Source organism: Primulina eburnea, chromosome 8 (assembly GCF_022965805.1).
Source record: "Primulina eburnea isolate SZY01 chromosome 8, ASM2296580v1, whole genome shotgun sequence".
Taxonomy (NCBI): domain Eukaryota; kingdom Viridiplantae; phylum Streptophyta; class Magnoliopsida; order Lamiales; family Gesneriaceae; genus Primulina; species Primulina eburnea.
The window spans coordinates 37,173,332-37,234,279 of record NC_133108.1 but is presented as its reverse complement, the minus strand read 5'-3'; the positions used below and the strand labels follow the sequence as shown (position 1 = coordinate 37,234,279).

The following is a 60,948-nucleotide window of genomic DNA, read 5'->3' as shown; positions in this document are numbered from 1 at the left end:
TGATGTTGGTCCTGATGTTGAGAACGATGTTGACGACACCGTGGACAACATCAATATTGCAGACTATGACTTGAGTAACTTATTTTCCACAAAGTTTTATTCTAAAGTTACTCTTGTTCGGGGCCCGTTTATATCAATGTAGGAGGTTTAATTAAAAAATTTCAGACCATCCTAAGCGACTATCTGCTACAAATCTAACTTCATTATACTTCTTTCTACACAAGACTTCGAATTGAAACTAGACTCGCTCCACAAATGCTACAATGGTTACCAGACCACATGCAATTGTCCTTTTCTCAATTGGTATTGGGAGTACTACTTTTAATTTTGATGATGATCTTCTGATGTTGGTGAAAAGTTGAAGATTGCCCCAAATTAGTTTAAGGGGAATAGAAAGTAGGACCTTCCCTAGTCTGCTACTGGTGTTGCCTTGATGTCGGCAACACGACCTCTTCTTCTACCGTTAACACTGATGGTTTTATTATTCTATCTCCTTCTTCTACAGACTCAAATTGAGTTTGGCTTGAAGCAATTCTACAATGCGAAAGAGCTCATAACTCATTCTGAAGCTCAAATATCTGAGTACCGATGACTTCTAGAGGTGGCGGTGCATTCTGGCCAAAAAGGAGAAGTAGGAGAAGGTTCAGCAAGTGCAAGTGTTGAAGCAACAACAAAAATTGAAGAATAAGTGGGCGGCGAAGAATAAGGAGATACAGATGAGCTCATCGATGGAGTTGGAGATGAGGCTACTAAAATGATGTTTAGCTATTGGGGAGACGACTCTAACTTAGTGGGAGTTGCGTGCTAACTCAATGGAGTTCTGCTGATGAATATTTGTGTATGTTTTGCCAGAAAGAAAAAAAGAGGGAGATCGAAAGGAATATAATTTATTTCTTAATTATATTTATTTTTAATAATATTGTTCATAATAAATATAGAGTTTTGTCTTTCTAGATTATTGAGATCTTTGATAAATTTTAGATATGATAGATTTATTTAAAAGATTTTATTTCCTAATGAAACTCTTGTTTCTATATTTTGTAGGATTCTATTCAAGGAATAAACTCTAGGGCAAAAGAAACTTATAAATAATCAAATATAGTTGTTGAGATCGATTTGATGAAGCAGAGATATTAGGATGCCTTTAAGATCAAACAAGTACATCGATAATTTAATAAAGAGCTCAGAGCCAAAGTATATTGAATTGTTGTCATAGAGTGTTGAAGACATTCATGCACAACATCTAATCACTGTATTGATTAGAGTGATATTTATCAAAGATGAGTTTGACTTCACAAACATTGTACCCGTAGTTTTGGTTATTCATTTGATAAGTGTTTTGGATGCACTTCACTTTATTAAAGGATTTAACTTGTTTTTATTTAATAGTATTGATTTTGTAAACTGACAAGTTTTACTGGTGAATCTTTTGTCGTAATGTAACACACAATTCTTTTTAGTACTTTTATCTCACACAACTCTTTCACTACCAATATGGCAGCCTAACACGAACCTATCAATCGGAAGTTTATTATCAAGACAAGCTGACCACAGTACAAGTTTGAGAAGGCAGTTACCCAATCGGCCAAGCCAATCCACCAGTTACACATATATAGGTTGTTTCTCAATATTAAAGTATTGAGTCTGGGTTTGTATGTAACCTTAAAACATGGAGTATGCAAAAAATCGTCCCTACAAAAAAAAAAAATTTCTAAAAACTGTCGCTAAAATCGTCGCCAATCATTTTAACGACGGAATTTAAAATCGTCGCTATCATATTGCGACGGTGTTTCAAAACTCGTCGCTAATTAGCGACGGTTTTGAGTAGATAAACTGTCGCTAATTAACGACGGTTTTTGATATAAACTGGCGCCAATACAGTCGATTGCAAGTGTGTGATCTATTATGTTGATGCTATCTTCGTAACAGATCCAATGATAGGCTAAAAAATTCGTCTAGGAGATCAAATATGAATCCCATATGTTTAGTTTAACGATAATCGCGGGTTGTAGTGAGACCACATTATACATGATCGATAATGTGTTTGACAAGAACATGTGCAAAGTATCTAACATTGGATCAATGTATGATGTGCAGTGAGAAAATGGCTTTAATTAGGTATCGCTTGATTGAAATATGAGTTTCACGTGATTTTTTTTTCCCTTTCTTTTTGTTATTTTCCTCAAGTTCCTCTGTTCCCTCGCACGTCTGTCTCAAGTTTTAGTGGCTCTTGCAACATATCTATATATTAAATGTTAAATAAGCGTACCCCAGCGATCCATTTGGTGTGTAGTCTATTCTATGGTACTATATATATTATACATACCATAATATATATATATATATATATATATATATATATATATCGAAATATTGAAAATACACGCTTTACTACTATGAAAAATTAATAAGCATTCTAGAATAATTAGTTTGGATCATGGTGAAACAAAAATACACATGATATTACGAAAATATTCAATCTACTTTTAATAATAAAAAATATCATAAAAACATATTTAAGTAAATTTGTAGCTCATGTAAATCATATATAGATAAAATATATATTTTAAATTTTTTATCTATTGAATTTTTAAATTATCATATCACCAATAAAAAACATTATAAAAAAAATTATTTTTAAACTTTTAATTTTAATATAATCTCTAAAAATTTTACACAAATATTATTTAACACGAAAAAATTAATATGTACACCAAGGGACACTTTTGTGTGTGTATATACATAACAAATTGTATTTTTACCATGCAGTTTTAATACTATCAAATCATTTTCTTTATATATTTTTAAAAACCGCGATATTTTTAAAGACTGTACATTTATTCGATGCTACGTTATTCAATTTACTACGTCACATGAAAAAAATGATGCAACTTCTCTTATACGATCTACCCTTACCCTTGGGGTACGTAATCAAAAATTGATATTGTTCTTCTAAAGTAGTACCCAAAGATAGCATCGAACTAACCGTACCAAATTGTGTCTGTAATGACTGTCTTGGTTAGCCTCGTTGTGTTACTCTTTAATATTTCATAAAAGAGTGGTCTCATGTGAGACCGTCTCACGGATCTTAATATGTGAAACGGGTCAATCCTACCGTTATTCACAATAAAAAGTAATATTTTTTCATGGATGACTCAAATAAGATATTCGTCTCACAAATACGACCAATAAGACCGTCTCACACAAGTTTTTACCATCATAAAATTACCATTTTGGGCACATGTTACTATATTTTTTTCTTTCTTTCTTAATGTTTCGAACTTCCTAATTTAATTAGAAGTAATTGATGTATTAAAATCTTTAAAATAAAAAAATATATGAGAGTCGGTGCTGAAGGGTCACTTTCTCGCCACTCGGCTGCATTTTATCTATATCTATCTACTTTTTTATCCAAAAGAATTCTTCTCCATTAGTGTCGCTTCATCTTTTCTTGACCACAAAAGCTTTCGAGTGGAGAACATGAAAGGACTCTAAAAGTACAACAGACCACTCCATTTTGAGGGTCTAAAGAATATTACAACGGCATTAACTATCTCTATCTTGTAACAGTTGTGTATCCCAGGTAATTTCTCTCATTCTCTGACAGCACAAACCCGAAATCTTTACCTCCAAAGAATAAGATTATATGAATCCATCAAATTTTAATACCATCGTCGAGTAAATTTAAAGTCGGCATAAACTCAAGAACTCGTCCGTTATTAGCTATCCATGAACGATACATTTAGAATAAGTACTCATACGCAAATAATGAATTACATTAACAAATTCAGATGAAGACAGGAATGTTTCACACTAGATATGGGGAAAAAAACAAAAGAAACGACTTCCTTGTTTTAAAGAAATTAGCACTGGGAAGAGTTTTTTTATTTGAATTCTGAGCTCGTCATCAGAACTGGAATCCACGCAGGTTTGAAATGGAATCCACGCAGGTTTGATGGGGTCATGGAAAGAAACAAACATGAAGGACATGAAAAGATGGATTAAAGTCTGGTAGAGATTACTGGTTATCGTATTGACTTATTTGCAACCACTACAGCCTACAGGAGTCGAGCACTTGATACACAAGCCCAAAGTTTCTCCTACTGTGACGCCATTTGGAAGAACGACACCAAAGTTATTAAAACCTCGGGACTCATAATTATCTTCTACAACAAGATGGAAAGCTCAAACCCAATGAATTATTTTGCCATCAGTCTTGTCTTCTTTTGAATAATAGGATAATTCCATATATAGGACGATTTCTATTTATGTCATGATTTGAGTTTATCTTGGAAATTTATCTTGATCTTTAGTAGTAACAGGAAGAAGGATTCTATGTATTTATAAGTGATTATGGAAATAAATGGTTAAACATAAATTTTCTTAAAAGCCTAGTGCTAAAAGCCTAAAGGATAGTGAGATTCTCTTTAACGAGTCTCAAACCATCTGAGAGATCATGAGGTTCTCTCCCAAAACGAGCCTCAATCAATTTTTACAATAATTCCATCATAACAAATTAGTACCAGAGCAATCATCATGGGGGAATTCCAGGCACTACAATATCAATTCGAAGCTTTCATGAAGCTGTATCGGGAGGACATGACAACTACTGAAAAGACAGCAAACTCTCATTAATCATCTGGAGGATATGCTCAATTATCTATCAAACATGTACACTAATATTGGTGAGGACATTAGTAACCACCAGCGTGATGAGGAAGCATGTTTCGTGCACAAAATCCCCATGCCACCATGCCACAATTGGGTTTCTCAGAAGCAGTAAAATCTCAGATTTCCACCTCCAAAGGATTGCAACAATTAATAAATAATGTGCAGGAAGGTGAATTGGTCATTGAATGGGAGGGTCATATTGCAGTCAAGCTCCAACTACCGGAAAATTCAAAAATTCACGCCACGATTCATTCTCTTGGTTAAAAAAGGTCAGAGGAAATATCAATTGCAGTCTACACTCCCACCTCTACCACCTGAAGATTTTCAACCACTGCCCCAAGCTTTTTGGGATAAGCGAATACATAAGAGCAGAACAAATTTTCAGTACCCTTCCCTCATGGTCGAGGACAACCATGATCTCCAAGGGGCAGTAATATCAGGGCCCTACAACAAGATGGAAAGTTCAAAACCAATAAATTATTCTGCTATAATCTTTTATTTAGAAATATGATTTATTTTTATCTTATCTTCTTTTGAATAATCAGATCATTCCATAGATAGAGTGATCTTCTATTTATGTAAAGATTTGAGTTTATCTTTAGTAGTTAATAGGAAAATTTATCTTGATCTATTAGTAGATGATACAGAGAAGGATTCTATGTATTTATAAGTGACTGCGTGAAAATAAATGGTTAAACATAAATTTTCTTAAAAGTCTGGTATTAAAAGATCGTGAGATTCTTTTTAACGAGCCTCGTACCATCTACGAGATAGCGAGGTTCTCTTCCAAAACAATCCTCGATTTTCATCATAATTCCGTCAACCTCCTAACACGATCCACAACTTGGGATCATAACAGTATCACAGAGACCAATCATACAGCCTAAACACAAGATGATACACACTTTATTGAAGTGAAATGAAGAGCTCTAAAGGATAACAAATGAGAATCTAAAGATCCAAAATAAAGTCATCACATATCCACTAGACTTTGCATACTATTAAATGACAACATTTTAAAAGACTAACATATGCGAAAATAAATCATGAATGTTATCTTGGATTTACCATCCCTACGTTTAAGATGTGCTTAAAAGATGCTTTCAGCTTCTAAAAATGCACCAAGGTTGGGGCTTTGTTGATAAGGCACGTTCGTCGGAGACTCCAGCTTAAATTGTTTGTAGATGCAATGCAAAGCTTCCCTGAATCTTGTGTCTAGACGCCTTTCTTGTGTGCTTTTAATATGTATGACACTGATAAGGATGTGTCACACCCGAATGTGTAAAATTCTATGTGAACCTTGATTACATTTGCATCATGTGACATGGCACAACAGTTACTAAATTCTCACGTATACAATCCAAAACTCAAGTTAATAAATTAGTTTATACAAGAACACACAGCATTGAATGTCAAAGTTCAGTTGCTTGTACATGTAATTCAGTTGAAATTCAAACAACAAAAAATTTTAGAAATAACAAATATCGATTTTATTCAGGCATTAATAGAAAATTTTCCGAGTAAACCAGAGTCATGGCACACCTTCTGAAGGTTTATGATGATTCAACAGCAGTCAAAGATTCGAGCTTCTTTGGTGGAGGATTACCTCCAGATATCACCACATACAAATAGAAGCACAGTAGTGCAAGTTAAAGAAACAAAATAGTTTATTATTATTACATAAAAAGTGGAAAAAGATCAATCATAAGACCATTTTGTACCTGATGACAGTATTCAAGCCCGTTGGAAATCAACATTTATAAGATAATTGTGGAATATAATAGAAATCATAGTACAAATGATAATGTAAAGTCTGATGAATTACCAATGCATATGTCTGAAAATTCTCCCAAAAAAGAGCCATAAAGAGTACTGCAGAATGATAAAGAGGGAAGATAAATTAATACATAAGAATACCCAAAAAAAACTTATTAACTTTTTGTGACACATTCCATCTCAAATGTGCATTCCCAAACCGAAAAACATTCCAAACACAATATTAGTGTTGCATGTTGATTCAAGCTGGATTAACACGAAGTCAATCAAGATTGAGTTTTTTTAAAGCTCAAGCTAGAGCTTGAGAGATTGAGGTTTTTGTTGAGCGTCGGCTCAACTTTAGTAACTGAAAAGCTTGTGAGTTAGTCATAACTTATAAGTCCTAAAACTAATATTTAAGTGTTTCTAATATTTTTATAGTATAAAAATCAATGTTACTATTAACATATACTTAATCATATCATAATATAAAAATAGTATTAATCATTTTACATATAAAGCTCATAAATACATTTATGAGACCAAAGCCATGAGTCAAATTTGTGATATGAGCTCGTGAACATATTTATGAAACAAGAGTACAAACTGGAAAATCCACGAAAAAGAGCTTGACTCCTTTATTTTAGGTTTGATGAGCTTGAACTCAAACCAATTGTTTGCACACCCTAGTTCACATCCATCCCACATTAGATTGTGGAAAATGCTTTAGATGCCGGTCACATTGTACTAGTAACCAGATGGATCGTAATCAACGAAAAATTAATAAGAAGACATATAATACAATTGCATCGAACATGGAAAATCATGATAATAATTCCTTACAAAGGAAAATGGTGATCACCTGATTGTCCGAGTATAAATGGCAAGCTTGATTTTCCTTGTCTCCAAACCTTCAAACCATAAACGCTGAGGGCCAGTAAAGCACCTCCAAAGAGCACTCCAGTGCTTAAATTAACAGAGTTTCTTGTGAAAATAAAGTCTATAAGTCCCCCGCTTAGAACAACCCGCCTGAGGTTAAGAGATTCTAATTACCAAACTGAAACAAATTTTCACGACTCCAATATCAACTGCAATGTTTGGTTTTAATTTTCATGTTTTGGGTTAATGTCATGGGAAACTTTTTTTGATAACAAGTTTTAGGAGATAAATAAATAGGTACGTTTAGTATCCTTTTCTGTGGACCACAAGCAGTTTTTATTGTGCATATCAATTTACGCAGATTTTGTTGGGCACATATTATAATTATGTATCAATTGCTGATTATGGGATGATATTCAGAATGATATGAAAATATAATATATTTTCTTAAAATACTGTATAATAACAGAGTATCTGAGAATTGGTGAAAAGTTGAATCAAATTTAAGGATTATATTGGAAAGGGTTGAATTAATAGAAATGTGTTTTGGGAAAAGGATTGAAAATGAGGGGATGATACTTGATTTTATTTTGGGGAATTAAAATTGTTTTGGGAAATTACAAGCAACAATTTTTAATGATTTTTATATTATAGAAATGTGCATAGTAATTTTTTTCAAAGAAGAAGAAATTTGACTGCTAGAAACAAAACCTTAAATTGAAAAAAATACTTACCGAAGGGAATTCCAAGACAAAAGTCATGAATCTTGGCTGCCCTCTTTGGTTTGCTGGCGTCTTGATTTTGTATGTGCCCATTTGTCACTTCTTCAGCCATAAAACCTTTTTTAACAGCATATAAATCTAAAGAGTTTCTTTCATGTGATGTTGATGTGTCTTCTATGTAACTTGGTGTAGTTTCATTCCCCAAGTAGGATATTTTTGTGCCATGTATCTCACTGATTGTTGGAATCTGAAAATAAAGACATCCGGAATCAACATGAAATTCAAGCAATAAGCAGACACCTCATCAATTTTATAGCTGCCTGCATATTTAGGCATCACATATACATCACATATTTTATGATCGAATAAAGAAAGAAACATGTCTAATGCTTTGTTCTCAAACAGAGAAACATCTTGTTCGTTGAAGAGTATAATCAATTTAGCTATCATTAACATGAGATCTTAAATAGAACGACAAAAATTACAAAAACAATCTACAATCCCGGAAAATCTTAAGCAGGTATTCAGTGGATTTTCAACAAATTTAAGTTTCTCGATACATTTTTCTTTCGAACGAAAATTAAGTGCGGATCAACATGAACAGGCTTTACAGATGTAATTAACATGTCATTATTCCCATGTCAAATAACTCATTTCTTTATAAAAATGTACTATGATTATAATGCATCACCAGACGTGTCCTGAAGAACCTCCATTTTACCTTCCAGGAAATTAATTGAAAAAAAATCTTGAACCATGTTTCAAACATCAAGGTTATGAAAAAACACTTGGATTGTAATTACCCGAATCCTAATTTGAATAAAGTACTAATTAAGACATGATTAATGAGTTGTTAATTAAAAAATTAATTGAGAATCAACATATTGAGATCCACCAAATTTAAAATGGAGCACTCAATCTATTTCAGATTACATTACTTCGAGAAATCCAACTAGACGAATGAGATTATGACACGTGGCAGATAAGATTGTGTTCAAATATTCTGAACTAGTTCGGATACAACCTATAAATAGAAGCTGATTTCATTTGTTCCTCGGCTTCTCTCTCGAGTTCTAGCCATATACCTTAGGTTTTAACCAGTTTCTAAGGCAGTTTAGAGTTGGGAAGCTTCGGAACTAGTGTCGAATCAAAGAGGGGTTGGTGACAGGGACACGCAGATCAAGACGTCATTAGAGGGTTGACGACGAATACATGTATAATCCTAAAGCTTTAAATAATGATTTAATGATCATTAGGAATAACTTTGAAGCATTTTTAATAATTCTGGATATGGCATTATAGTGATTTCAATATGTTGGTATTGTCTAGTTTCAGACGAGTAGATTTTCTATCATATTGTTTTAGTGAGATACGTGATGTAATGACCGAAATATCCAAGCGTAGTATGCATACTTAAATGATGCATATTTATCTGTTGAATAATACATGTTTTACTGCTTTGACATATTATGCATGACACATCACGTTGGGTTTAATATTTTTTGAGATATACCTCATTTGTTTGGACTGCTCAGCCATATTCTGTATTGTGGATGGTTGAGTATCAAGAGCTACAGTGTTTGACGGGACATGCGGGCTCTGATGACCCTGGACATAGTAGGTTCACGTCTTAATGATGAGTGTGAGAGCCAAAACATGCGGGTTTTCAAAATAAGGAAGATGATGGGGTTTTGCAAAATTAAAGCAAAACGACACAATCAATGGTAGACGTTGCAATATATTTGCATCGTCTGCGACTAATAGCAAGCGTCCAAGTTGCCATGTGTAGGGACACGGCTATTATTTTATGTTAATTATTTTTTTTAATTGTATTTGGACACATATTTTATGAGTAAAATAGGAAGACTACATACAAAAAATGAGAGTTGAAACTCCAGTTAAATAATTTTAAAAATATATCACTTTGGTGAGTCAGTCAACCAATTTTTTTTAAATGTATATGCGTGTCCATTCACTTATTTTTTATTTTATTATTACTAGTAATATGATTAATAAAAATAATAACAATAGTTGGAATATGAAAATTCTCGAAAATTTTTACGCAAAATTTTGAATTTGTGCTCTTTTTATTTTTTTTAAAAAATATTTTATTTATTTAAATATATGTTGATTTAGTTTTCAAAAAATAATAAGATAAGTTGTGTACGTATGTCGATACAATTATTTTTTACTTTTAAAATTAATGAATTTGAGCCGATCAATGATTTAGAAAAATATTTATTTTAAAAATATTAAGAAATTTATCTTCCGAAAATTTTGCACAGATTCAAAAAAAAAAAATTCTTACGAAAAAAAAATGATTTATCTTTCAAATTAGTCCACATACAAAAAAAGAAAGTTGGAGCTTGTCAAATTCATTAATTTCAAAAACTAAAAATAAGTGGACCGACATACATACACAATTTATTTAATATTTTTAAAAACTAAGTCAATATATATATTTAAATAAATAAAAGATTTTGTTAAAAAAAATAAAAAAAAAGTAAAAATTCAAAAATTTTGCGTATTTTCATATTCCATCTATTATTATTTTTTTATTAATCATGTTACTAGTAATAATAAAATAAAAAATAAGTCGACGAATACGCATATATATATTTTTTCGAAACTAAACCAACAAATATTTAAATAAATAATTTATTTAAAATAAAAAAAGGTTCAATTTTTTTTGAAGATAAATTAATTAATATTTTACTAATAATTTTTTTAAAAAAAATTGGTTGACTAACTTACTCATTTAAAGTTATCTATTTTTCAAATTATTGAACTTTGGTTTTCAAATTATTGAACTAGAGTCTCTCATTTTTTGCATGTAGTCTTCCTATTTTACTAATAAAAAATGTGTCCAAATTCAATAAAATAATAATAATAATAATGAAAAAAAAACAGTGTCTGGTGCCTTTGGTAGCTTGGACACTGCAATTTTTCGCAGGTCCGTTGCTACTAGTGGCGGACGCTACAATCATTGATTGTGGCGTTTTGCTTTAATTTTGCAAAACTCCATCATCTACCTTATTTTTGAAATTAATTTTTTTAAAAATTAATTTTAAAAAACCCAAAAAACATGCCTATGGCATATCAATGACTATACAATCAGGCGTCTTCTTGACTTGATCTTTGATATTCGAGCATTATTGCATTCACATACATCATATCAAGTTGTATACTTGTACATTCTCGTAATTGACGATTGTCGCTCACGTCCTTATTTTCATCTTGAATACCTCATTCGATGGGACAGGTCTTAGGTTGGACGGTTCGGACGGCCAGGACAATGCCTAGAGCAGTTGGGTTTTCGGTGTTGATCTAGTGGATGTTTTTATTTGGTTTCTCGTATTCTCGTTCATGATTATGAATTCGATATGGTTGTATTAATATTAAGACTAAGATATTTGTTCTTTTTTCATTTTATAAGATGATTAAGTTATTTGGTTTTCGCTGTTTAATTGTTATTATGAAGTTTAATTATGCATTCTTATTAATATGTTTAGTAATGACTTGGGTAAGAGCGCTACATAGATGGTTACTCTTTTTGCCAAAAGAAATCATAATAATATTTCCCAAGTGTGATTATATCATAATCAGAAATTCCAAATGCTCAACCCAACAGTGGGGTATATTGAATAATCCAATGGAAAAAGAAATATCCCACAATTAACAAACTTGAAGTGGTATGGCATTCCTATTCAAAGCTCATTCCTTTCCATATACATTCAACAAATGGACTATCTATCAAAAAATGAAACAATTTATTCCTTTTCCATTCCCCAAAGAGAAAAACTACTATCATTGCCAGATAATGTAAATTCAATGTGAAGACACACAGCTATACATGTCAAATGCATTTTATCTTGACCTAAATTATCTTCAGCAGAATTTGAACAAAAACAATTCGTGTTAAGAGGAAAACCACCAAGTTGACAGACACTTTACAGGAAAATATAACCAACTCATATGAATGAACCTTATTTATGGAGGAATACAAGATGCATCAGTTCATAACGTGTAAGACATTGAAAGTGAAAGAATGTTGTTGGGCTTTAAATTGCTACCAATGGTGAGAACAAATCAAGGGGGATCAAGGAAAATTTCAACAGGATCAAGAAGAATTTCCTTGAAACAAGTATGCTCGAATCCCCCAGACTCTATAACACCTGTAAGTAAAACCAAAAGACACCACCATGCATCCTCCTGACTAACTTCGGCAGATATTCGCAAACACAGTCATCATCACAGTTCTATGCCTAATATACCAAACCAGCAAAAAACAGAGCGCAATCGGAACTTCTCCCTTCAATTCCTACATTTTCTCGAACCCCGAATTCCCGTAGATTAAAAAAATGAAATCTTGAATTCGAAATGACATTTAGTGCAGCTAAAGAGAAAACATTTACTGAATACCCCAAAATTCTCGACAGAGCAACAGAATCAACATCACAGTAGCCGAAACCTTAAAAATTTCGCACTAATATCATAGTCATAAAAACACCGAATCTAAGGAAATGCAGGGTGGAAAATAACACATACTGTACCTTTGCGGCGCCGAAATTGGCGGGGCTATGGAAAGGTCCGTTGTGGAGTTTCCACCGGCGATTGCCAATAATAGATGATAAACATGAAATCTGAGAAATCGAAGACGATATAGTTCTATTCTGAGAATTGAGATGAATGAATCTGTGTGTAGAATAGAACCGTAGAAGAACGAGGAAGCTGGTCAGCAGAAGACCTTGTAAATCACTTTAAGCCCTCTGACGTTTTATTATTTTTGTTTCGCCCCTCTAATTATTTGCCTTTCGCCCCTCTAATTATTTGCCTTGTCATATAAATCTTTGCCCATTTTACCAATTCGACACCATCCCCGTTCACACGTAAAGTTTGTTAAAAGTTGCTTTGGATTTATTGATTTCAAATATTTCAAATATATTTAAATGTATTTATATAATTTTAAAAAAAGAAGACGATAAACTTCAAATCCATCATTTTAATATGTAGTTTCTCAAATTGATTAAGATATATTTAAAGTGAACCAAGTAATAAAGTTATTTGAAATGTACTTTGTTTTGTGTAATTAATGTGTAAACAAATCATATATGAATTTAAGATATCATCTATTATTTCATCGTGATCTATAAAACTATAATCGAATTTTTTGGATTTCAAATTTATTTTGCCAAATGGAACCTAAAACAATTTTATATTTAAATATTTTTTTATGAACTTATTTATATTTAATCTTAACATCGGTATATGGGGTTTTTATTAAAATTAATCTAATTTTAAAAAAAAATTTCAAAAATAATTTAAAAAAAAAAACCATTTCAAAACTACCCCAATTCGCGCTTACGGAGCGCGGACGCTGCACACGTGGATCAGCATCCGCGCTCCGTAAGCACGGACGCTGGTCTATGTCAGAATCAGATAATTTTAGCGACGGAAAATATAATAAAATCGTAGCTAATTTGCGACGGTTTACGTCTAAACCGTCGCTAATAATAGCGACGGTTTATAATCCGTCGCTGTAATGGAATCTGCCACGGTTTCAAAAACCGTCGCTCATTTAGCAAAGGTTTTAACCGTCGCTAAATGCCTAAAACCGTCGCTAAATGCGCATAATTTAATCAGACGAAAAAAAAGACAAGAAATAGGGGTGTTCATCGGTCGATTTTTTTCTCTATCTGCACTATGCACTAGGCGTGTTCATCGGTCGGTTCGGTTTTAAAAATATATGATCCGATACCCGAATCATTTTTCTTCATATTGGTTCGGTTTTCTACCAAAACGGTTCGGTCGGTTAATTCGATTTTGATATAATTATTTAAATTAATAATATAAATATATTGTAAAATATAATATGTTAACTTTCTACATGTTTTCTTAGTAAAATCTTTAAATATAAGGTCTAAATTAATTAAGAAAACAACAATCAACTAAAAATTGCTCAAAATAGTTCTTCATTCACTAAATATCATATCAAAATATATAAAATAAATAAAAATATAAAAGAATTATTAATTTAATGAAATTTCGATTTTTTCGGTTTTGACATTTATAATCCGAAATCGATCAAATAAACTTTGGTTTAATATTTAGATCTGAATTTCAAAATTCGATTTTCGGTTCGGTTCGGTGTTCGGTTTCTTCGGTTTGGATTTTCGTTTTTATCCGAAGTTTGAATACCCATAATCTTCACTACAAAAAAATGGCTTTTCGCAGCGCACAAATTCTCTTCCCGCAGCGTATATTGCACGCTACAAAGTTGCAGGCCGTTGAAAGTTCAAGATTATCCGCAGCGTATATGTGAACGCTGTTGATACAATTATGTGTAGAGTGCGTAGAGGTAGGTATCTCGAAATTAACGTGTGCGTCATAACAACAAACAAGTTGAAATTGTCACATCGATAATATTGGATCGTCGATCGGGATTATAATGAGATTAATATAATGAGGACATGGATCGTGGGCTTGCAAGAGTATAAGCCCATCATGCAAATTTATTAAAGTTGAAATTTATTAAAATTCTAATTTATTAAAGTTTTCATTTAGCGACGGTTATGGCGACGGATTATAAACTGTCGCGTGTATTAGCGACGGTTTAGCGACGGTTTTTGAAACCGTCGCAAATTAGCGACGGTTTTGTTATATTTTCCGTCGCTAATATTATCTGATGCTGACATAGACCAGCGTCCGTGCTTACGGAGCGCGGACGCTGATCCACGTGTGCAGCGTCCGCGCTCCGTAAGCGCGGATTGGGGTAGTTTTGAAATGGTTTTTTTTTTTAATTATTTTTGAAAAAATTTTTAAAATTAGATTAATTTTAATAAAAACCCCGGTATATGCTTTAGATTGAATAATGTGTTGTCTCTACAATTATTTTCATTGTTATGAGCCTAATATTAATTGTTTTATTATTCTCCTTCTTTAACATTTGGGAAGGACGACGTCGTGGCACGTTTTCAATATTGCGTGACGATAACGCGATTTTGACTCATCCTCCCTCTCTTCCCTAATTGTAGAGTGGAAATGGCGCCACCAAGGAATTTGTAATATGCAATACGTCCAAGAAAAACCCTAATTTTCAGCATTTTCTGCGGTTTATCCGCGAAGCAGAAAGGATCCATGGTCTCTTTTGCTCCTAAATTCGTTAAATCTCTTCTACGGCGTTCCTTTTTGACCTGTCGCACCTCCACGCCGCTTTTCTCCGAATCCCAGGTATTTTGTGCTTGCAAGGGTGCTGTAAAAAGTTATTTATGGTTAGAAATGCTTTAGTTTTGGAATTGCTTTCAATTTTAATGGAGTTTGGTTGGCTACATGGTTGAAAATGACAGCCTTTCTTTTAATTGTCTGTTTTCTACTTGTAGTAGTAACTTTTCAATATTTTTCAGAATGAATTTCCCTGGAGAAGAATGTACTGCACTTATGCATTGCCATCCGGTAAAGATTATATTTTTTTTTCTATCTTATTTTCCGTTGTTGCTTGTAACCTGTTTTCCTTTTTACATAGTTGTGTGAGATAAGATTACTGCGTGTGATTCATCTAATCTGCTCTACGTTTTGAACTTTTCCTCGTTGTTTGTTGGGGATTTCGTTTCCTATTCATCACAGTGCCTTATTTGGTTCATTTGTCTTATATTATTATTATTTTTTATAACCTCAGCTGAAGTTTCAGAGTGTGAATATGATGATCATATTCTTAGTGATGACAAAGCGATGGAGAAAGATACAGCATTGCGTGTGGCTCTAACAAAACTTGCAGGGGATTTTGGTAAAGAGTCAATGCTCTCATTGCAACGGTTTTTTCGCTCCAGGCGTGCCCCTGTGATATCCACGGGTTCATTAAGGCTGGATCAGGCACTTGGCACTGGTGGATTGCCTAAGGTTTGCATCTAGATAGATGTTCTGCATGAATGGTATCTGGTATTGTCCATTTTCTTTGTACATGAATTTATTGGTGTCAATTAGGGATTACTTTCACTGACGCTTGAGCACTCATTTAGTTATGTCTGCCCCATAAGCATTTATGCATGTTCAGGCCTGTGCCAAGCCTAGCCATATATGTTAATTTATTTTTTGCATGAGGATTGTCTTCATTTTAATTAGCAAAGGTTTTTTTTCCAAGTGAATGTTTTGAATAGGCTATTTTTCTGTATATCGGCAACCTATGTAGCACGGATACCTCAAATTTTTTTTTTTGAAGTATCGGATACGGATACGGATACGACACGGATACGGATACGACACGCGGATACGCGTGTCGGATACCTCAAAATCCGTATCGTTGACTTTGTTTAGGGTTGACCAGCCGGATACGTTTTGGACACGGCGAGGACACGCCATGGATACGGCGTGGATATGTTTTTCGGATACGTTTGGGCAAAATTGCAAATATTTAAAAGTTTTAGGGGTTAATTAAAAAAATTAAAATTTCTAGGGACTAAAAGGAAAATAATTTAAAATAAATTGGGTTGGGCTTTTAAATCACCTAAATACATTTGTTTATCTCGTTCATTCCATTTAAGTTCAAGCGGCTCTCAATTCAACCGATATGGATTTTTGATTTCTTTTTACTTGCTTAAGATGGATTTTATATTTAATATTTTGTACTTAAGATATTATGGTTAATGAAATATTACAACTATCTCTATAATTTTTACTTTTCAATACTAAATTTATATAATATAAATATATATAATATTAATATATAATATTTATATGTATTTTAATGATTGTCATATCCTAGGCGTATCGTGTCTTATATTTTCAAAATTTGACGTGTCGCCGTATCCGTAACATATTCGATACGATACTCATACCGGTATCCATGCAACATAGTCGGCAACACCTTCTTGTCCTGATATAGTTATGAAAGCACTTTTTTTTTACAATGTTTCGCTTCAAATTGGAATCTGGAAGTTGATAGCTGATCCTGATTGCTTTAATCAGGGAAGAATGGTTGAAATTTACGGGCAAGAAGCTTCGGGAAAGACAACGCTAGCACTACATGTTATCAAGGAGGCTCAAAAGCTTGGAGGTTTGTTTTGATCTATGTTTTTTGGCAATGAGACGCATGAAATTTTAAATGCCAAGAAAAAAAATATCCATGAAGGGTACCCTTGTTAAAAGTGAACTGATTGTCAAGCTTGTAGAATATTTTATAGGTTCTTCAGTATGTCAGCAGGACATGTTTTCCATTTCTTTGAGCTCTCATGCCAATTTGATCTGTAAGGCTATGTTTGGTATCCATGATAACGGAATAATTATTAAATAGTCATCCCTTATCTCGCATTTGGTTCATTTTTTATTTAGTCTGCAGGCCCTTGATTATGATTGAAAGCCCGTACTATTCATGTTATTCGTGTGATTAAATATCCCTCCTCAAAAGGTGTGATAATGTATAATTTTTGAATAGTGATCATGATAAGATTGTATATGGACCATAATACCCTTGAATTGTCTTCTTCAATATAATATAAAAATTAAAAATAGTGAAAATTTAATTAATATAATATTTAAATTTTTATTATATTTTTTATAAATTAATTTCATATATTTTTATTATTTTCAGTCATTTTAAAAAAAATAAATTGTAATGCAAATCTATCTTAAATTAAATTTTTATAAATTTTTAATCTTTTTAATTAATTCTTTTATGAAAATAATATTTATTAAATTCTAATTTATTTTGTTTATTGATCTAAATTAATTTTAATAATTTAAATTATAATTATAATATTTAATTATCTATCAAATTATTTTAGGAATATTTATAATTATTTTAAAAATACAATAATATTGTAATTATTACTATATTTTATTTAACATTAACATTCAAAATATTATTGCTATTTTAATTATTAAAGTAAAAGCATATTTACAAATTTATTTCTAATAAATATATTTAAATTTATTTTAATAAATGTAAATTATAATTATAAATATTTAATTATCTATCCAATTATTTTAAGAATATATATTTAATTAGCACTTGGGGCATTTTGATTATTACAATAAAATTTACAAAATTAATCCATCATTTTAAAATCATACAAAAATCATATTACTTATCCCACTATACTGTTAATCAATATCTCTCATTTTTTAATCACTCTAATTATTAATCATTTACTTATCTCATCAGACATACCAAACGAAGCCTAATTGTGTAGTTATTTGGATTATAGTAATGGGTAAGTTGGTAAACTTGAACACATGTACACGTGTGAGAGATTTTCCAACAAAGAAATTATGACAGGTCATAGGAAAGTCTAAGGGTATGTGCAATGGCCTCTAAAATGGTCAATGTTCCTGCTATAATAGGAAGTTAAAACCACCAGATCAAATTTTATATCGCTGTTCAATCTTGGTCTTAGAAGATGTAACTGCCAACAGGGTAGAGAAGGGAAAGAAAGAGAAATAAATTAGTAGTCTCACCGTTTCTTTCTTTCAAGGTTGTAATGGCTGGAGGCGGTCACCGCCTCGGCCGCCTAGACGGTGCCTAAGCGGTTGAATTTGTTTAAGTAATTTTTATAGATAATCATGCAATATAATCACAAATAGTCAACATATTTTTATGTAAAATGTGCAATTAAATAATGTTTAAGTACAAAGAAGCTTCATACGATATAATATCATCTAAATAATATGCAATTAATAAAGATTCATCATATAGCTTCAGATCGATATTCATCTTATACTTGATTCATTCTTCTGTTCCGACAGGTTACTGTGCATATCTGGATGTGGAGAACGCATTGAACCCTTTGCTTGCAGAATCAATTGGTGTAAATACAGACAAGCTTCTCATTTCACAGCCAGATTCAGCTGAAAATTTGCTAAGTGTAGTCGATACATTGACAAAGAGCGGATCGGTTGATGTAATTGTGGTTGATAGTGTATGCGCCTATCTTTCTTTTTTTATTTTATCTGCACGCAGGTTTAACCCTTTGATTCTTATTAGCTCAACGAAACGATGCCCACTCATGTTCATCACAGGTTTCATTGAATTGTTGATGTTATTGCAGGTAATTTGTTATGTATTGGTGTTTTGGCCCTTTATCTATAAAAAGAGTAAGCCGTTTCATTGAAAAGCTAAATAAACACAAGTTAATAAGAATGTTTGTCCCAAGGCGACTGATTCTACTTTAATTTTTTTTAGTTATTATTTCTATTTTTCGCGTTTCTTGTTTGGCATCTGTTCTGTCATTAGGCTAGCAGATTGATGGATTCCCTGTGCTTCACAAGCCGATGTATGGAAATTTTTGTCAAAACTTTTGTGTAAACGTCCTTGTTAGGCTGATTCTTATATTACCCTTCTGGCGAGTTTCGCAAGTGATTACTGTTTTTTCCATGATAAAAATATCTTCTCTTGAATTATCTCTTCATATTAATCCAACTTCTTTTGTCCTTTACTTTGTATTTATCTGCACAACTTCCGCAGGTAGCTGCTCTTGTTCCTCAATGCGAAATCGATGCTCTCTCATTGGGTTCCTCCAGAGACCTACAATCAAAAATCATGACCCAAGCACTACGTAAAATACATTATTCTCTATGCAATTCAAGCACTCTCATTATTTTTATAAATCAGGTAATTGCTTGTTCCTAAAAACACACTAACTGATTCTTTTATTTCTATACCGAACAGGTGGCATTAGTAATTAGTGTTCTTTTGTCCTTGTAGATTAGAAACAATTTGAAATTTGGCGCAGGCTCAGTTCTTGCAGATGAAGTTACCTCCGGTGGAAATGCCTTGAAATTTTATGCTGCTGTACGGATGCGAATTAGCAGAAAAAGATTACTCAAGATCGAGGATAAGGTAAGTCTCGTGAGTAGCGAACTCACGAATTATGAAGATGCCTTGAGTCCCCCCCCCCACCAACCCGAACACACACACACAACCAGTCAGTTTTGTGCTATGCCTTGCCATATGTGGTTACTACATTTTTGCAGATCATCTGTTTTTTCTATCATTCTTATACTTCTACTTTTCCAGGCTGCTGGTCTTGGGATATGTGTGCAAGTGGTTAAAAATAAGCTAGCACCTTCAAACGCAAAAGCTGAATTAACCTTACAGTTTGGGAAAGGCATCTGCTGCAAATCGGAGGTCTTGGACTTGGCCTGTGAACATGGTGTAATTGTTAAAGAAGGAAGCAACTACTTCATGAAAGGCAAAATTTTTCATAGTAAAGAGGAAGCTTTAAGATTTCTAAATGTCAATGCTGGTGCCTTGGATGACATCATTACAACCTTAAGATGCCATTTGTTTGAGACACGCACTATTTGAGGATATATTTTATGAATAATCTCAACTTGAAGGCTCGAAACGATGGGGACATTGTTCTTGAGCAGTTCTTGAAGCGGCATCCTTATAATATCTTGGCGAAATATGCTTTGATTTGGAATTCTGAGAGGGTGGATGTTACACCATTGCAACTGATCATGTTGAGGCTTGAGTCAACTATTTGGCGGTTTAGTTGACTAGAAAGCATCATGTACATCTATGCTAGAGAATCTGTTTAGTGGTCATCAGGTTAATTTTGAGATTGATCTGTTATGAAGAAGGTGGTGGATTTAATTTGTTTGTAGACCTTTCATTTCGTACGTTGTAAGTTGTAACATAATTGTAACAGGAATTTCTTTATTTTTAGGCCAAAACTTGGTTTATCAGTAGATGTTTACCAGCAATCTATTTGTCCAGGGAAGGGGCTATCTAGCAATTTCTTATGGTCGCTTAGGGGATTGACAAACTTATAATACGACACAACGGGTGCATGTAAAACAGTAAAAGCATACGTCATGGGTTAATTTGTAATTTTAAGAAAACATTATAGACTAATTTGTAATTTTAAAGTATTACTAATGACTTTTTTTTTATATAAATAATTAAATATAAAAAGAAAATGAGAAATTGTAATTTAGGTCGTGGAGAAAGACAAATTTTGCTTTTCCTAATATATTTTATGCTATTGTCTTGTATATTTTACTTATTTATTTATTATACACACGCTCAAACTTTAAGGTAATCATACAAAATTTTTGCTTTATTTTAGTTATTGATGTTTATGATTTTATTTTTATTGGTATATTATATCTCATGGATGAGTCCACTAGAGTTAGGCCAAACAAGATTGGGGACCCCTGGCCTATCCCCAGCCAAGGTGGAAGGCTCATCACGGGTCAGGTATTCTTCTATAAATATCAAGTTTAAGCGTTCAATTCATCCATTCATTTTATTGTTTTTCACCAGCATCCTTATTTTCCCTACTCTTATATTCTCAGTCTTTGACTTTAGCGCCGGAGGGGCTACACCGGGGCACCCTCCCCGTCTTCTTCCAATGGTCTTCTTCATGATTTCAGGCTTAGAGCTCATTCGAAGCCAGCGTTGGGACTAGCATCATCTGCAGGAAGCAGACCCTAAATTTTCAGTGAGTGCCATTTGGCGCCGTATGTGGGAAAACTTGAGTTGAGACGTAGAGATGGTAGGCCGGAGAGGAAACAAAAGAACTAATTCAGTGTTGTCACGTCCTCCGATGAGAGCCGAGCAGCCTCTTCTTGAGGAGACAAGACGTGAACAACCTCGTCCCGAGACAATAGCCGAACAACCTCGTCTTGAAACGAGGGCCGAACAGCTTCGTCCCGATGAAAATGTGGGGACCTTTACCCTGAAACAATTGGGCCAGTTCATCACCAGGACAGTTGACAAAGCCATGAAGAGGAACCAAGAATCTATGTCTGTTGAAGGACAAGCCATTCACCAGGAGTGAGAGGAGAATGTTGAGGGCCATCAGAGCAGGGTTGAAGAGACGCGACCCCTCCCAAGTGTGGAATACGGAGATGGGATAAATGTGGAGGGAGATACGGATGTTGAGGCAACAATTGGGGAACAGATCTGCAGCGCCAAAAAAAGAAAGTCATTTTTCCCTCGCCATTTTGGAAGAAAGGCTTCCTCCAAGTTTCCAACAATCAAATGTGGGAGAATACGATGGACATACCAATCCAGAAGAACATTTGGGAAGGTTTGAGAACGCAGCTCTATTGCACCAGTATTCCGATGGAGTCAAGTGTAGAGTGTTTCTGGGCATGTTGGTGAGGTCAGCCCAGCAATGGTTTGATACCTGGCGGTCCAACTCCATACGATCTTTCGATGAATTTTCCGCTGCTTTCTTGCACATATTCGCTAATAGCAAAAGACACCAAAAAATTATTTAAGCTTGTTTGTGATGAAGCAACAAGAAACTGAAACTCTACGAGAATTTGTTCAGTGCTTCAACAATGCGGCGCTAGAAATACCAGCGGCTACCCCTGACACCATGATAAGTGATGTTACCCAAGTTCTAAGAGGAGAGAAAATTTTCAAATAGCTGGTCAAGAAACCTCCATCGAACTATGATGACCTGTTAGCTCGGGTGGAGAAATATGTAAATATGAAAAATGCCCAATGGTACAAAAAGATGGAGCAGCGACCTGGGGGAAGTAGGGTGGAGGGAGCGAAGAGAGGTGTGGGTTAGAGAGAGGAGGATAAAGTTAGAAGTAGAGGACAATTATCTTCCCATGTTCTTCTGAATGGAAGTCGTGACAAGGTGATGGAGGTGAGAGAATCAGAAGGAAGGTGGGAGAAATCGCAGAGAACTAAGAGCGGTGTTAGGATTCCTCCAGTAGACAGACAAGAAGGGTCCTCATCCGGGAGTCGACCGAGATCTCACCCATCTCCTAGGCAAGGTCGAGGCCCTCCTTGGATCAATCCGAGGGTCGGAGAGCAGATAAAGAGAAGAGCGGGGTCAAGATGTTCCTCGAGAGCCTGCGATCCAAGGAGGAGAATGGATGAAGATAACCACTCTACGAGAGGAATTATTCATATAATCTCGGGGGGTGCTACTGATGGAAAATCCGAGCGAGCTCGGAAGGCACACGGGAGAAGGTTGGAGAGTTTTGAGATATTTAAGGATGCAAACTTACCCCAAGATCTCGTCATCAGCTTTGAGCCGAAAGACCTTTGAAGCATCATGGCTCTACATAACGATATCTTGGTGGTGACGGCCACCATTGCCAATTACGATGTGGCAAGAATCTTTATTGATAAGGGGAGCTCTGTAAATATCTTGTTCAAGAGCACGTTGGATCAGATAAAGGTGGAAGGATTTGAGTTTGATATGGTCTCCACCCCGATGTATGGGTTCGCAGGACATGCTATTTCACCGCTGGGTCAAATTGTTCTTCCCATATCCTTGGGGACTGACCCTCGACGGGTAACAAATATGATAACCTTTACCATGGTGAACATCCCATCGGCATATAATGGGATTTTGGGACGGCTAGCCCTAAAAGATTTTAGAACGGTAGCTTCTACATATCATCAGAAGTTGAAGTTTCTTGTAGGAAAAGGGGTTGGAGTCTTGTGCGAGGACCAGAAAGTCGCACGTCGGTGTTATGAAGGAATAGTGAAGGAAGAGGGAAAAAGAGCACGTGTGGAGGTCAATATGATTAGAAGGGAAGAAACGGGTGCCCTTGGTGAGGAAGGAGTTTCAGAAGGTGATGGACGAAGAGCCGGAGATCATAGCGTTGCGGTCCAAAAAAAGACGCTCAGAATAGCTCCCAACATTGACCCAAGGGTTAGGGAAGAATTCATTACTTGTTTATAGGCTAATATCAGCGTGTTCGCTTGGTCAGCACAATAGCTCACATGAACGACCTCGGATGTGGCAGAGCATTGGTTGAACATCTTGCCAAATGCTCGCCCAATAAAATAGAAGAAAAGACATTTTGGGCCTGAGAAAGATAAAGTCATAAGAAAAGAAGTGGGAGAGTTGCTCGAGACGGGGCACATTCGAGAAGTGAAATTTCCTACTTGGCTATCGAATGTCGTCCTAGTTCCAAAGAGTTCAGGGAAGTAGAGTATGTGTGTGGCCTTCAGAGATCTCAATATAGTGTGCCCTAAAAATTGTTACCCTCTGCACCGAATAGATCAGTTGGTGGACTCCACAGCTGAACATCAATATATGTGCATGTTACATGCTTATCAGGGGTACCATCAAATCCCTTTAGCCGTGGAGGATCAAGATAAAAAAAAAGCTTTATTACCTCTGAAGGAACTTTCTGTTACGTGGTCATTCCTTTCAGACTCAAAAATGTCGGAGCCACGTATCAACGATTAATGAATAAAGTGTTTTCTGAGCAGGTGGGAAGGAATTTCGAGTGAGAAGTGAGAAGTTTCTGGGTTGCATGGTGACGGAGAGGGGGATTGAGGCTAATCCCGAGAAGGTTCGAGCTATCCAAGACATGGATTCTCCCAGAGGACCCAAGGATGTGCAACAGTTGAAAGGGATGATTGCAGCGCTGGAGCAGTTTATCTCAAGGTCCCCTCACAAAAGCCTACCCTTCTTTCGAGTTTTGCATAAGGCAAATAAATTTGAGTGGGGTCCGGATTGCGAGAAGGCTATTGAGGAGTTGAAAAAGTACCTTGCTGAGCTCCATGTCCTGGACAAACCGGTAGCGGGTGAACTTTTGTGGGTATATTTATCTACCACCGAAGGAGCTGTAATTTCTTTTCAAACAAGAGGGATCAACTCAACAGCTGGTCTATTATGTTTAACATGCGCTCAAAGGGGTAGAGATAAGATACTCGGAATTGGAGAAGTTGGCTTTGGCTTTGGTAATGACGGTGAGGCGCTTGAGACCATACTTCATATCTCATCCAATTGTGTTACTTACCAACAGTCTGTTGAGCATGATCTTGACTCATTCAGACATGTCTGGCCGCTTGACTAAATGGACCACTGAGTTTGGAGAGTGCGATATCCATTATGAACCAAGAATAGCTATCAAGGCGCAAGCCTCAGCAGATTTTCTGGCTGAGACCGTGCATCAAGAAAGTGCGTATCCCTGGAAGGTGTATGTAGATGGTTCTTCTTCGAAGGATGGAAGTGGGGTAGGGGTAGTATTGATGCCAGCTGGAGATAAAGCAAAGTTAGCTATAAGGTTGGACTTTCGAGCGTCCAACAAGGAGGCAGAGTATGAGGCGGTATTGGCCGGATTACGGGCAGTTGTGAATGTGGGAGATACCCAAATTCTTGTTTTTTCTGACTCACAGTTAGTAGCACAGCAGATGAAGGGGTATATGATGTGAAAGAAGAAAAACTTATCGAATATGCCCAAGAGGTGAACAGGGTTAGAAAGAAGTTCACAGAGGTTGGGTTCGAGCAGATCCCCAGGAAAGAGAATGAAAAGACAGACACTCTAGCCAAAATGGATGGAACAATGGAGAGTTGGAAGACTAGAGATGTGGTATTTCAAGTCGAACTCGCCCCTCACACGAGTTCGCCTGCAGTCGAAAAGGAAGAAGAGGATTGGAGGAATGTGATGGAAAGCTTCCTAATGAACTGAACCAGCTGAAACTGAACCAGACCAGCTGAAGACAAGTTGAACTGAACCAGCTGAAACTGAACCGAACCAGCTGCTGATCAACTGAACCAGTTGAATTGAACTAGACCAACTGAACCAGCTGAACTGAACCAAACCAAACCAGCAGCTGACCAACTGAACTGAACCGGCTACTGACAAGTTGAACTGAACAACCAGTTGAGTTGACCAAAGTTGACCAGTCGGGAAAATGTCCAGCAAGGCGAATTTGACCGTTGCAATCTCAGAAACGGTACATAAACTTTCCAAACGGTCATATTCTTGTGTCTAACGTATATATCATTGTTGGGGCCTATAAATACAACATCTAGAAGATCAAACAAGAGCTTTTGAAGATGATTCAAAGCATGGACAGTTAGCATGAAGAAATCAGCTAGTTGAGAACACAAGCCCTTGTGCGAGGATACATTTGAAATGTACACTGTAAAGGATAAATTATTCACACACAATCACTCAAACATATACAAGAGAGTTGAACTTCAAAGATTAGTTGAGTGAGTTTTGCACAAAGACAATAAACTTGTGTATAGAGTCTTTGCATATGAGACATTAAACAATATGCTGATTGTGAGGTGCTGCCTACAATCTTGTGTGGTAGGAATTCTAGTTGGGTGCTGCCCTTCCAGAGTGGGTTTGTACAAAGAGTTGTATAAATCAAAGTCTTTTACCGAATCCTTTCCAAGGAGAAGAAGGGGTGACGTATGAGCATTTGAAGTCTCCGAACATCCATATAAAAATCCGTGTCTATTTGTTTATTGCATTTACTTATCATTTCCATTGTTTTAAGGATGCATTGTTGAAGCATTTCATGTGCTCTTCAAATACAAAATTATTGCATACAAAATGTTTGATAAAATGACTCAACTAAAATATTTTTACTCATTCAACTTACATATATTTTAAATGCTTTACAAAAATACTTAATTAGTTTCTACGAAAGATTATTTCGAGTGTCTTCCGCTTGTTTGACCAAATTCGATTTAATTCATCGGTGTTCATATTTCAAGAACCGAGCTATTGTAGCTCAACAATGATCCCTCCCAATCAATTGGTATCAGAGCGAGTTGTTTTTGAAAGAACATTGAAACTGATTTTGATGTTTAAAATTTGAAATTTTCAGATTTTTTAAACAACACAATTTGTCAAAATTAACATTTTTTTCTTACCAAAAGGCCTAATAAATCATTGGATTAATAAATAATTAATATATTTGATGAATCATTGAATGATAGATAATTCACTTCATTTTGTAAGGAAGACAAGTGTTTGGTTAAGCCTAATTGGATGAGAGTTGTACAATTAACAAGTAAAACCAACCATTAAATGAATTTTTTTGGATCGGGATGATATTAATTAATAATTTTAGTGATTTATGGAGGCTTCTGATGGAGTTGGAAAACTGAATAAAGAAAACAATAGATGTAATCAGATTTATCGAAATTGGACTTCTAGCTCTTCTTCAAAATTTGAGTCTCAACAATAAAAAAATCTCCACGACTAAAACTTCGGAATATTTCGAGTCTTCCATGTTGAATAATTAATTATTAATTTTTTTTTTTACATTTCAATAAAGGTCTATTGATTCTACGGTATCCTTTTTCCTTGGCTTTTTCCCAAATGTAATATTAAATATATTGACAAAAACTTGTGTGAGACGGTCTCACGGGTCGTATTTGTGAGACGGATCTCTTATTTGGGTTATTCATGAAAAAGTATTATTTTTTATGCTAAGAGTATTACTTTTTATTGTGAATATGGTTAGGGTTGACTCGTCTCACAGATTAAGATCCGTGAGATGGTCTCACATGAGACCCACTCAAATATATTTGTGTATGGTGAACCCCGATCGAGGAGCTAGGTCTGAAAGAAATATTTAAATTTATATATTTGATCTTATTGGTGAAGATTAAAAATTTCCAAAATATAAAAAATATCGGAGCGTCTAAATCCCACGAAACCAAAAACAGGGATGAAGATCCCTGATTTTTTCGAGTTCGGAGATTTTTTAAAATCTCTGAAATAATTCGGGGTTGATATGAAATTACTATCATCATCCACGAACCTGTCTCGAAAATAATATTAATATTATCACTAATAATAATAGATATAATAAGTTTTGGTTTGAGAAAATCTCCGAACCTGCCTTCGTCTTGTTCTATTAATATTTTTGAAATTGATATGGTAACGGAGATTGGAATTTGATCCCCCCGGGTTTCGGTTTTGAGGAAAAGCGGGAATCGGGACGAGTATGAGAGTGATGATGAAATTCGGGGATGGGGATGGCAAACCCACTCACGTCTCGCCTCACCCCGCCCCATTGTCTTCCCTAACCTAAATTTCTATCACATTTTCTTGCATGAAAATCGATAAAGTGAGTAGTGTTTGTAAACTCTAAAATAAAAGTCATTATTATATTTTCTTATGTAAATTTACAACGAAAAATATAATAATAAATATTTTTAGTAGTTTGAAACACTCCTAATTACGTGGACGTATACGATTAAATAAGCGGAATTATAAATTTCCAGGAAGAGTATTAGATGTGCATGTGTAATTAACTTGAGAGTGGGTCTCATATGAGACCGTCCACGGATCTTAATCTGTGAGACGGGTCAACCTTACTCATATTCACAATAAAAAGTAATACTCTTAGAATAAAAGTAATACTTTTTCATGAATGACCCAAATAAGATATCTGTCTCACGAATATGGCCCATAAGACCGTCTCACACAAATTTTTGCCTTAACTTGAATAAACGTACATTCTCAACTGTTAAAATTTGCAATATGATTGATTTATCTATTTATCCTAATGGATTTTAGACTAATATGGATGTCACAATTTCCAAAAGGCCATGGAAAGTCTTTGGTGCTCATTTTGGTCAACTCTTCCATCATCTTTCTTTGGTTTCTTCCTCCGTCGACTCCACGGTCATAATTAATTAATTTGGAAATTAGGAAAATCTACCAATTCAAAGGCTACATTATTATTATTATTATTTTATAAAAAAAAATGGTTCTCTTTTGGGGGTTTTGGTCAAACATTAGTGATATCTCATTCTAGAATTAATGCAACAGATAGGCGACATGGGAAAGTAGTTGCATAACTTGATGAATTTGGAGGATAAATTTTGGATTTTTTAAATTTAAATAAATATATATGTATATATATAATTTTGGATTTTTCTAATTTATATATATATATATATATATACAAATATTTTGATTTTTGTTAATGATTCCTTTGATTATTGTGGCCCCTCTAGTTATTATAAAATTCATTAATTTAGTTTTTAAAACTTTTCTCCTTCAAAATTTGACTATCACAAAAAATCCTATGAGACAGTTCCACGAGTGAATTTTGTGAGACATATATTCTATTTGAATCACATATAAAAAATATTATTTTTTATGTCAAAAATAATATTTTTATTATAAACAAATGTATGATCTCAGTGAGACCGTATCACAATAGACATACTCTTTGACTATTTACCATAAGGCAAAAACTTGTGTGAGACGGTCTCACTGGTCGTATTTGTGAGTCAGATCTCTTATTTGGGTTATCCATGAAAAATATTAATTTTTATGCTAAGAGTATTACTTTTTATTGTGAATATTCGTAGGTTTGACCCTGTCCCACATATTAAAATCAATGAAACGATCTCGTATGAGACTCACTCTTACCATAAATAATCTCCAGTATTTCGAGACTCGTTCCATGCTGAATTTTTTTTCCCAAGTCTTTGTCTAACCTTTAACTTACGTTTACATTTTTCTTCTCATACCATTAATGTCTTTAATATGTGAAATTCTTTTTCCTTACTCCAACATTGGCATCCACATTTATTTCAAGAATATTGACTGCCGTTTGCCGCAGCTAGATTTAAAAAATGAATACTTATTAAATCAAATTTTTAGGTAATTATATATGAATGTTAATATAATAAATTTTTATCAAGGGAATTTTTTTTAAAAAAAAAAAAACCAAATTGTATGTAATCTTATATAAATTTCAACATAATATGATTATATATCCAATTTCGTTTTTGGTAGAACTGACGTGCTATAAAGAAAACATTTAGTTATTTTCCTTTGGCATGATAATGTTAAAAATTAATTTATTGTAGAAAAAACCAATAATTGTTTTGATTTTTTTGGATGTAATATTATTAATTTATGAATTTTTTAGGTAATTTTCTAAAAAAAATTCGCCCAAATATTGGAGCAAATTATGGCACTAGTTGAAAGGGCAAGGAAGATCATCAACCCATTCAATGTATTTTGGTTCGATGGCTAAAAGCCTAAAACGAATATTTTTCTCGAGATTTTTTTTTATTATAAACCTAATTCATGCATGTTTATCTCTTTAGCATTCGGTATTCTATGAAATTATATTTTATTTTTATATTTTATCTTCGATATTTTTTATACTTTTTTTTATCATTTTTTACGTTTAGAACTGAAATTTGTAAATACATTAAAAGAGACAAACATATTAGTTCCGACTAAGATTAAGGGTATATGAACATAAGCTGGAAAATAATATGAGTGAGTCTCATGTGAGACCATCTCACGGTCCTAATATGTGAGACGAGTCTTATCGGTATAAGATATCCGTCTCATAAATACGACCCGTGAGACCGTATCACACAAGTTTTTGCCAAATAATATACTAATTAGCAGCCTAAGACTAGTCAAGCAAACTGATGAGACCATCTTATCTTGCACGTACACAAAATTACAACATTATGAATTTATCCGAAAATTTGTACACGACAGTTCTTGAAGTTAGATTTTGCGAAAAATCTTAGTCATTGAAACTAAATCAAGGTTCAGAATGACTTCTGAACATATATTGGAAAATTTCAAATAAGACAGTACACTATTGGTGTAATTAATTCCTTGTCTTCTTAGAATTTTGTTTCTGCCATTTTTTTTCCACAGAATGAATGATAAGCCCGTGATGAGCTAAAATTCCAATTCCATCCTGCAAGTTTTCTACACTAAAAACAGCTATAAAAGGGGATGATAATGTGGTGTTATACTTCATTATACAAGTTTGTTGTGTTCTTAAATCTTTCTCGATGGCTGGTAAAGAGAATTGTGTGTTTCTTGGAATGGTCCTTTTTGGACTTGTGATAATGGCAACCATGGACTTTACAGGTTCCTTTCTGTTTCTCTAGCTTTCAGAATATAGGGAGACGATTTTCAATGAATGATCATCTTGAATAAGTTAAAATACAAATCTCAATCTTCCTGTTTATGTTTTATGAAATACTGAGTTGTTTTGTTCACTACCATGCAGTGGCACAGACTGGACTTTGCTACGGAAGGCTCGGGGATGTGCCTTCTCCACAAGACGTCGTGTCCCTGTACAACAGAAACAATATCAGGAGAATACGGATTTACGACCCCCACCAGCCAACTCTCCAGGCTCTCGGAGGCTCTAACATCGAGGTCATATTAGGCGTTCCGAACACTGACTTGCAGAATGTTGCAGCTAGCCAAGCGAACGCGAATACGTGGGTGCAAAATAATGTAAGAAACTATCCTAATGTCAGGTTCAGGTACATTGCTGTTGGAAATGAGGTTAGCCCTATAAGAGGTGACACCTCTCAGTATGTTGGATTCGTTCTTCCGGCTTTGAGGAACATTTTTAATGCGATTTCTAGTTCCGGACTCGGAAACCAGATAAGAGTTTCCACTGCTATTGACACAGGAGTTCTTGGAAACTCTTACCCTCCGGCAGATGGAGCGTTTAGAGATGATGTTCGGTCATATCTTGCACCGATCGTAAGTTTTCTAGCAAATAACAGAGCCCCTTTGCTCGTAAATTTATATCCTTACTTTTCCTATGTGGGCAATCCTGGATCTATTAGCCTTCCTTACGCGCTTTTTACCTCTGATGGAATCGTTGTTCCTGGTGGAATACGGTATCAAAATCTTTTCTACGCGATCTTAGATGCTGTGTATGCAGCACTTGAAAAGTATGGAGCATCGTCCTTGGAGATTGTGGTATCTGAGAGTGGTTGGCCTACGGCTGGAGGAACTGCGGCGACAGTCGAAAACGCAAGACTTTATAACACGAATTTGATTCAAAAGGTCAAGACCGGAACGCCTAAACGACCTGGAACGGCTATAGAAACATACATTTTTTCTGCATTCGATGAAAATCAGAAGAATCCTGAGATTGAGAAGCATTTTGGGGTCTACCAACCGAATGGACAACCCAAGTATCCGATCAGTTTTAACTAGTACTGTTGAATAAATATTGTATCCATAGAATAAGGACTTCGAGTTCAACTGATGTATTACAATAAACGCTGGTAAACAATAAAATCTAATGAAAATGGTGCATTTTTCTGGTTTATTCACTATGTTTCTTCGTTTCTGTGCTAGAGAACCAAATCCCTGAGATGATGAATTTGAGTTGGCAGCAATGTATTTAATTTACAAATAAAAGTTGTAAAAAGTTGCTAACTGAAAGAAAAGAATTCTCTCTATAAGCCTCCTAGGCCGAAAAATAATTCGAAAAACATAGGAAAAAGGGCGAAAATTTGGGTAATATGCACATACTAACACGAGAAATTATAAACTAAGCTCAGAAGTGGGTGTATATTCAAACGTTTATTGACATATACACGAAGACCAAATATTTTATTTCTTAATCTTGATGAATATTGTTGTTCTTGTTATAGTTGGTTGTTTGACCACTGAATGAACTTGATGAACAAATCTTGATCTTGTATGGGGAATGTTGACCCGAGTATGTGTCACATAATCTCAGCCGTTGCCTTGGTGTGCTCAGTGATCTAGACTTGGCCTTGGCTGATTCTGGGGCGGCCATGTATGCTGGAAAAACTGGAGGATTGGGTAAAGATCCATCTTCGCCAATTGACTCCTGTTTCATAACTTTTTACTGATTGTTATCGTGATCATCGATGGGTTCAGTGACTTGAAATGTAGCTATGATAGTTTTGATTCAATATTAGTATAATTGATAGGTCAGATTGTTAAAAAGTATTTGGTTTAGATAGCAGTTTTTACATGTACAATATCCAGATAACTTATGTGACTCACATTGAATGTTGTTGGAACTATTTTGTGAGGTCACATAGTTTAATTAATTATACATAAACAATCTATATAATAAAAGATTTAATAAGGATATCTAATTAATTATGAGTTTTCAAATCATTAAATAAATTGGTGCGGTCCACTTTATGTGTAGAAACTCGGCTCACTTAAGTCTTCTATGATGGATCGAATATTGCTAAGGTTATGGTCCCCGAGTAACAGAAAATAACACGTAATATATATGTTCATATATTCTAAATCTCTCTGCTTCATCTAAGACAAAAATAAGTTTGTCGATTTTATTTTTCCTTGGAAGATCTTTAATTACAACGCTTGATCAATAAATGGATTATGATAAGCGTTTATTGTTATTTATATATTCTGATAATTCGACATAAATTTCTGACATGATATGATATATGAATTTAATCACATGATTTATAAATTTATTTTTATTAAACCTCCAACATCTAATACTTAAAAGGAGAAATTTGTCCAATTATAACAAATGATGCCTCCGTCCACCCAGTTCCTCTATGCCCACTTCTACTCACGCTCAATTACTTGATAAAATAGCTTATTTTATGAATAATGGACGAACAGCCCAACCCTCGAAACAACTAGTGATTGGAGTGAAATCTAACAAGGGTGTATTATTTACTTTTATAATAAATATATTTATATTAAAAACCATTAAGATTTGCTTGTAATTGAAACGAAATAACGGGAATTATGACCCCAAGAAAATGACGCAACCTACAATGCTTGCAAATTTAAATCTTTGCTTGCTTTTCTTTGATTAATCTTTATGCGAAAATCTGTCCATTAGATCAGCTCAATCCATTCCAAGTTTCTAATGTTATGTAAACATTTTTAAAAAATGTTGAAGTTCATTTCTACATATGTTTTATAAAAAGGATAATATATATATGAATTCTAGAACATAATTTAAATTTCTTCTTTATAATCTTATAAATTGTATGAATTCTACAACATTCACAACCGAAAGCAACAAACTTTATGAACAGGAGAGGCCAATCTAACTAAATGAAGTATGTCCTTAATTTATTATAACCAAAATGAGAAAGAAACACTTTAAAAAAAAAAAGACAAACATAATCAAAGCACGGGTAAGCCCGGAAATGTTTGCGCAGAAAGTGAAAGATTTATATTTATTAATATTATTTAGATCAAGTTATTTTTATGACGGATTCAAACGGTAATATGACGTTCTTCCGCTCTGAGCATGCCTACATACATCGGGGTTAAGCTTTATATATATATATATATATATATATATATATATATATATATATATATATATATATATATATATGCGTGTGTGAGAGAGAGCACAGGACATTGCAATATGCGTTCTTTACATAGTTGTCAAAATGAGTTAACGGATAGACCAGTCCGCAACACGCCACAACCTATCATTTGACGGGTAGGACGGGCCAACCAACCAATTTTTTTTAATTATATTTGACGGTTAGAGCGGGATCACTCGCAACCCGCCACAACCCACAATTTGACGAGACGGGATGGGTCAAAAAATTGCCAATCCTGCCCATCTATTTGGTTGGACTAACCAATCCGGTGGACCTGTCCCATTTTAACATCTCTGGTACTTTAAAACAGAGCTACAAGGAACACTCTTCTCAAAACGCTCTCACATTTTCGCCCATTTTCTCCAACCAAACCAAAATTAATCAATTCCACAAAAGGTGTTGAGAATCCAACTCGCAGATATTCAATAGCTAAGAATTTACCAAATGTTGCAATGCTTTCCAAAAATGCGAGCAAAGGATCATGGATGAAGTTCGCCTTCAGCTAAGAACCTAAAATCCCAAATAGATTCTAATCCGCAGGAAGAATCGGACTGGTTCACTGGCCTATAGCTTGAGAATGAGGCCAATAGGACTATGATCACTTCCAGCAACATCTGGGAGAATATACGAGTCGTATACTTGGTCGGCAATTGATTCCGAGGCAAGGAAATAGTCGAGCCGCCATCCTTATACAAACACAACATATTTTCAAGTGAAAAAACAAATAGAAAGAGTCAAAATACTCGTGAATGTGATGACAGTATCCAGCAATAGCTTGACAACTATATCCTGTGAAAACAGTCGCTTCTGGGATAAATATGATACATATGATGCAGCACGCAAAAAAAGGGAGAATCAATTATACATATGAAAACATAAAAGTTTGATACACTCATAAGCTCGGACATCCCTGGCAACTAAACAATGCAAAATACTGGTAATTTACCCCTTCACTAAAAATCACCAAGTTAAAACCGTCCATATTTTTAAATCGATAGCATAAACCTCCTCGCAAGTAGTTTCACATGATACAGGATTTAAAACTTGTTCATGTTATTAAATTTATAGCATAAACCTCCTAGCCAGGTAGTTTTATATGATAAACAGCGCTTCATATAAGCCTATACAAATTACCCAAAACCAAAGTTCTCAAAAGTCAAATATCATTCTAAACATAACAAAAATATAAATACTTCTCTTCTTGTCTTATAGCACCCAAAAACTTCAAATGCTATAGTAGAGAGATCATGCTATAAAATGGCAAGACAAACATATTTATGATCAAGGACATTTTTATGCTCGATCACTCTAACCTGAGGTAATTTTATGCATTGCCTTGTCACTTGTGACTAGCGAGTGTACCATAAAAACTGTCTGTGGTGAGGTGTAAGCTATCAATTAAAAAACACAAAAGGGATTTTAACTAATAAATTTTCACATGAAGTTATAACTTCTTTGGCATAACAGGAGGTGTCCATCTGCCATTTACCCTCAAGGCAAACCCAAACTAACTGGAGCGTTGCTGAACTTAACCCAATGCTTAGTCCAGAGTGTTAGTCGTAAATTCGAGATCAAAGTAATCCCTCTCTCGCCTCTCCTAATTTTCATCTACACAGGTGACTCCCTATGGAGGTAAGTATAAAGATCATCAAGTGAATAAATGTGTGGAAGTATATGGAGTATTCTATGAAACACCTTTGTTGGTTTTTCGCCCACCGTGCCTGTAGCCCCAATAGGTATAACCGACAGTGTCAGGGTGCTGTTCTCGAAAGGTATCAACAAAACCTTTATCAAGAAAGTTTGTTTGAAATGAATGCCTCTCTTCATCTGTAAAGCCTGCGCTTCTTTTGTTTCCCTGAAAGAACAATAATAATAATAAATAATTAAAAGTCTGTCACCAATTCCATTGAACTAATAGTACAAAGAAACCTTCTACATTGGTGATAAAAGAAATTTCTCAGCTCATAGATGATGGCAGTAAACTTCAACTCTGTGCAAAATATTAACCCAACATTGTCATTAAAAATAAAAAGACTACAAGGAAAAAACAAAATCAATCCCTTCATCCCTATACTAGTCCATCCAATTACTCTCAGAAGATTTTAAGAAAGCACGACTCCCCCTTGAAACATTAATCAGGGTGAAAATGGAATAGGGACTAAATTAATCATAGTCTAATCTACTCACAGCTGGATTCCATATATCAATTTCTTGATGGGCGCAATTCAAGTCACCAGTTAGAATAACAGGCTTTAACCGTTCCAGATCCTGCAAAGAATATATTCAACTTTGAGATTTAACTTGTACTCTTATTAAGCGCAGAACATTGGCACCATGGAAAAGAAAATTTCCATATTAATCAATACAAAAGTCTTTCCCTGGCTTTCCAAAAATGAAGAGGAACAGTAACATGATACTAAACAAAAATCATGAGAATAAATGAAGAGACAGCAGAATTGTTTTGTCGTATATGATTGCAAAGCCACATTTACTTTGTAGACGAAATTCAGTTTCAAAACCAGAAGAAGCACAAGATCACCATTATCATCACATTCACAGCTAAAGCTGTCAAATTCTCAATTCTCAAGTAGAAAACATGATCTCCCAGAGTCATGAGGATATATATATACACATATATCAAACGAGTTCAGAAATAAGCGCATAGAAAGGGAAGAAGCAGATTCTAAGAATAACTCGATAATTAATTAAAACTTACTTTCATATAGTTGCTGAGAGAAGGATCCCACTGTGTTATCCTGTATGACTTTTAAGGACAGAAATTTTTATCACTTTCACTCTTAAGAAAAGAAAAAAGGTGCATAAGAAATCTGCAGATGTTGTACCAGTCGTTTGAGACCATCACCAGAATTAGGAACATAGCCACACAATAAATAGAAGTTATCAAACTCCACCGTCACGAGGCGCCCTTCACTATCATGATCAGACAAGCCCAAACCATACCGAACAGAATGTGGCTTTATCTTCCATAGAGAAAAAAGTGAAGAAGTGAATATTTTGGTCAAAATTAATATATCAAATCAAGATCATCCTGGGGAAATGTTTTAAGTAATGATACATGATTAGTTCATTATATTGTTGGGTTCTCATCAATATGTTCAATATACTAAATTATATAGAGCAAGACATCTATCAACTGCCTCACTTAGGCCCAGCAAAAATAGCATAATCAGAATGCAACGAAAGACCCCAGCTCAATTTTTAGACGATTTACTTTATGGCACAAATCATTCAAAAATCATGACCTATTTATAAATACCGAAACCATATGAAAAAAGTATCCTCCATCAAATGATTGAAAAATTGAAATGGTAAGGTAACTTTATAGCATTCTTGTATTATTTGGTTAAAGGACAGAAAAGCAAAATCCGGTAGGGGAATTGTTGATATTGGGGATTAGTCTGGCACACATATAATAAGCATACAAATTGTCATTGATTCTGCATTAAAAAAATCCAGAAAAAGGGTTGATGAAAAATCAATTTGAAGCACAAGAAGCAATTCTCAGGTCCTGTGTTAAAAGGAAAATAATATCACCGGTGGATAAAAGAAGCCGTAAAAAACCCTTCCAAAGGATTTGATGGCATTACGTGGATAATTAAATCAAGACTCACTAAAAAAAAGCTATATTAATATTATAGCAGGTAAATGTGAAAAGCCAGCTTCAGTATCTCCAATAGTGGAAGAAACCAAAGGAATATAGGATATTTTCTCCAAGATGATCAGTAGAGTCATATAGTTATGAAGTAGAACAGGCATACATAATGACGAACATGTGTGGGGGAAAAAAATTTACCCGTGAAATGATAGCTGTCCCTGAATAACCCAGTTTCGAGACACTGCATGTCCAATAACTATTGTCAAAACCTTCAAGTAGACTTAGTCTGATCGCATCAACATCTTTCTCCTGTTCAGGTAGTAAATATTAAAATAATACCAAAGAATCCATATTCACCTTAAATGAATCGCGATATTACTCATACCAACAAAAGCTAGGCTTGGATGTCAGGAGTAATTCTAAACTCAAGAGAGAACAATACGAAGTAAGTATGCCCGATCGATCTCAAAATGTGTTACTTTATACCACGTTTGATAAAACTTTGTGCCTGTTTCGCCATTATATTTTCTCCAAGTTGCCAACTCACAACAAAGAAAAGAAACCTTGCCTGTAGTTTTGTCTCTTGCAAGCACAAGACATCAAAATTTTCTCTTTGTGCAAGTTGCATAGCAGAAAAGCTCTCCAACTTCAATAAAGCTCTTAAACCATTGACATTCCAAGAAATTAGCTTCATATGTGCCGTAGCAGCAGCAATAGGAGGTGGCCTCATAGTTTTTGGATTGTAAGCCATCCATCCTTTTTGTGGCTTCTTGTGAGTAAGAATAGTCCAAGGTTCATCTATAGAAAGATCAGAATCGACGTGATTCATATTATTTACAGTACTGTTACTTGACAAAACTTTCTTCTTTTCTTGAATAGATGTTTTTTCTGATATCAACGTTGAACTATCAGGTCACTCAAGTGAAAAAGAGGGGCACAATATAATAATAACAGCACATTCCCAGGGAGAAAATATCGAGAAAATTGTCAAATTGAGCACCTTTCATATCAGTTGATGTAATAACTAGCTGTTTTCCAGTTGTGTGTTCCAGAATTTTGCTATTACTCTTTTCAGATGACTGTTTTATTCTTCTGTTTGTCCTATTGCCAACAGACATGTCTGAATCCTTGTGGGTTTCCTGAGCATCATTCTTTTCCAGATTTTCTTTAGCCTTTCTCTTCGAATTAGTTATAGTAACAGTTGGCATATCATCAGAGACTACTTGATCTTGTAGATCCGAAGAACCTCCACCTGCATTAAAAGGATAATCTGCAGCTGAATGACTGTTTGAACACTAAATATGATATTAGAAGGAAGCATTGAAGATGAATATAAAATAATAAAACCACATTAAAAACAGTTCAACTTTCTTAGCGACTAACACATGAAATTACATTGTAAGAAATACCATCTTGATTGTCCATGAAATTCTTCAAGGCAGACAAAAGTTCATGCTTAGGTCCTTTGGCAGGAATCCTTATACTCCTACAAATTAAAACCAATTGAGAAATAATTTAAATCTCAACAACTACAGCTGAAAGCCAAAAACTAGGAAAGAAAATGTGAAGCAGTAGTAAAACCGCATGGATTCTATAAAATTTGTGGAGTTGAATACGTGGTGTTTTTTTAATACTGAAAAAGATCTCAGCATATAGTATGTATTCACAGAGTAAAACCACCACGCACCTTGCATGTTGGAAAAAAAAAAAAACTATAGCTCATAACTACCTCAATCTTGATTTTATCTGTTGCAGTGTCATTTTCTCTATATTCACAGAGTCATCCCCAAGAACACCGCTTTCCCTCATACTTGCCTATATCTCGGACAAAACCATTTAAATACTTAAAATCAATAAAATGTAATCATACGAAAAAAAATGGAACATTAATAAATGACGCAAATTGATTTATCATGCACTCTGAGCGCAGAAAGGTGACCTTGGAGGTAGACTTCTCGGGTTTCGACGCATCCACGTCGGGTTTATCACCCAATTTAACTGTAACTGATAATGACAAACATCTTTTCTTTCCCATTGTCAAATTCACATAATTCGGACCAAGATATTTCGAGCTCCTACACTTTACTGCAGCAGAACTATAGAAATTAAACGCAAAATTACATCGACGACAAACAAAAATCAAATGCAAATGATATATAACTCCACCGAAATTACTGCGTACCTCAAGAATATTGAATTTCCGAAGCCTAATTTAACAGCTTGAATCATTCGGCGGAAGAGTGCGTAGATCGAATAGCAGGAGATGGTGGTATCTTCAAGCGAGGAGGCAGAAAGTCACGCCGACATAAAAATGTGGCGCCAACTTGGATTTGGATTTGGACCATCTTTATGATTGAGTTTAATTGGGCTTTAAGCCCAATAGTTTTCCCAGATTTGAGGCCCGTATTTGTTTCACAGATTCTCCAGAGATGCAACATGACTAACTACTGCTTATGGCTCATACAAATTCTTTGCATATATTTTGGATGTGACGCGATAATAATTAATAGTGTAAATATCTTGTGAGACGATCTCACAAATATTTATCTGTGAGACGGGTCAATATTACCGATATTCATAATAAAAAATAATACTTTTAGCATGAAAATAATATTTTTTATGGGTGACCTAAATAAGAGTTCCGTATCATAAAATACGACATGTGAGACCGTCTCACACAAGTTTTTGCTTAATTAATAATTTTTGTAATTTTCACTAAAAAAAATCTTCCTTCTTTTACCTCTCCACATTTATTTAGAAAATAATGCATCTTTGCTAAAAATTATACTATTTTAACAGACGGAAGTCATTTTTCAACTTTTCTCTATTTATTATTATTTTAAGAATTATGCATACTTTTTGTTAATTAGGACTTAAATATATAGCATATATTTCATCCCCGTTATCTCATTGATATTTGAAACGAAAATCTTGGTTATATTTACATACATATATGAGTGTATATTACACGCAGAGTTCGAAAAAATTTCATTCAACACAAAAATATCCCATCCCCATTATCTCATGAATGACAAAACTTTGTGTGAGACGGTCTTACGGGTCGTATTTGTGAGACGAAATTTCTTATTTGGTTCATACATGAAAAAGTATTACTTTTTATGCTAGGAGTATTACTTTTTATTGTGAATATCCGTAGGGTTGACCCGTCTCACAGATTAAGATCCGTGAGACGGTCTCACATGAGACACACTCCTCATGAATAAATCAAAAGAATCTATGATAAGGAAATTTTATGCACATTCAACAAACTATGCTCTAATTCAGGTCAATCCACATTCCACCCGGGCCAATTCTATCCTACACCAGGTGAGGTACTCCCCTTTACTTTTTTTCTTACGCGTGTCTTTTTTTTATTATTATTATTATTACATTTCACACTACTCTAACCAAAATCAATCAAACTAATCATTAAATTAATTTTGTTTAATGTATATAACATGTGTTATATCATTATATTATTATTATTATTCTCAAAATTTAAAACTTAATATTTTATATTTAAAAATTACGTGAATTTTTTTTTTGATAGTAAAACTTTTAGGTTTGGGATTGAAATTTTCATTTTTATTTTTCTTATTTTTGTGGTAGACTCATATGAAATGTAAAAAAATCAATATTTTAAAATTTAATTATTATAAGAAATTCTATATTCTACCCATTTATAAACGCTAATAAAATTATTGTAGTTATTTTTAAATGCTATACATGTATATATTATTTAGTGACAGAGAGTAAATCTCCCGGAGTAGGATAGAATTGTTCTCCCACCCGTAACAAAAATGTAGGTGTGTGTGTGTGTGCAAAACATACCATACGAGATTGTTGAGCATATATTTTTAAAAAATTGGACTTGGACCTATATTAACCCCAAAATTTAGCTCAATGAAAGAATATTGTCCTAGTTCATATAAGCAATTCTCAGGAACTCTATCCAATCGATATGGGACATCTTCACAGACTCTCTCACGTTCAGGAATGAACATCTGGAGAGTGAATTTTCAAGTGGCCCTATTATGAGCAGTCCAACATATAACGGTAGAACATGGGCTCTAGTACCGTGACAAGATTGAAACTTGGACCAAACTCAACCTCAAAACATAGCTTAGAGGAGGACTGTCCAAGTTCTGTTGGATAAATAGGAAGCAGTGAATGAAATGAAGAGGGAGTTGTTTCACATTGAAAAACGTGACAGGAATAGTCATCTTTATTAGCTCCAAGTTTGAGTTAAAGTTTTGGGCCTCAAGGGGCACCAGAAGTATTTAGAATGGGAAAGATGCTGATAAGCTGAGCTTCGATAAAACAAGCGCGTGACCGGTCGGTGTAATGTGATGTGCTGGTCTCTTGGCCATATTAATATTTTTAGACAAAAGTTATTTGGGAAGAAATAAAAGCTTCACTCATTCGGAAATAGTGTGTCCTTTAGCCTATAAGAGAAAACATTCGGTTTGGACCAAACATCGCGTCCGTCTGCGTTTGGATCAAACAGTGCATCCGTCCAGAAGGTTGCATTTGATCAAGTGTGTCCCGTGGCCTTTCACAGAAAGTTGGGTTTGTATCCAGAAGGTTGTGCTTCTTCTATGAAACTGATTAACTACTATAAATAATCTCTCCATCTGCATTGCTCATACTTTTTGCTCTCGCATCTTTGCTGTATTCCCTTCTCGTTCATTTTAGTGCTTGAAATTTCTGCATATCTTGTTCGCTGTAATCAAGACTTGTTGTGCTACATTTTCTTGATTCGAAATCATTGTATCTTATAGATGATTGCTGTCTATGTACAATATTGTTATACGTGCAATTTCGTCTTACGGATAAATGGCTTATCATTGCCTTGACTTACTGCTCAGTGTTGTTGCATATTATTACATTGTCCAATATCTAGATTAATCACAAGTTCACATATGCAAGTTACGGAGGACTCTATCCAATAGATGTGTGACATCTTTAACATCTTCTACAATACACATTTTTATCGAGATGAATATCATACGTCAGAATAGCTGGAAACTCAAGAACTTTCCGAGCACCAGTTTGATTGTTTATCGTCCTTGCATACATGTTTTCGGTGTTACTGGATAGATAGGTGCTCCCAGATGATGAAAAGTTGTGATTCCCTTAAGTTTGTATAATAACCTGAAAGTATATTTGAAAAAGGATGAGCCGACGTAGAACCTAAACATCATATACACGCATATTTTTACTAGCTATACCATATTATCTATAGCAAAAAATTAACATAAGCAGTTATTTTGTAGATTTCACAATTGGAGAGAACAAAAGTACCATTAGTGTGTATTCATGTCAGCACGCCTTCTTTCAGATTCTTGAGTTCAGTTCCTTGTCGTCCCACAACATGATCACGTAAAATGGACGACAAAGTCAAAATTGTTTCAATGTTCAAGATGTAGGACGCTTCTTCATTCTCAAGTCTGAACTAATGAAAAATATGTGGAGATAGTAATCATCAGCGAAGCATTTCTTCCTCTTTTCCGGCCGACGCGATCACAAATGCCTGTAGTTCTGAGCAACATCGTGTTATGTATGGCAACTACGTTGTTTGAAGAGTGTGAAACACTCCAAGATAACACATTTTTTTTAACTCACAGTTCTATCTATCAAATCAAAGTCTAGCATGAAGCATCTTTCAATGTCTTCCTTGTTGGTCCCACGTGCGGAATTTGAGATAATAAAACCCGAAAATAAAGAATAAACTGGACACCGAGATTTACGTGGAAAACCCCTAAAAATTATTAGGGTAAAAACCACGGGCAAGATGAAAAGAATTCCACTATAATATTTTGTGGTGTACAACTCACTCACTGTGTTTCCAAAGAGAACACACACTCTCTTAATACAGGAGAACAAAATACCTCACAAATATTATAGAACTAAGCACTCAAATGCTTATAAGATGAGAGAAAACTCGAAGAAGAGATGATTTCAGAATGAAGGAAGGAGCTCTATTTATAGAGCCCCCTGACCGTGTGAACACGCGTTAAAAACGCGTCTTCAATTTCTTTACGAAACTTCCACCTTACTCAATTCAATGAATTTGCCTCCCACGTTTTATTTTCGATTGGTCCCCTACCTCATTTATTGCACATGCATTTGCCAACATTTCTCCCACTTGGAGATTTGATTGAGAATCAAACACATCTTCACACTTCCTTCATCTTCACACATCCTTTCAATCTTGCCATCCCTGCTGCTTACGTCTCCGCTAGACCACTGGAAGATCTACACAACTCAAACTTATCAGTGTTCACTGGTTTGGTCAGAAAATCAGCTATGTTGTCTTTCGTATGAATCTTCTGCATATCCACGCTTCCTTCTTCTACTACTTCTCGCACAAAATGAAATTGTACTCCAATGTGTTTCGTCCTGGAATGAAAGGCTGGATTCCTTGCGATGTGCAAGGCACTCTGACTGTCACAAAACAAAGAAACATTCTCTTGTTTGTGCCCGATCTCTTCAATAACCTTTTAATCCATATTGCCTCCTTGCAAGCTTGAGTAGCTGCCATGTATTCTGCCTCTGTTGTAGATAACGCCACAACTGTCTGCAGTTTTGAAACCCAGCTTACTGCTCCCCCTGCAAGTGTAAACACATAACCAGTAGTAGATTTCCTCTTATCAGGATCACCTGCATAATCTGAATCGACATAGCCCCTGAGTGTAAAATCCGATCCTCCATAACATAATGCAGCATTCGAGGTACCCTTAATGTATCTAAGGATCCTCTTAACAGTGCTCCAATGCTCTCGTCCAGGATTCGCCATATACCGACTAACTGCTCCCACTGCTTGAGCAATGTCCGGTCTTGTACAGATCATAGCGAACATCAAACTTCCCACTGCTGATGCATATGGTACTCGAGACATCTCCATCCTCTCTGCTTCACTGCTAGGACACATCTCGGAGGATAACTTGAAGTTAACAGGAAGAGGGGTCGAAATTGGCTTACTATCTTGCATGTTGAAGCGTTGCAAGATTTTCTTCAAATAATTTTTCTGGGAAAGCCAAATCTTTCTGTTACTTCTATCTCGGTGAACTTGCATCCCTAGAATCTTGTTTGCTGGTCTCAAGTCCTTCATATCAAATTCCCTAGCCAACTGTGCCTTCAATCCTTGGACATGATCTTTATTGGGGCCTGCTACCAACATGTCGTCCACATACAACAGCAAAATGATATAATCATCATCAGACCTCTTGAAATACGTACAAGGGTCTGCACTCAGTCTGTTGTATCCAAGGCTCATGATATAGGAATCAAATCTCTTGTACCAACACATCGGCGCCTGTTTGAGACCGTACAGAGATTTCTTCAACCTGCAAACCAAGTTCTCTTTGCCTATTTCTGCAAAACCTTCTGGCTGGAGCATATAGATTTCTTCTTCAAGATCTCCATGAAGAAATGTCGTTTTCACATCTAGCTGTTCTAGATGTAGGTCAAACACCGCACACAATGCCAATACTACTCTAACGGTTGTAAGCCGAACCACAGGAGAAAATATCTCATTGAAGTCAATGCCTTCTTTCTGAGCATACCCTTTTACTACCAATCTAGCACGATACCGTTCCACTTGATTATTGCCATCTCGCTTGATCTTATAGACCCATCTGTTACCGATGGCTTTCCTCCCTCGTGGTAGTGTAACAAGATCCCAAGTTTTATTCTTGTCTAATGCCTCCAATTCTTCTTGCATTGCTATCATCCACAAAGATACATCCGAGCTTTGAGTAGCCTCGTGGAAACTCGATGGCTCACCATCTTCTGATAATAGACAATATGCAATGTTGCTTTCAGTGACATAATCTGAAAGCCAACCTGGTGGTCTTCTGTCTCGAGTTGACTGCCTCACATTGGAAACCTCAGACTCAACTTGTTCTTGTTCTTCGTGCTCTGGTACTGCTTCACAAGAAACTTGACCTTCGTCTGTCTTATTTTCTACCTGAAAAATAGTAGTTTCTGAATTCTGTGTGCCTTTGTCTCCCTTTACTTTATCTTCCTCGAAGATAACATCCCTGCTGATGACAAGCTTGTGAACAGTAGGATCCCACAAGCGAAACCCCTTTACTCCATCAGCATAACCCAAGAAGATACATTTTCTGGATTTCGAATCCAACTTCGATCTTTCTTGCTCATTGTACAGAACGTATACCGGACTTCCAAATGTATGCAAATGAGAATAATCTGTCGGCTTCCCGGTCCACATCTCCATCGGAGTCTTCATATCAATCGCCACTGAAGGAGAACGATTGATAATATAACAAGCGGTTTTGAATGCTTCCGCCCAAAATGATTTTTCTAGACCTGCAGTCCTCAACATAGCTCTTGTTCTGTCCAACAAGGTTCTGTTCATCCGCTCCTGCCACTCCATTCTGTTGAGGTGTGTAAGCCGTCGTGAACTGTCTCTTGATGCCTTCATGTTGACAAAATTCATCAAACTCGTCACTGGTATATTCTCCTCCATTGTCAGTCCTCAGACACTTGATTTTCTTTTCAGAATCAAGTTCAACCCGCGCTTTGAAATCTTTGAAGATCTGGAAAACATCTGATTTTTTCTTGATTGGTTACACCCAACATCTCCTAGAGAAATCATCAATGAACGAGACAAAGTATCTCGCTCCTCCTAGGGATACAACCGGTGCTTGCCAAACATCCGAATGAATCAGCTCTAATATGCTTTTGCTCCTGGCAGTAGAAGTGCCAAACTTTAATCTGTGTTGTTTACTGGTAACACAGTGCTCACAAAAGGGTAGTGACACTTTTGTAAGTCCCGGCAGCAGCTTTCGTTCTGAGAGAATTTTCAACCCCCGTTCTGACATATGCCCGAGCTTTCTATGCCATAACACTGTTAATTCTTCTCCTGAACCAATTGATGCAACAACTAGTTCTGTCTCTTTGTGTGTTTCCCCCAAAAGTACATACAGATTTGCAGCAACCTTTTCCGCCTTCATAACCACAAGCGCGCCTTTCACAATTTTCATGATCTCGTTCTCGATCCGAGTTTTACACCCGATGTCATCCAATTGCCCCAAGGACAAAAGATTTTTCGTCAGTCCTTTCACATGTCGTACCTCCTGTATGGTGCGAATGGTGCCATCAAACATTTTAATTTTGATAGTACCGACCCCAGCGATTTCCAAGGCATGATCATTTCCCATGAATACAGATCCTCCTGAGACTGGTTCATAATGATCAAACCATTCTCTCCGAGACGTCATATGCCACGTTGCTCCTGAATCCATAATCCATGTGTCACAAAATTTGTGTCTGCCTTCTGCAACTGTTGCTGCTTCGCTGAATAATATTTCACCACTGCCTGAAGTACTGGCCACATTTCCTTGAGAACTCTTCTCGATACTCATACACTCTTTCTTGAAGTGCCCTTTACCGCCACATTTAAAGCAGTAAATATTTTTCTTCTTACTTCTCGACTTTGATCTACCTCGCCTTTGGCTCCCACTGGAGTCACGGTCCATAAATCTTCCTCTTATCATCGGCAAAGCCTCTGCCTGCTTCGAAGTTACCAACATGTCTTCCTTATTCTTACGCCGGCTTTCTTCTCCGAGAACCGCAGTTAAGACATCGTCGAATCTTAGAAAGCCCATCAGAATATTGTTGGTAATGTTGATGATAAGTTGATCGTATGAATCTGGTAGACTTTGAAGTAGATGCTCTGCACGTTCATTTTCCCCTATTTTATGCCCCATGGAAGTGAGTTGGGCAAATAGAGTATTTAGTGTATTGATATGGTCGGTCATCGATGAGGATTCCGCCATCCGAAGAGTATAAAGCCTTCTCTTTAGGAAAATCATGTTGTGTAGCGACTTGACCTCGTACATCTTTGTCAGAGTATCCCAGATAACTTTGGCATGTTTTTATCTCAGAGATACTTGACAAAACTTCGTCAGCTATAGCCAAGTGTAAATTGGCAACAGCATTATCATTCATCTCGTTCCACTTTCCATCATCTGTAATCTCCACCGGTCTGTCTCCAATAGCCGCCAAGCAATTCTCCTTTCTTAAAACTGCTTGTATCTTTATTTTCCACAGCATAAAATTGCTTCCATTGAACTTTGCTATCTCGTACCTTCTCGCCATTATGTCTACAACAATTTTAGTAGACCGGACAAAATAATCCCGCCTTAAATAAAATATCTCAAAAAATCTTTTCTGATGTGGAAGATCAGTCTAGGCTGCAACCACAGAGCATACTCAGAATTTTAAGAAATTTTAAACCAAGGCTCTGATACCACTTGTTGGTCCCACGTGCGGAATTTGAGATAATAAAACCCGAAAATAAAGAATAAACTGGACACCGAGATTTACGTGAAAAACCCCTAAAAATTATTAGGGTAAAAACCACGGGCAAGATGAAAAGAATTCACTATATATTTGTGGTGTACAACTCACTCACTGTGTTTCCAAAGAGAACACACACTCTCTTAATACAGGAGAACAAAACACCTCACAAATATTATAGAACTAAGCACTCAAATGCTTATAAGATGAGAGAAAACTCGAAGAAGAGATGATTTCAGAATGAAGGGAGGAGCTCTATTTATAGAGCCCCCTGACCGTGTGAACACGCGTTAAAAACGCGTATTCAATTTCTTTACGAAACTTCCACCTTACTCAATTCAATGAATTTGCCTCCCACGTTTTATTTCGATTGGTCCCCTACCTCATTTATTGCACATGCATTTGCCAACATTCCTTTGTAAGTTTACACCCACATCGATCACGTCTAGAAGTCAGGTCTAAAAACTTCGGGTATGTGTAATACAAAACCGCAGCCTCGTTGAAACTGATGTCCCTTTGGGAAAGAGTATAACAAAATAGGAAAAAAAAATAGAAAAACTGGTGCTTTTTTTTATTGTTGTTGTAACGATTGATCATCCCGGAATAGTATTCTTGGCCAACATACTTGGGAATCTTGTTTTAACTGTGCCATCTTTCGAAGTAGATATCTATCAAATGGTATGTTTTTTCCCTCCTATTTTGAAATATTGAGTGTCGTTTTGCTTATTTTTTCTTTATTTTTTTAGATTTATTTTTATATATGTAATATGAGTTTATTTTCGCTATAAGAGTTATGTAGAAGATCATTGATATAGATAAACAATGTTAGAAGAAGTTAGTGAATTTTGGTCAAAACAATTTAAAAAATAAATAAATTACTGTATTAAAACCAAACATTGATGAATTATAGGACTAAAACCAAAAACAAACTAAATTACAAGACTAAAAATTTTAATTTTCCCTAATTCTTTTTGAACATCCAAACCAGAGACGATGTAAGAACAAGAAAAAGATGTGAATTTCCGTTTGAAGCAATTACAAGAAATCATTTATCATTATTTTTTTTAAAATGATCATATATCATTATTACAACCTCGCTGAAAGGTTCTTTGATATCACCGTTTTCCACAATACTCTCCTGTATCGGCCCTTTTGGGGTGTTAAGGGTTTTTTATATTTCTAATTTTTTCATAAAAATTCAAGTGTTAATACTTTTTTGTCTAGTAACTATTTGGTTTTCAGTCTATTAATTTATATTTTTTTTAGTCTTGGTACATTATCTTTTCATATTTGGTTATTTTGATCTATTTTCTACCAGAATGATCACTTTTCGCAGGAAAAAACTGATTAGATTTGGATATTAAATGGCATCCTAGTAAAAATATATATGAAATAAATCAAAAAAAGCTCCAAAATTTCAGCCACCACATAAGTCACCTTTTTCGGACGAAAATCGACAGTTCCCAACGAAAATAGATCAAAATAACCAAACATGAAAAGATAATGTACAGAGACCAAAAGATTTATAAGTGGAATGAAATCCAAAAATGATAACGTTACTTGACCAAAAAAAATTAATGATGGATCAGCGCACAAAAGTAATAATTTATCATTGGCTAAAACTTGTGTGAGACGATCTCACGGGTCGTATTTGTGAGACGGATCTCTTATTTGGGTCATCAATGAAAAAGTATTATTTTTTATGTTAAAAGTATTACTTTCTATTGTGAATATGGGTAGGGTTGACCCGTCTCACGTGAGACTCACTCTTTACCATTCATCTAATCTCCAACTTACAATTTTCTCTAGATCTCCAAGCATTGGGTGGATTGTCGTTTAATATTTTTTCTAGATTTATTTTTAAGGTCATAACTAAGTATTGAGTTCGGGTTCAAAATTCACAATATTTAAAATTGAATATAAACAAAAGTATTATTAATAATAAACGAAATTATATATGATCCATTGTTTTTACTAATCCTAATAATTTATCTCTGTTTACTTGCTCGTGAATAGCTTCGCTCAAGTGTTGTAGGATGCTCGATCGGAATCCTCTAATGATTCAGAAACGATATTTTACCATAATTTTTATTTATTTGTTCACACCCTCCTCCTTTTCAAGGGCGCGAGTGTAGGTTTGATCGTTGTTCTCGAACGAACACAATAGTTTGATAACCAAAACTACGTTGAAGTTATCAATATCTGAAGTAGATAAATGACATAATTTAGTGTCATATAGAAATATAGAAGATAGATAGTTCACAATCCAAAGATGAGTGCAAAACTAGTCAATTATCTGTCTGGAATCACTTTACATTAAACAATGCTACAAGGAAACGTGAATGCGCGACCTTACTCTCCTGTGGCAAGTTTGCGTAGAGTAAATTCAGAGTGTTCGGGAAAAAAATGGGTATTAGAAAGTAGATATAAAGAATCATAAATTTATGGAGAACCTCCGAGGTAGGATTTAAAGGTGGGTACGTTAGATTTCAGAAAGTAAACAAGGAGAGGTTACCTTTTCCGTGAATAATCTTCTCCCATACACTTGGGAGGCTAAAATGCCACGCCAAATCCTTGGAAGATATATCTATAGGAATAACCGATGAACCAGAAGTAACCTTGCTATCTATAGGTTGATATACTAGGGACAAAAACAGCTTTCGAGAAAGAGTGGGTCTCATGTGAGACCGTCTCACGGATCTTAATCTGTGAGACGGGTCAACCGTATCCATATTCACAATAAAAATTAATATTCTTAGCATAAAAAAGTAATATTGTTTCATGGATGACCCAAATAAGAGATCCGTCTCACGAATACGATCCGTGAGACCGTCTCACACAAGTTTTTGTCTTCGAGAAATAAGTGCCTGAAAACACAATAAATTCATTGCTCGATTATTTAATTATTCTCAAACGTATGATCACGTCGTACAATACCCAATAGTGTATTTGAAACCATCTCACTAATCAAGTTGTAATGATATATAGTGATATTGGTAGGAATACATGTATTCGTTAATTTTAAATACTTTCTCTTTGACCGGAAAGAAGCTTGAAAACCCTATCGACATCTGACAGTAGATGATGTGTTTTTGCATCGTAGTTTCCACAAAGTATGTGTGCTCTCAAGAACATTATACTCACGTCTGACAATTCTGACGGAATAATCTTTCACATATGCAATAAAATTATTTTTATCCTTAAATCATGTTTGCAAAGAACACTATTTTCTCCGTATTATAATAGCTAGATCGCAAATAAGAAGGTAGACCAATAGAATCAGGAAGACCATCCCCTAATACTTTATCAAAAATGATGGTATCCGTTTGGCATAAATGGTGCGACTTTTCTCTATAATGTGGCACGAGATGGCTCAAGTGATAACGTTCTCTCATCAGGAAATGTACGCGTATTATATTCTCTATCATCATTTATCTCATCTTCTTCATTATCATGTTCTTCTCCAAACTCGCCATATGACATATCAGGTTCAGTATCACTTCTAAAAAGATCATCATTATTGTCGCCATCATCTGAAGAACGAGCCTCCGTATCAACTGCATGATCAATTGGATCCCAACGTGCACCAACATTTTCAGCCCAAACTGGTGTTGTATTAGGCCAACATGTGGGATTTTCTTTGGGCGAGCACATGATATATCGATCACACGTTCCAATTTCATGCTCCAAATGTATATTGCTTAATCCTTCAGTGACATGTGAAATATATGACATCAGCTCATGAAAAGCCTCGTACGTAGAAGTATCGTGTAGGTTATTGAAACCATCTTTGGAAATGTGTGGAATGTATGATTCAAGTTCATGTCCCTCGACATCATGGTTATTTGGTTCTGTTTTCACATACAAATGCAATATCTGTATATTTTGACATTGCGTTATAAACCTTAAAACTTCTTCACCGACAATGTTTATATATCATTCTAATTTGATTTCTCCATGAATGAATATTTCGTTGACAATTGAAAATAAACTTCATTGGATCGATTTAGCTTCTCACTCACAATCTCAACCAGTTCCAACAAACTAATAGATAATAATACTCTAATCGGTTTCACATGTGATTTACTATATTCGAACGAGTTGTTTCCGATAATAATATCAATGCCAAAATAATGAAATATAAAGAACACTTCGATTATATCCATGATACTAATTGAAAATATAGAATAGTGTGTTTAAATTTTTAGAAAGAAAAAAAGGTCAAAGTGTAAAGAAATAAAAATATGGAATCGAAAAACTGAGATTAAATTGAAAAGAACCCGAAAACTTTATAATAAACGAGGGAAAATTTTAAAATCATAGTCAATCTTGAATCAAGAAAATCCAAGAATAATGTTCCAGTGTTGGTTGCCAAAGGTAGCGGACGCTGCATTGTGCAGACATGTAGTTGCAGGTTTGACCCGGACCGAACCCAGCCCGTAGTCAGGTCTACCTCTACTGCAAATTTATGTAACATGTTACAGTAAAAACTATGTAATATTCGACAAACTGATAACTCCCGACTTGGACCAATGTGCTAAATTAATAATTTCGATAAATAATAAGAAAATAATTTTTACATTTTCATAAAATTATGGTCTCATCAATATCACAAATTAATAATTCTTTAAAATCACATTCATAACTAGGACAATATAGTAAAATATGATTCTCTCATTGTTAGTTTTTCATGAAATTTAATTATATTGTTATTTTTGTTTATACTATAATTTTATTTGATTAGTCAATACAATTAATATTATTTAATTATAAAAATAAATAAATATCACTTGTTTATTTTTATAAATATATACTTATAATAAATTTTTATATATTAATTCAATAAATATGATACAATTGATGAAACACAAATTTTTTATATAATTAAATTTAATTTTGTTGAATAAAAAAACACTCTTTAAAATAATAAATTATTAATTTATCAATTAATTCATGATTCCAACATTATTGATGTATAGAAGTTTTATAGCATGTGTTTATTTGTTTTAAATTATAACATGCTTCATTTCAACTGTAATTCTTGTAATGAAAAATTATTTTGTTTTTTTTATACAAATTTCTTAATTTCTATTACAACCAATAGGTGGTGTCTAGTGAATTCCCGTGCTCCAAGCTAGTATTAAAATGCGTCATTCATCAATATAAAAAAGAAAAAGAAAACATCTGAAGTAGTTTTCTACTTGAATCATATTAAACGGAGTTAACATAAAAACGGAATTTTTTTAAAAAAACTAAATAAATAAAGCAACAATATTTCAAAACTCTGTTCCTCAACTGTAAATACTAGAAGAAGAAGATGGTCACTTGTGTCTTGAATTAATGTAAGCAGCGATAAGAGAGTCGATATTGCCATTTAAAATTGCTCGCAACCGGGGAACTTGGATACCGGATTTCAGATCGTGTACCATCTTGTTCGGTTGAAACACATATCGACGAGTTTCTTGAGTACTCCACACATCAAGAATGGCGCCTTTTTCTATGTTTTTTACGTTGGTTAATCCTTGGTTTCTCAGAAGAACGAGAAGTTTAGCTTTCAAGCGATCAAGGGCCTTGATCTTATTAGCAAATCGACTCCTTTCACCTGTAAAATAAAAGAGAATTATATTTCAGCTGTTTTCCCAGTTGTTATACTGCTCAAGATTTTGCCTTGGAGAATCCAAGACTTTTGATCCTCTTATCTTGATTTTTCAAACCGAGAGATCCATGAATGGGGATCTTGATACATATGGGATGCAAATGGTCCAATGGGAGCAAGAATTTCCAGAAAGATTTGGAAGTGAGCGACATAATATATATTGGATAAGCAAAACTATTATTTTATGAGAAACAGTAAGGTTTTCTGTAAAAAAAAACTGCCAAAAAAGTAGCTTTTACATTAAACTACAAGAAGTAAATAGCAGAGCATGAGCCTATAAAAAAGATACAATAATGTATTCCGAATGGCAGCACTAACCTGTGGATTCAACTTCCAAACCTGTAGGAATATGACGAATGTTAACTGCTGATGAAAGCGCACTTAAATCATCCTTCTTATATGATGAGTACGAAACAAGTACATCTTCATCATCAATAAACATGTCAGGAGATGATTCAAGGAATAGGGGAATCACATCCACAGATGCCAAGGTAGCCTGCTAAGCATTTGCAGGGGAAAAAAGCTATAAGCCCAAGACCAACTGTGACTTAATCGTTCACCATGAACTTCAAGTTGATAATATACCAATTTTGTGAGTGGAACAAGTTGGCATTTATGAAACAGAGAAATACTTTACTAAGTCATTAAATGAAGGTCATAGGATGGAAGTCCAGTATAAAGCTGAACCAGGAGTAAACTGCTGCATGAATTTTGGACAAAATGCATACCTCACCATGAATAGTTTTGTTCTCAGTTTCATGATTTCGGATCATAGAGTGGATGCCTCTTTCCCCTGATAGAAAGCCAAAAGCAAACTTGAATTCCAACTCGATGGTAGCAGACCTGACACCAACTTTATTTGAAGGAAATTTCTCAACTATTCGGGCTATATGGCCCTGCCTTTGAGCCCATTTCGTGTACATTTGTGTTAGCTGTCCTGCCCATATCTGGATAAAGTGAACAATCATTATGAACATATTCGAAGAAAAATGAAATAGATTATCAAAGGAAACCATTTGATGGATCCTCAACAGAATAGCAGTAGCTCCCAAATATATCGATTTAGGATGTGTTCAAAGGTGGATAAAGGCCCAAGAGACTGGAGTAAATATATTGAAAGGAAACACTAAAGGAAAGTCACACAATAAGTGGAGAACCTTACACGATTTGAACAACCCAATAACAAAATTGTCTTTTTTCTTGTAAATACTCGGTTACAATCATGAGATGTTTAATACACACACACACACACAGATATATATATACTGCACAAATACTACTAAAACACCCTCAATACTCCTTGAGGTCGTGCCCCCCTGTTTGACTGTACAAACTCTATCATGGAACCAACCCCACACTTCAATCAAACATTAGACAAAAAGACTCAGGCAAATGCAAGCTATAACTACATTTATTACGGAATCGATGATAGCTACAATACCCATAGCCTGCAAGGTCAGAGGTGTTCTAAAAGTGAGAATAACTAATTAATCGCTCCAAGTGTCAACCTTGCAAGAACAGAAAGAGAATGAAAAATTCAAAATATCCTATCTAAGCAGTTGCAGAGGCATTATCAAACAAAGAAAGTTGGATACATGCAATCACGAGTTAACTTCTAAATAATCAACTTCAAAAACAAATGGAGGTCTCCAATCTATCCTCTTTACTTAGAATCTTTGATCAAGTGTAAAAGAATCAAACAACATGGTCAAACTCCCACAATCTCATGGACATCCATATATTAAGAAAGAAAGAGAAATCTCAAACCTCAGAGTATACATCTCCACATCTAGATTCAACAGTGATGCATGCTCCCTCCTTGTCATATGGCTCTTTGAGAAGCCCAGACATCTCATAATTATCCATAATCTTCTTGACATCTAACGAAGCTCTGTATGCTTGCCTGAAAAGTTCATAACTTATAGAATCCATCTCTGCTAGCTCTGTTATAAGTTTAGCTTCCTCAGCCTACATCATACAGCCGACAAGTGAAACCAATGACCTTCAGTTCTAAATATTAACTGAAGGTCTTGTAGAAAAACAAGCCAAAAGTACGTACACGAAGTCGACAGCCATAAAACTTCGAAGATAGGGTCGTGCAAGTCTTTAAAAAGAGTTTTTTTCCCCATAAAAATGCTTTCAAATATAATAATGATTTTTGGCTGGCTTTTGCAACTTCTAAGAGGACTAAAAAATCTGATGTCAAAAAATAAAAAAGGTAACTTTTCGTGTCAGGCTCAATTTTCTTTTGAAAAAGTACTTTTGAAGTACCATACCCAAACAGAGAATTCATTTTGGGTTTGTTTTAAAAAAATTAAGCTAAGAACTTTGCTTCCAAACTCACAAGAGAAGTCTTTATTATTCCATGAATTAGTGAGCTGTTTATAATTTATAGAAGGATTTTATTTTCATTTACCTTATATTTAATGTCCCTGAGTGCATCAACCACCTTGACACTATCAGCCAGTTTGATCAGAATCTCATTTGACTTACCAATGTCATCCCACAAATCATAGTCACGAACAACTTCTTCCTGATTAACACATTTTGCTTCTTCAACTTCCAAGGCTGTGGGTGCTAACATCTCCGCACGGAGGACTGAATCTTCTATTCTCTTCCTCAAAGAAAACATACCTTCTTGAAACAAAACCAACATTGTTAATTTTCTTATATAATAGGTGATAATCAACAAAGTTATGAGTTGGAGTGAATCAAGGATAGCTAATGTTGATATTTTTGTTTGTTTGCATATTTATATGTCCATGTATTTCAGAGGATTAGAAAATCATAAGAACCTTACACTTAAATTTTTTTTTTATCCTCAGCAGAAATGAGAGAAACCGCCATCATTAACTTTCCAATTTGAATTTAAGTGTGCCAATAACAAATGATTTATCGTCTCCTGAGATTTCAATAGTGCTGTGAGATTGTTTCCTCAGCCATCCTTAAACCACTTTCTTTAACATGTTTTTTACTAGGACTTTGAAAACTGAATATATGGAACCCCGAGATCCAATCAGCAGACTAAAAATATGGATATTTCAGACGAGTGACCATTGGCCTTGTTCTAGGAGATTGTTTATCTTCAACGATGAGAGATGAGGATCAGTTAGGTAACTATAAAAGCTAGCGATATGAAAAACAAATCATGTCAATTCTTGATTTCTTTAAGGAATCCATTACCGAAACAATTTAAATCTGAATTTTACCCACTGAAATCTGAATAGGAATCACAAGTATTCGAAATCATAGTTTACTAGCAACAAATCATGCACATATAGTAGACTTAATCCAAGTAATACAATAAAATCATATCTCAAATATAATTCATCTCCATGGAAGCCAAATCCTAACTCATGATCTCCCATATCCAGGACTGGACACATTATAGATTAGCAGTTAAAATTATTTCAAAAATGTAACTTCGTCACATATTCCGTGCTCCTGATTTCTGGGATATGAATTATTTTCCTCGTAAGAATTCTCATATCGAAACTCGTTGAGCACTAACCAACACTCAAATGAAGAATGCAATTATATTGTTCGTCGAAAAGACTGCACTAAAACAAGTTTCTCTTCCTGCAATTGCAGACTCGAGCTGTCACAGAAAGAAACACGACACACATTTGAATGACAATTTAAAGAAAAAGACCGAACTGAGTTCTTTGAAAAACTTGCTCTTGCCGTCATCGAACGATTCTTGAGAAGCCCGCAAAGCACTGGAGCTGAAATTCGGTGAAGTGTGAATTTTGGGATAATTTGAGGAACTCCGAGAGTTCCTGAGCTGAATATCATTCAGTAATCCAGCAGACATCCGAGTGTACAAAGATTCAGCCGCCATTTCATCAAGTAAATGGGTTTTTGTCAATGAGAAGCTTGGCGGCCGGGATGAACCTTGAAATTAGGAGCAAAGAAGTTGAAACCTGTGAGTGGCGCCAGGCCCCGGCACGTCCCTCTATTCTTTACCGTACGATCTTTTTTAAGGTGGAGAAGAGGTTGGTATTTCGGATAAAAGAGTGAAAAAAGATTTTTAAGAACTATTTTTCCATTTTAAGAAATATATTTATATATGTTGTGTATTATTCACTACTTCATCCCAACACCATCGAGTATAACCTTGTCTGTTTTAGTTCTATATTTAGATATGATCCTCTGGAGTTGACAAATACATCATGGCTCCATATTTTAAATGAAAATAACATTATTCTTTTCTTTTTTAATAAATAAATATTTTTTAAAAGTTTAATGTCAGTGTATAATCTACATTCATATCACATTATAAGTTTGCCATTTACAAACAAATATGTTCAACTAAACTCCAATTCCGAGGTATTTCCAGATTTTGAGAGAATTGGCAGAGATAAAAGCAAGAGAATTGGACACGAGAGATTTGGGCAAATGATCCATACGATCTAGTATCTACCAGGAATGAATAACTCGTAACGTTGCCAAAATTGCCAAAAGGGACCCATAATCTGACATCTGGCTATGCTACAGTCAACATATATTGCTCATTGCTTATATCTCAATCGCCGTAAATGGGCTACATCTACAACTGTTTTTCAGATGGATAAAAAATGACGTGGTCTTTATGATTAGTGGATTAACGCAAACGGCAATATGCAAAAGCTAAGGTCGTAACCTCAAAAAAAGCACCGTCGACTGGTTTAAGGTAAGCAAACGAGGAGTAAAATACAAAGCAAGAAACGTTTTAACTAAATGACCTCTTTTTCATATCATTTCTTTCAAGACTACGAACATCGTGTACATATTTCAACACTTCGTTGGGGAAAAACTAAAACAAGGGACGTCAGAACATTAACAAGACTTAAATACAAAGAGTTGCAACCTCGCTTTTTATACTGAAAGTTACATGAAACAAAGATGGCTTCTGTTAAGCAAGCTGCAAAGTACTACAACCTAAACACTTTAACGAGGCTGCTGAATGGATCGAGGGCTGTATTTCGGGCTAACATGCTTGGCTGGTTTTTCCCAGTACTTCATTGGCTCCCTCGGGGACCTGAGGCCTCTCTCTTTGGGCACGCCGATGCTCTTCACAAGTGCCTCCGAATTTGAAATGGAACCTAATAATCCATTCACAAACAATAAGATGGATGTCTTAAATTTTGACGAGCGTAAGCAAAACTTTTACTTTTTGTAAACATAAAAATCATTCTCCTTTAGCTAGTATGTATATCCCCGAATTCTATCATAAACTAAAAAAAAGGACAAAGAGGAGAAAAACAAACCCCTCAACCTAATGACATGAATTCTTCAAAAACAGTTTCTCATCCAAAGCACTCAAGGTCGCACAAAAACAATGTTTCAGCATATATGACAAGTGTTAGCATACCATCCTAACCTTTTGTTTTAAATTTAAATATTTAATAAGATCAAACTTAAATCAACCTGCGAAGCAGGATTAGACAATAAATTTACCAAAATAAGAACTTCTTTAAAAATTGAAAATGCCACAAAAAATTTCAATAAGTCCGCAGCTGTGCATAATGGGAAAATTACAACTTTAGTCCAAATATCAATTAAACCAGACAAACATGGTACATGAAAAGATCAAGTGCTGATAAAGACCATACAATGTTTCATAAGTTGTGGTCATTCAAGGGAAAAGTAGTATACCATTTTCAGACACCCCCTTAATCGCCTTGTTCCCATGACCAGACTCGGCAAATTGGAGAAATTCCTCAAATTGCGCTTCCATGTTTAATATATCTTCATCCACACCCAGGTCAATGGAATCGGGCAACAATTCAATGACATCATCCCCAACGAAACCATCATTCTCAGCGAAAACATCTTCTCCTTGGTGTTGACCGATCCAGTAGTCATGGAACCACGTCGATGTCTTTACAAGGTTCCACCACTCTGGTGAGAAATCCTCCACTTGCCGCACAGCGGCTGGGATGAAAGGCTGCGCATTTGGATTGAGTGTTGACCTTCTTCCAGATACTAAAGCCATGCTCGCTAATAAGATAAAACCAAAAATATTAATGCTTTTAGTATAGTAAAACTGATAATTAACGCTTGAAATTTAAAAGTTCGGTGACAAAACTTTCATACGAATAAAAGTTCACCATCGTAGATAAAACAGAAATGGCGCAACCAATTTGTGCAAGTAAAACCTAAGCCTTAAATCCCAAGAGGCAAACAAAGATAACGCATGTTTCTTTTTCTAGCGGCCCGAACAAAGCGAGATCAAGTGTAAAAGATAGATGGATAAGAAATCTGCAGAAAATTAAACCATCTCTTCCTCATGACCGAGACCAGATTCCAGAATTAATTTTGAAGAATTTCGTTCAAATTAGTTAGATTCGGAAAGACCGACGACAGAAATTCTGGATCTTAACTGCTGTTTTGAAATTTCACTTCATACAAGTCAACAAAGAAAATCAAGCATCCAAATATCATAAAACCTACGGATCAAAGCCCAATTTCGATATTCCGATAACAATTTACGTCAGGATCAGCGAAAAGTGACCTAATTCAAATCAAAACCACTCGTTTCAAACAAGAAATCTTCAGATCTATCCAAAAAAAGTCGAAATCAACAAATCAAAATCCATAACTCAAATAATTCGATAAATCAATCGATCAAACTTTGAAATATGTTATCGGAAATTTGGAGAGACTCGGTCTTCCAGACGTACCCTTGGTAAAATATCAAATATGACGAGGAGTTATGCAGTACACGTAAGGAATAATGACTCGTTCCGAGTAAAAGTTGGAGGCTATTTATAGGCCAAATGAATCCGAGCCTGTGATATCGGCTTTCAGAATCTAAGGCTGGGAAAATGACCGAACCTGCACCATGATTGACCTACCAAAAGTCAGAATTTTAGGCTCCGGTGACAGGGGGATGTGGTTTAAACTGGCTGTGGTTTAAACTTTAAATTGTATTGTTAGTTAATATTTAAATGAGATGAAAATATAATTATAAAAAATAATAAAAGAATATATTGTAATATTAATATATGAATTAAAAAAATTTATAGAAAAAAGAAAGGTAAAAAAATCAAAATAGCAATTGAACCTACAACTTGATGTTTAAGAAATAAATTATCCGATATAATAATTATTAAAACAGGACCATAACACCAAAATTTAGTTACTCACAAAATCTTAAATTTAATAATATAATATAGATATTTAAAAAAGTTACGACGACATTATGTCCCCACTCTCCCATAACATTATATAGTGCAATTATTAATTAATTAAAGACAGAAAGCTACTGATTTCTACATATTATATATACATATATGGAGTATTTTGTATTTGCTCGTAGGGGTTGGCGTTGGGTCGGGTTTCACGAGTTCGGGTCGGATACCCGAAATTTTCTACATATTATATATCCATCTTGTAAGTACAACAAGGCTTAACAATTTTTTTGTATCTCTTTTCAATCTCAACACATTCACAAAATCATTTATACCTTGCTAGCGAGTTTCGGACATACCTCAC

General features: G+C 34.9%; 6 protein-coding genes across 13 annotated transcripts; 2 read left to right on the top strand and 4 right to left on the bottom strand.

Moving 5' to 3' along the window:
* Positions 1-4,015: 4,015 nt before the first annotated feature.
* On the bottom strand, positions 4,016-12,790 carry LOC140839239 (protein FATTY ACID EXPORT 1, chloroplastic-like). Its single transcript, XM_073205878.1, has 7 exons — positions 12,581-12,790; positions 8,036-8,274; positions 7,289-7,455; positions 6,425-6,543; positions 5,749-6,311; positions 5,432-5,554; positions 4,016-5,115 (listed from the first exon to the last, which is right to left on the bottom strand). The coding sequence occupies exons 2-5, from the start codon at positions 8,137-8,139 to the stop codon at positions 6,225-6,227; spliced, it is 477 nt and encodes a 158-aa protein (XP_073061979.1). The 5' UTR covers positions 8,140-8,274; positions 12,581-12,790; the 3' UTR covers positions 4,016-5,115; positions 5,432-5,554; positions 5,749-6,224.
* Positions 12,791-14,992: 2,202 nt separating this feature from the next.
* Positions 14,993-20,711, top strand: LOC140839518 (DNA repair protein recA homolog 2, mitochondrial). Of its 3 annotated transcripts, none has more exons than XM_073206271.1 (8): positions 14,993-15,257; positions 15,431-15,479; positions 15,703-15,923; positions 16,989-17,076; positions 18,765-19,066; positions 19,483-19,629; positions 19,723-19,857; positions 20,035-20,710. In XM_073206271.1, exons 1-8 carry the CDS (start codon positions 15,165-15,167, stop codon positions 20,323-20,325), a joined length of 1,326 nt encoding a protein of 441 aa, XP_073062372.1. In that variant the 5' UTR covers positions 14,993-15,164; the 3' UTR covers positions 20,326-20,710. The 3 variants fall into 3 exon arrangements, with proteins under 3 accessions (XP_073062372.1, XP_073062374.1, XP_073062373.1); XM_073206272.1 differs by having other exon boundaries at positions 14,995-15,257; positions 18,765-18,937; positions 20,035-20,708; XM_073206273.1 differs by lacking the exon at positions 15,431-15,479 and having other exon boundaries at positions 20,035-20,711.
* Positions 20,712-30,334: 9,623 nt separating this feature from the next.
* LOC140839517 (glucan endo-1,3-beta-glucosidase, acidic) lies at positions 30,335-31,830 on the top strand. Its single transcript, XM_073206270.1, has 2 exons — positions 30,335-30,623; positions 30,766-31,830. The coding sequence occupies exons 1-2, from the start codon at positions 30,545-30,547 to the stop codon at positions 31,713-31,715; spliced, it is 1,029 nt and encodes a 342-aa protein (XP_073062371.1). The 5' UTR covers positions 30,335-30,544; the 3' UTR covers positions 31,716-31,830.
* A 2,037-nt stretch (positions 31,831-33,867) lies between these two features.
* On the bottom strand, positions 33,868-39,818 carry LOC140839515 (DNA-(apurinic or apyrimidinic site) endonuclease, chloroplastic). 2 transcript variants are annotated; one of them, XM_073206268.1, is made up of 12 exons: positions 39,667-39,818; positions 39,424-39,580; positions 39,214-39,299; positions 38,894-38,970; positions 38,485-38,736; positions 38,053-38,372; positions 37,683-37,793; positions 36,712-36,849; positions 36,585-36,632; positions 36,056-36,136; positions 35,564-35,723; positions 33,868-34,554 (listed from the first exon to the last, which is right to left on the bottom strand). In XM_073206268.1, the coding sequence occupies exons 1-12, from the start codon at positions 39,711-39,713 to the stop codon at positions 34,433-34,435; spliced, it is 1,599 nt and encodes a 532-aa protein (XP_073062369.1). In that variant the 5' UTR covers positions 39,714-39,818; the 3' UTR covers positions 33,868-34,432. The 2 variants fall into 2 exon arrangements, with proteins under 2 accessions (XP_073062369.1, XP_073062370.1); XM_073206269.1 differs by having other exon boundaries at positions 33,870-34,554; positions 38,053-38,282; positions 39,667-39,817.
* Positions 39,819-52,986: 13,168 nt separating this feature from the next.
* On the bottom strand, positions 52,987-57,497 carry LOC140839514 (peptide chain release factor PrfB3, chloroplastic). Of its 5 annotated transcripts, none has more exons than XM_073206263.1 (6): positions 57,127-57,497; positions 55,886-56,106; positions 55,237-55,437; positions 54,198-54,416; positions 53,788-53,968; positions 52,987-53,415 (listed from the first exon to the last, which is right to left on the bottom strand). In XM_073206263.1, exons 1-6 carry the CDS (start codon positions 57,308-57,310, stop codon positions 53,135-53,137), a joined length of 1,287 nt encoding a protein of 428 aa, XP_073062364.1. In that variant the 5' UTR covers positions 57,311-57,497; the 3' UTR covers positions 52,987-53,134. The 5 variants fall into 5 exon arrangements, with proteins under 5 accessions (XP_073062364.1, XP_073062368.1, XP_073062366.1 ...); XM_073206267.1 differs by having other exon boundaries at positions 55,886-56,103; positions 57,154-57,497; XM_073206265.1 differs by having other exon boundaries at positions 53,788-53,965; positions 57,127-57,496.
* A 681-nt stretch (positions 57,498-58,178) lies between these two features.
* LOC140839513 (protein EARLY RESPONSIVE TO DEHYDRATION 15) lies at positions 58,179-60,323 on the bottom strand. The gene is made up of 3 exons (XM_073206262.1): positions 60,135-60,323; positions 59,107-59,451; positions 58,179-58,553 (listed from the first exon to the last, which is right to left on the bottom strand). Exons 2-3 carry the CDS (start codon positions 59,444-59,446, stop codon positions 58,399-58,401), a joined length of 495 nt encoding a protein of 164 aa, XP_073062363.1. The 5' UTR covers positions 59,447-59,451; positions 60,135-60,323; the 3' UTR covers positions 58,179-58,398.
* Between the last annotated feature and the right edge of the window lie 625 nt (positions 60,324-60,948).

Bases quoted from the DNA above. Each gene is read 5' to 3' on its own strand.
- LOC140839239 (XM_073205878.1), bottom strand. From the start codon at position 8,139: ATGGCTGAAGAAGTGACAAATGGGCACATACAAAATCAAGACGCCAGC. The intron at 7,456-8,035 runs GTATTTTTTTCA...TCTTAACCTCAG, and splicing joins CTTGGAATTCCCTTCGGTAA to GCGGGTTGTTCTAAGCGGGG. The intron at 6,312-6,424 runs TGATTTCCAACG...TAACTTGCACTA, and splicing joins CACAATTATCTTATAAATGT to CTGTGCTTCTATTTGTATGT.
- LOC140839518 (XM_073206271.1), top strand. From the start codon at position 15,165: ATGGTCTCTTTTGCTCCTAAATTCGTTAAATCTCTTCTACGGCGTTCC. The intron at 17,077-18,764 runs GTTTGTTTTGAT...CTGTTCCGACAG, and splicing joins GGAGGCTCAAAAGCTTGGAG to GTTACTGTGCATATCTGGAT. The intron at 19,067-19,482 runs GTAATTTGTTAT...CAACTTCCGCAG, and splicing joins AATTGTTGATGTTATTGCAG to GTAGCTGCTCTTGTTCCTCA.
- LOC140839517 (XM_073206270.1), top strand. From the start codon at position 30,545: ATGGCTGGTAAAGAGAATTGTGTGTTTCTTGGAATGGTCCTTTTTGGA. The intron at 30,624-30,765 runs GTTCCTTTCTGT...ACTACCATGCAG, and splicing joins GGCAACCATGGACTTTACAG to TGGCACAGACTGGACTTTGC.
- LOC140839515 (XM_073206268.1), bottom strand. From the start codon at position 39,713: ATGATTCAAGCTGTTAAATTAGGCTTCGGAAATTCAATATTCTTGAG. The intron at 38,737-38,893 runs GTATTTCTTACA...CTTTTAATGCAG, and splicing joins TTTCATGGACAATCAAGATG to GTGGAGGTTCTTCGGATCTA. The intron at 37,794-38,052 runs GCAAGGTTTCTT...CTACCTGAACAG, and splicing joins TGCAAGAGACAAAACTACAG to GAGAAAGATGTTGATGCGAT.
- LOC140839514 (XM_073206263.1), bottom strand. From the start codon at position 57,310: ATGGCGGCTGAATCTTTGTACACTCGGATGTCTGCTGGATTACTGAAT. The intron at 56,107-57,126 runs GTTCGGTCTTTT...TTTTGTTTCAAG, and splicing joins CAAGTTTTTCAAAGAACTCA to AAGGTATGTTTTCTTTGAGG. The intron at 53,969-54,197 runs GTATGCATTTTG...GCAAATGCTTAG, and splicing joins ACAAAACTATTCATGGTGAG to CAGGCTACCTTGGCATCTGT.
- LOC140839513 (XM_073206262.1), bottom strand. From the start codon at position 59,446: ATGGCTTTAGTATCTGGAAGAAGGTCAACACTCAATCCAAATGCGCAG. The intron at 58,554-59,106 runs GTATACTACTTT...ATGGATTATTAG, and splicing joins TAAGGGGGTGTCTGAAAATG to GTTCCATTTCAAATTCGGAG.